Below are 72,089 nucleotides of genomic sequence, written 5' to 3'. Positions count from 1 at the left end.
TTTTCTGTTTATTCCCTCACAATCAACTCCATTTCAGAGTCAGCTGAACAGAGATCCACAAGAGCCTTGGTCTACAAGAGAAGCAGCTGGGGGAACAAGGAGAAATTGTGAGGAAGTCTGACTTACAGTGTCTCAGACTTGATCCAGAACACAAATGGCCTACTGGTGGCTGCAGTGCCTTCTGGGCTGAACCAGGGTGATTTTCCACTCACCAGGAACACTTGTTAGACCTTTTATGTTATGTTTTATTTTTTGCTTTTGGTAGAAGATTTGCGATGATGGAATAAAGATATAGAATACCTACTTTTGTTTGCTTGTTTTCTGAGACAGGGCCTAACTATGTCACCCAAACTTTGAACTTGTGATCCTACTCCCCCAGTTTCCTCGATTGCAGGTATGTGCCACCATGCCTGTGTTAGAGGTCAGCCTTAGAGAATTGGAAAGCCATTCTCTGTCCCTCAGAAGGCTGAAGGCAGCCCCAGAAAGATCTGTTGCTCTTAGCATTACAATGGCCACAGTTTCTGCACTCATGATAATCATCAATTCAACTCCAGATCTTCACTTGGCCTTGGAGTTTGCAGGTGGCCTATTCAAATTGGCTGTTGACAATTTGACTCACATCCAGGTGTAGCTTGCTTTGTGAGAGGACCCTGCAAAGTCTTGCTTACCTGATGTGTGCCAACTTGGACCAAAATGATAGGTTAGTTTGAGCAGTTACTATGTGGTAGATTGTAACTCTATTGGCCACCTGGGTGTGGCCAGGCATGACTAAGTGGTTTTCTGTGTGTGTTGTAACCCCATTGGCCACCTGCGTGTGGCCAGGTGTGCCTATGTGTTTATTTTCCTTTTTAAACCGCTGCTTGAGTGGCCTCAGGGTCATAGTCTTAATTCCCTGAGCACTGTGTCCCTGGCCAGTCAGCTTTCGTGCTTGCAATAAAGCTTGAATTCTCCTTCCGTGTTCGTACTGGACTTGGCTTCTTTTCTGTCCAGGACCTTGTGTCAGTCTGGGGAGAGGTCTCACCCCAGTGGGGTTCCCCTCTGCACCTGGTTATACTTTTTATCCAAAGAGTTCAAGGTACTTGTTTTGTGTCTTGGTTACCTTATATATCACAAGATTTTGAACACAAAGCCTCATACTTGCTAGGCAGGACCTGAGCCTACTTTTCAATGTAGGTACTACTTGAGACAGAATCTCACCCCTTATATTTTATTTTATTTGCTTTTTGGCAATTCTTTTTGCAAAATTGTTATTAGCACAGTGAGATACATAGGGCAGACAGGGTTCAGTGACACAAGTCAGGTAATGAGTACATTTCTTTTCAGACAATGTCACTACTCTCAGTCTCTCATTCACCTCTTTTTTTTCATGTTATCTTTGTGTGTTTGTTTGCTTCCAGGTACAGTCTTGCTTTTATTTCCCTGGACAGGCCTTGGACTGTGATCGTCCCACCTACACTTGACACATTGTTTGGATTATAGAAGCAAGTCACTGTGTTTAAGTGTTGAAGTGGAGTCTCTTTCACTTTTTACCCAGGGTGGTCTCAAACCGTGACCCTCCTGACCTTCACATCTTGAGTAGCTAGAATTATAGATGTGAACCAGGCCCAGCTTAAAGATTTTTTTAACAGTTCTAATCATCAATTCCTACAAAGGAAAAAGATAAAAATCCTTTAGAAATAATTTAACAATTGAATTAAAAATCCATCAGTGTATTTGTAGGTTTTCAAAACTATGAGGTGTCAAAACAATAACAGACAATAACCTACTAATATGCATATTTTGCAGTAATGTTTTCTTTCCCATTAAAGGTGGATAGAGGACCATACTCATGATATATCTGGTTGTACATGTTAACTTTCTACTTCTGAAAAATAGACATAATTTACTGACATGCTTTTGAATAAATTATAAGTATAAATACTTCTCCCCTATTATTGTTAGTAGTACTACAAGTACTACAATTATTATTTTGTGCCAGTATTGGGACTTAAACTCAGTGCCTAGATGTCCCTTAGTCTTTTCATTCAAAACTAGCACTCTACTCGAGCCATACCTCCACTTCTGGCTTTTTGGTGGTTAATTGGAGATCAGAATTTTATAGACTTTCCTGCCTGAGGCCTGGCTTCAAACCACAACCCTCAGATCCCAGCCTCCTGAATAGCTAAGATTATAGGTGTGAGTCACAGACACCTGCCACTTTCTCTCTGTCTGTCTCTGTCTGTCTCTCTGTCTGTCTCTCTATCCCTCTCTCTCTCAAGTGGAAAATAAAATCCATGCTCAAAGACTTAAATAAGCAAATGATACCTAAGGACACAACCAGTGGCTGTTCATAGTAGAGCACAGCTGTTATTTGATTTAAATATCTTCATTCTACAGACCCAGTTATCCTAGGACATATAATGCATGTGGTCTTGAGAAAGTGAAGGCAAATCCCTCTTTTATGGTTTTTAAGGCCCAGAAGACTTTGCAGCAGGAGACTGACAAGCAGGAGAGGTGAATATTGACTCCAAGCTTGTGACAATTTTTTTTTAGCTCAACTGCATTCTTACACAGGGCAGTGGAGAGCAGCTGGCAGCTCCAGAGCCTGCCCTACAGATGGAATTCTTGTGGCAGAGAGAAGAATATCCTGTCCACCCTTGTGCTTTGTGAACAAAGAGCTCAACTTAAGGGACTGAAGCTACTGTTTGATCTAAATGCTGGGGTTCTGCTCTCCTATCCCTGCTGTATCTTTTTGTTTTATACTTGTAGAGATTTATGTGAGTGGAATGGATGATTTCCCAATTCGATGTTGGTTACTGGTGTCTCTGAATGCCTTAGCTACCTCTTGTCACCCACTTATCACAAGTGTAAGACAGGGGCAAGAACATAACCAGAGAAACTGGAGGTGTGGCTAAAATAGTAGAGAGCCTGTGGTGTGCAAAAAAAAGCTGAACAAGAGTCTGAGGGTTCTGAGTCCAAGACCTTGTACTGATAAAAACATAAACGTACACACACACACTAACAAAAGGAATAGGAATATAAACAGAGGCTGACCCACACATCATGCATCTCTATATTTACCAGTAATAAATCAAGTGGAGAAAAAACCTGTTATAAAATGTTAATCCAGGTTCTGGTGTCTCATGCCTGTAATCTTAGCTAATCAGAAGGCTGAGATCTCAGGATGGTAGTATGGAGTTAGCCTGGATAGAAAAAAAAATCCATGAGACTCTTGTCTCCAAGTAACCACTAAAAAGCCAGAAGTGGAGCTGTGACTCAAGTGGTAGAGTAACAGTCTTGAGTGAAAAAGACAAGTGATTGCTCAGGCCCTGAGTTCAAGCCTCAGTGCTGGCACCAAAGAAACAACAAAACAAAATCAGAAGGTGTTATTTCTCCTAAGCTGGAGTTTTTCATCAGAACATGGAAGGATGGCTGTGTCAGTCCTCTTTTTTTCCACAGCTAGCTCTTGCTCACACTAAAGGCTTTTGCACACACATATCTGTGGACAGACACTTTAACTTACCTGTCCAGTCTCCCTTCTGACTCTCTTGTTAGAAGCTAACCTTTACTGACCTATATGCACAGAAAATCTGACAGCAGACTGCTACTATTTGGGATAGCAATTCTGGGCTCTGGGAACTAAGAAAGGGTTCCTGAAGGGCTGGTGTCACTCTGAGTGGGCATATCCCCTTTACATAAAACACATATTGCAACACAAGGAAAATTGGGCTAGAGGTGGCCAAGCAAGGCCTTCTACAGCTCAAGTCTCAGGGTAAAGTCTACCCATCTATCAGGGAAAAAGAACAAGACTTTTTAGCCTATAAAGAACATTATAGCTTTATGATCAACTTCTAAGTTCTCCAGTTAATGAAGAATGGTTAAAGGTCATAACTCTGTCCTTGGTATTTGTAGCTCATCTGCTCTCCTATGAGAATGTTTGAATGGGTGGGAATGTTGCCTAGTGGCCGTGTGTGCCTAAGCAACACATAAACAGAAAGGGTCAGACGTAGTCTGTGGCTCAAGAGGGAGAATGCTAGCCTTGAGCAAAAAGAAGCCTAGGAAAGCACTCTGGCCCAGAGTCCAAGCCACAGGACTGGCAAAGAAAAAGAAAAAGAATGCTTGAGTAAAGAGCAGATCAAAATCAAAGTTCTATTGCAAAACAGAGAAAATAAAAGCTAGGGATTCCTCTTGGAAAGCATATATTTCTACAGTATTCGGAAGGGTGATAGCCACCATGCAATGATTTTCTTGTCATTGGTTTTATTTTGCAGAACTCGGGTCTGAGGTAAATGCAGCCATTATACTAAGCCTGTAAGTAAAAGAACTTGGAACCGGTTTCACTGCATGGCAATACACAATCATCTAGAACCAGAGCCAGTAGCAGTGAGAGTTCTGTTTGTGCTTATAAAGCTGTGAACTATGGGTTGAAGTAGAAGATGGAAGCAAAAGGATTGGAATTATCTTGCCTCTTGGCATATAGAACAGAATATCTTTACATTACACATGGGTCATCTATAAATGATTGGCTTAGTTTAGGTAGGACTCATTGAATGCTAGGAGGAAAGCTAGAATTACCAAGATATTTTATTTCAGGTCAAGGGGACCCAGTCAAGTGGAGACATAGCTGTGTTACAGTGGAAACCAGTCACCTTGTTAAAAAACTAAGAACCAGGCATGTAAGAAAAGAATGAAACATGACCCTGAATTTGTTTTTCCTGTGGAGCAGTCATTTCACTGCCAGCACAGAGAAAGGAGATCTTTGTTAAAGACCTAGAGGAAGATGAAAACATGTGTTTTTGTTCGTTTTTGTTTTTTCTTTGAACAGGTCCTAGGGTGTCTGTGTGTATATTTGTGTCTGTCTGTCTGTGTGTGTGAGAGAGAGACAGAGACAGACACACTGATAGACAAACAGAAAGAGACAGAGAGGTGGGGGAGGAGCTCAGTGTTTCAAACAGCTAGCATTTGCAAAGTTCTGGCACTGTTATATAAAATGTGATAATTCATTTAGTGCTCACAGAAATTCCACGAACAAGGTGTTGTTATTGCCCACCTTACAGGCGAGGAGGCTGAAAGCCATTGAGACTATTCAGTGAGCCAGTCACAGGAGCAGTAAGAGAAGTGAGGCGAGGAAGCCAAAGATTGAGGCTCAGGAGTTCACATCTCACTTCTTCTCTTTACTTCCTAAAGATGCTACAGGCATTATCATGAGACTCTTTCTCATCAGAAGCGAGCAGGTGGGAACAAGGTTTTCAGCCACAGAAAACTCGTAGGAGACCTTGGATGCTGGGTAAATACTTCTGACCGTTGAATACCTTCTTTCAGAATGTTTTTATTTTCTTTCCAAGTATTATTTCATGTGTCTTTTCTTCCTTTTGCAGTACATTACTTCACTCAAGATCCTGTTATCTGAGCATCTTTCTTTCTCATCAAGGTGCTAATATGAAAAGTCATTGTTTAAGTCTGATCCTCTTTTAACTCCACATCCAACCTAGATGATTTTCAGATTAAGTGGCCACTCCATATAGAACACTCACCTTTATATCTAGGGAGAGTAGACATCACACACAACTCCAGAATGTTTCCCACACTGTTGGGCCTGATTATTTATTCTGATAATGACTTGATGCTCATAGTAAGTTAGACATAATGGAGACTGCATTCATAGAATAAAGTAAGGATGTGTGTTAGGGCAGAGTTAAAAATTTTCCAACATAGGTAAGTAGACAGATTGAAAGAAAGAAAGAAAGAGAAAGAAAGAAAAAAAGATACATAGATAAAGATACCATAACTAAAACCAGGTATGATGCTACTCTGGATGCTGTGATGTAAAGAGTGAAGTTCCAAGTCACCTCAGGGGGCTTGGAATATGGCCTAGTGGTAAAGTGCTCTGGGTTCGATTCCTCAGCACCACATATATAGAAAAAGCCAGAAGTGGTGCTGTGGCTCAAGAGGTAGAGTGCTAGCCTTGAGCAAAAAGGAGCCAGGGACAGTGCTCAGGCCCTGAGCCCACGCCCCAGGTCTGGAAACAAAAACAAAACAAATAAAGTCAGCTCAGGCAGGAAAGTTTGTGAGAATTATATCTCCAATGAACCAGCAAAATGCCACAAGTAGAGCTATAGTTGAAGGGGGAGAGTGCCAGCCTTGAGCAGAAAAGGCTAAGGGACAGGGCTCAGGCTCTGGAGTTCAAGTACCCAAACTGACCCCACCCCCAAAAGAAGGAGGAGAGAAGAAGAGAAAGAGAAAGAAAGGGAGAGAAGCAAAGATAATGACCATGATAAATGATGAAGAAGTGAAAGGGGTGGGGTAGAAAAGGGAGAAAGGAAGAGGAGGAGGGGGATGATCAAATAATTACGTGTTCCCTAAGGGTTGGTGGGACCATAACCTATGGCAGGAAAAATACTGGGTGGGCCTCTCCTGGGCTGTCCTACACAGCACTTTCAGGGACAGGATAAACACACCGAGCATGAATCCAATGACTACCTGCAGGATTCTTAGGCTGAAGTGGTGGTGAGGCTTGTGGTTGAGGTTTTCTATCCCAAAACATGGGGCTCACAGTGTATCGCAGGTGTGTGGATATAAAAGTCTAAAATTGGCTCTCTGATTCCAAGAAGAAGGACTTGGAGCTGGACTCAGGTAGCTCTTTTCATCATGTGAAAATGAAGTATGCTGGGCATAGAAGAGGACTGGTTGGAAATGGGGTGAATGGAAGAGACAGGGACCTCCCCAAGAATGCAGTCTGCACTCAGTATGGCCCGATGCCTACCTAGGTGGCCATGAAGATAGTTGCCAGATCTTTTGAGTTTTCAGAAAATTGAAATCCAGGGTTTCTTTTTTTTCCTAAGTGGTAAGTCTCCTCCTTTTAAAACACTGTGTTGGCCAAACCAAACACGATTGTGGGTTGAATTCAGTCTGCAGCCTGGCACTTGGAAACTTCTGATTTATAGCGCTCCCAAACTATGATGTTTCTGCTCTAATTTGGAGTCTTGAGGTTTTATTTCCAGGCTCAGCCCATTTTTCTGCATGCTGCTGTCTTTCTTCACTCCTTCGTTATTTACACACGTCAGCATTGTGCCTATCCTTAGTGGCACGATGTTTTGGCATCCTTTGCTTTTTTGTATGACTGATTACAGTGCTTTAACTAATGCAATACTACTTTAGACTTTTTAAAAATTGTTTTTTCCTGATGTTTTAATTTAAATTTTAAAAAATTAAGTAGTTTTACAAAGGGGCTTCAATTTCAGAAGGCAGCTTAGGAGTATAATACATCTTAATTGATGTCATTGAAGTGCCAGACTTTGAAGTCAGGCCCCACTTTACCCTGTGAACCCCACTTTACCACACGAACCTAAGATAAGCAAGCCCTGTGAGCAAACCCAGGACAAGCTTAGTAGGGCTCAACTGATCTAGAACTCTAACCCCTGGGAATGCTTAACTCTAACCACCCCCAGAATGCCTCGAGCCCTGAGCCAATCAGATTTGTACCTGTAATCTTGCTTGCTTGAACACCTGATTGTTGTAACTTTGTGTTTTCCCTTTATAAGGCCTGTGTAATCGCAGCTCAAGGCTGCCTCCTAACCTCCGCTGTGTCAGTGGGTAAGAAAAAGCCCCGAGCCATGGCTTGCTTGAATAAAGTCTTGCCTTGCTTTTGCATTTCGGAATGTCTGAGTCTCGGTGGTCTTCTTGGTGGTGGTTTCGCGACTTGGCATAACATTTGGGGTTTTGTCCGGGATAGCCCCAGAGACCCCCGAGATCGCAGACTCTGAAGGTAAGAAAAGAGCCCTGTTCATTTGTCTTGTCCTGTAATGTGTCTGTCTGTTTGTCTGTTTTGCTTGTGCTGTTCATTTGTCTTGTCCTGTTATGTGTCTGTTTGTCGGTTTGTCTGTTTGTCTGTTTTGCTTTTGCTTATTTCTTGGAGAGGTTGTTGAAGCGGATGCGCTTACTCCGCAATCCTGGGGAGACTAAGGGACGCCCCATACTCCCCACCCTTGAAGGGGGACCCCGGGAGCCCCGCTTTCAACTTGAGTCCACTCCTTCTGCACCCTTGCAGGAGGTTGTGGGCCAACTTGGGAGATCTCCAGCTTTTCTTGTTCTTGTTCTTATCTGTGTGTTTTCCTCCTTTTGTACTGTTACAGTTGTTTTGTTTTCTGTAGCCTTATGGACTGAACATCTGATCAGAGTTATGGGTAACATTCTATCATGGGAACCTCCATCTAGCCCCCTAGATTGATCCTAGCTCACTGGAGGGAGGTTAAGGAGATAGCTCAGAACCAGAGTGTGGCCCTTAAGAAGGAAAAGTGGATCACCCTGTGACTCTGGGGGACCCCCACCCAGCCTTCTTAAGCAGAAAATTATTTGGTGTGCTAAAATTTTAACTAAGACTATCAAGCCCTGGAAAATGAGGCTGCAGAATGCTAAAATCATTTGTTAAAGGTTTTGTCTTAAAATTGGTGTTGCAGGAGTAAGATTGACAAAAATACTTCTTGCCACTGGAAAATGTGCAGCCGATGCTTATTTTGCACGCTTTAAGATCTTTTGAATATGTGTGTGTGTGTGTGAATGTGTGTGTGTGAACATGTTCAAGACTGCAGTATGATGCAAAACTAAGTTTAAGTTTAAATTCAAATGGTCATCAAGTTTGTGCATTACCAAATGCTTTAAAGGATTATTGCATTGTTTTAAAAATGAACTAGAGTTGATTGATTTTTCAGGGTTCATTAATTAGCAGTCAAACAAAGTGGGTATCTTAAAAATTAAGACTTGATTTAGGGGCTGGGGATATGGCCTAGTGGCAAGAGTGCTTGCCTCGTATACATGAGGCCCTGGGTTCAATTCCCCAGCACCACATATACAGAAAATGGCCAGAAGTGGCACAGTGGCTCAAGTGGCAGAGGGCTATTCTTGAGCAAAAAAAAGAAGCCAGGGACAGTGCTCAGGCCCTGAGTCCAAGGCTCAGGACTGGCAAAAAAAAAAAAAAAAAAAAAAAAAGACTTGATTTAACAAAGGGCAAGCTGGCATGAACTCATTAAGCCCTATGGAGTAGGACAGGCCAATGAAGGCCTCTCTTTTGCCTCTTTTGTTTGCAGGTGAACTTTGGAAACCTTGTGGTAAAAATGAATGATTTGCTAAAACTGCCCCTTGAGAGGTACTAAATGGTTAGAAAGTTTATTTGATGTGATTCGATTCCTATGCTATTTTTGTAATTTGGATTTTAAAGGATATATATTAAACTAATCAGGATAGAAGTAAACTCTCATTAACTCTGTGTATGTAAGAAGAAATGGCAAAATGGGCCAATGTTTCTCACTAATATATTGGAAAACTGAATGAATAACTATTTCTAATTCTGTAATTGTACTTCTTGCATTAAGAAAAAATTGTCATTTCAGTTCAAAGGTCTTCATGCCATGCCGTAACTGGGACTGAAGAAAAAAAGAGAGAAGAGAGGCTTTTTTTTTTTTAAAAAACAAGCAGCCCATAGGCAAAGGGCGGCACCTGGTTGCAGAATGCCTGTAAGCTTCAGAGTTTTTTCAATGCAGATAAAAGTTAAAGTGTTATTGTTAAAGCAGAGGTTAGTAAAAAGGCTTTGGAAATTAAGAATACATTTATAAGAAATTTGGAAGTAAAATTGTCCTAAATGATTATTGCAAAGTGAGAAAAGGAAAATAATGGCTAGCAGAATGTTTAATTGCCATTCCAGTTTCTCTGTAGGTTTTTTGTAACCGTTTCCAGCAGGCCCACAGAGAAGCACAGGTGATTCCTACAAGTTTGTCAAGATCTAATACTGGCCCTTAATAAGTTCCAGGTAAGAGCATGCTTACAAACTACTTCTGTGTGGACTACCTTGTTGCTTTAATTGGAGTAAAGTGGTGTCTTGTAAGACTCACTGATCTGAAATCTGCAGTTCGAAGCCAGCCCGGGCAGAGAAAGGTCCTTGTGAGAGTCTTTATCTCTAGTTGGCAAGCAGAAGTCCTGGGAACAGAGTCATGAGTTGCTTTGAGGCTCAAAGTGATAGGGTTCTAGTCTTGAGCTGGAGAGCTGAGGAACAGCACTCAGGCCCTGAGTCCAAGTCCAGTGGAAAGTCACTCCTGGGACAAAAGTGATGGAGCATCCAGAGGCAGTAAGCCACTGCTTGGATGGCAGAGATGGTGTCAGATCCTAGAGTCACTCCTGTTTGGCCTTTCAAAAGTTAATCAAAGCCAGGAAGTCCTAGAAGAATAGTTCATAAGCATGCCTTTCCAATGCCCATGTCTGTCTACTGGGCAGGAACTTGCCAGTCATCTGTGATAGTGGGTAGTAAGGGTAAGTTTGTCAAATGAGAGGATAGTTTAAAATCCCAACCCCCCACATCTACTCAAAGCTCTGACTGCCAGTCAGAATTTTAAGCTGATACATCTGTTCAGGAAAGAAAGCTTGTAGACCTCAGATCGTGTTGTTATTGAGATCTGTTAATGTAGGCATTTTTTTAGGTCATCAGAGATCAGTTCCCCAGCCAGTCAGGAAAAAGCTTTTACAAACTAGAATGTTAAAAGGCACAAATTTGTAAACCTGAAGTCACTATCTGGGCTTCATATTAAAAGAGGGCAAGCATTGGCTGTCAGATACACATAAAGAGACTGTGCTAAAAATCCCTGTGCCTAAATCAGCCAGACAAGTCAGAGTTCCTGGGATCAGCAGGCTTTTGCCGGCTGTGGCTACCTGGGTTCGCTGAGATGGCCAAGCTTCTATATAAAGCCACCAAAAACCTCCCAGAGTTTCATTGGACTGAGCAGATGAGGCAAGCAAGAAAAGCCTTCTGGAAGCCCCTGCCTTAGGCCTACCTGACATGAATACCAAGAGAGGGGGCTACTGACAGCCGAAGGAAAGGCCATTAGAAATAAGCAGGAGATTTTAAGCCTCATCCGGGCCCTATAAGAACCAGCAAAGATTGCCATTATGCACTTTCTGGGTCATCAAAAGGGAATTGATTGGGTGACTAGAGGGAATAATCTAGCCAACCAGGCAGCCAAGGAAGCAGCCCTTTAGCCCAGAGCAGAATTGACTCTAGTAGACCCAGGGCCACGAGCCTTGCCTCCTGTGCCCCAGTATTCCCTAGAAGACTTGGAGTGGATAAAGAAAGTTCCCATGGCCCACAAAACCCCAAACAGAGAAGGAAACAATGACTGGTGGAAAACTTGTGAAGGGAAACTTATCTTGCCACAAGGGCTGGGTAAGGGGATCCTTAAGAGAATCCACCGAGCTTCTCACATGGGAACCCGAAGAATGTAGGACTTGCTCTGACACTCCAAAGTGAAAATTAGACAAGGAGGTCAACTTATTGAAGATATTGTTAAAAATTGCAAGGCCTGTCAGCTCACCAATGCCCCCAATAAACAAGTTATTAAAGGATCGTGCCTCCGTGGGTATAGGATAGGCCAGGCGTGTATTGGGAAATAGATTTCACAAAAATTAAACCTGGAAAATTTGGATACAAATATTTGCTAGTTTTTGTAGACACCTTTTCAGGATGGGTTGAAGCTTATCCAACAAAGCATGAGACTGCGAATGTAGTGGCTAAGAAGATCCTGGTAGAAATCTTACCCAGGTATGGCTTCCCATCCACCATTGGGTTGGACAATAGACCCGCCTTCATCTCGAAAGTAAGTCAGGGAATAGCCGCTGCACTGGGGATGGATTGGAAATTACATTGTGCTTATAGACCACAGAGTTCAGGACAGGTAGAGAGAATGAATCGGACTCTAAAAGAGACCTTAACTAAATTGGCCTTAGAGACTGGTGCAGACTGGATGTCACTCCTTCCTTTTACTCTGCTTAGAGTAAGAAATTCTCCCCTAGCCTTCAGACTGAATTGCTTGATTTGGATGGTACTGAATTTTTGTGTAAACTTGATTATTTGCAGCTCGTGCACAAGAATATGTGGCCCCAACTTAAGGCATATGATTCCGCTTCTGTCCCTACCCCCCATTTATTCAGACCAGGGGACTGGGTGTTAGTCTGGAAGCATAACCACAAAGTCTTAGAACCATGGTGGAAGGGAACCTACGTGGTGCTATGACTACTCCCACCACCCTCAAGGTTATGGCATCGCCACTTGGGTCCCACGCCAGGCCAGCTGACCCCTTTGCCCTGGACGAAGACTACCATGGTGGAACATGGAAGGTCTCCAAGCACCCAACTCAGCCGCTTCACCTTCACCTCAAGAAAGTTAGACTGAATATTGTTATAATTTTCTTTTTGCCTTCTTTCTTTGCTACACTGGCTAATGTTAATGTTATTTTGGCAGCTCACTCCAATGTGGGGTGACCCCCTTATTTTAGCAACTAGCAGGAGTCCTGTAAAGTCCCATGCAAGCAAGAAGGCATTGGTAGTTTTGGGCTTGCTCAGGAATGTGGGTATAATTTCCAGTTTGGAGTAAAGCTCCTAATGGACATTTGATCCTGCAGTCCCTTGGTAAAGTACAGGTTCCTGGCTAGGTAAGGTCAACGTCCCTCAGTCAGCTTGAAGAAGCTACAGAAGATGGATGATCTTCACCCATCAGCCCCCCTTTAAAACCAAGGGACCAGAGTTGTTTTTGGTTACTACTTTGGGGCCCTATTGGCCCATTCCTTATCTCTATATCATCCCCTAGACATGCAAGCCATTGATATGGACAGAATGGAGCCATGATTGGCTCCCAATGTACCAAAGAGAAAAGGAGGAAATGAAGTGCCAGTCAGGCCCCACTTTACCATGTGAACCCCACTTTATCACATGAACTGAAGATAAGCAGGCCCTGTGAGTAAGCTTATTAGGACAAGCTTATTAGGGCCCAGCCAGTCTAGAACTCTAACCCCTGGGAATGCTTAACTCTAACCACCCCCAGAATGCCTCGAGCCCGGAGCCAATCAGATTTGTACTGTAATCTTCCTTGCTTGAACACCTGATTGCTGTAACTTGTTTTTTTGCCTTTATAAGGCCTGTGGAATCACAGCTCAAGGCTGCCTCCTAACCTCTGCTGTGTCAGTGGGTAGGACAAGGCCCCGAGCCGTGGCTCACTTGAATACAGTCTTGCCTTGCTTTTCCATTTCAGAATGTCTGAGTCTCAGTGGCCATCTTGGTGGTGGTTTTGCGACTTGGCATAACAGTCATCCCTTCTTTCACCCCCATCATTCCCCAAACCTTATCCCATCCCTAGCCTTAAGTTACATTTTAATGTACTAATGAAGTGTGTGTGTGTGTGTGTGTGTGTGTTGGATTTGAGATCTGAACTCTGTGTCTGGGTGCTCTTCCTGGCTTTTTTGCTCTCTACAACTTGGGCCACAGCTCCACTTCCAGCCAGTTGATTGGAAATAAGAGTCTCACAGTCCTGCCTGGGCTGGATTTGAACTGTGATTCTCAGATCTCAGCCTCCTGAGTACCTAGGATTACAGACATGCGCCACCAGCACTCAGTTTTTTACTTTTAAAACAAGTGAAAGAAAACTTAATGCTCTACTTGGAATCACTTTCTGAAGCTTCATTTGTCAAACATCTCAAAGCAGATTTGGGATTCCCACGTCCAGTAATAGTTGATTCTAATCCAGCCCAATGTTCTTGTAAAACAAACTAAAATATCTAAGGAAAATATAGCAAACACATTATTAATAGCCCCAAAGATCTAGCAAGACAATGAAGATTTTCCTGGAGAGAACAGAATGAATGGAGGAACATATGAGTTTGTGCTCTCATCCTGGTGGGGAGCGCTTGTCACCAATAGGAAGTCAGAGGCATCTGTAGTCAGGAGGCTCATATGTCATCCTCCTTGGGCAAGTCCCTGAAATGATTCTCAACCTATTCTTTCTGTTGCCCATTAAGACTACCTAGAGGCCCTGACCAGCAGCCTGGGGTTATTCAGTATCCCAGCTTGACCTTTCCAGTGCCTCTGTCCCTTAGCCATGGTGATTGCTTCTTATATTTGTGTAGTCCACTGGGCCAAAACCATCTCAGCTGCCCCACTGTGCTCCTCACCACCATAGCGATGTTCAGGGCCACAGGTAGTTTGAATCCTTACCAAATGATGCCAAAACCTATTTCCTGCACCTCCAAAGGCACCTGCCCTGGGCCCACCCTCCAAGGTGCATATCTTACCTTTGCAGTATATATCCCTGGCTCCTAGAGTGGGGGGAAGCTAGGAACAGGGAGGTGTGAGTGGTGGGGGTGGGGGTGGAGGTGGGGGTGCATGCGCACATGTGTGAAGTGGCCTGGAAACTGGGTAACTGCAACACCTGGTATGGTGCTTGAACTTAAGACCTTAAAACAGGTTTTCAAAAAGCAACAAACATGTCATTTTAAGAATCTTGTGACACTATGGATATGAAAGGGTTTCTAGATTGGACTTGTTACTATGACATCAAAACAAGTTGGATTCCCATATCAGCACCCAGCCAACTAATAGATGGACATCAAGTGGGTAGACTTGAAGATTTATGTCATGAAGTAGTTGTAATATATAGCCATTCTGGATCATAGCCTAAACTCAGTACCAGAATCATCCCAGTGCCTCTTTCCAATGCTAACTAATTATTGACGTTTACTTCATCATGTCTCACATCCAGACAGTATTGACAGGGTCTGATCACAGGGCCATGTGAACAATGAGCCAATATTCCACTAATTGTGGCAAGTAACTAAAGGTAGTGTGGACTACTAAAGGTAGTCCTCCCAAGCTCCTTGAGATACCATATCAACATGCTCCAGGAAAAATCATATATGCTGCTCACAAAAAAAGCACTTCTGTCTTTAATATGTGTCTTAAAGATGTTGGGAGACGTCTTAGAGATGTCATGCCAAATGCAATTTATTAGGACAACTGAGTAAAATTTGTTTTAAAAAAGTTTCTTCCTAAAAGACAATAAACTCTATCATTGCATATTGTGTACTACTTCAGTTTGTTTAAACATTCTCACTCATTGAATGGTTGGTATAAATGGAAATGAGTAAATGAATTACTTTTAAAAGGAAGTAGAAGCCAGGTGCTAGGGGCTCATGCCTATAATCTTAGCTACTTAGGCGGCTGAGATCTGAGGATCACAGTTTGGAGCCAGTCTGGCAGGAAAGTTTGTGAGACCTTTATCCCCAATTAATCACAGAAAAAAGCTTCAAGTAGTTCTGTGGCTCAAGTGGTAGAAAGCTAGCTGTGAGCAAAAGGAGCTCAGGCACAGCACTTAGGTCCAGAGTTCAAGCTCCAAGACCAAGGCACTCCTATAACTACTATTATTATTTCTATAGTCTATGTCTATGATCATGTTTTACCATCTGTTACCATGGTTGCTACCTAAGCACAGAGAGAAACAAGGTCTCCCTATATATTTAAATGTCAAACTACAAGGAACTAGTTTCACAGGTTGGGGTTCAGCCATCTGGCATGGAGTCATCACCAGGGATTAGAAGCTGCTATAATTTTAACACTATAACTTACTATATTTCCAACTCTAAAATTCCAGGCATCTAGTTCTAAGAAAAGTTAGGGATGCAAGCTCACTATGTTTGTACTATGTTTCATTTCAGGGGGACTGGGGAGTTAGCGTGTGGTGGGGGTTGGGGGGGGACTTAGCACATTCACCATGGAGTCAGCTCTGCTCCCCCCTATAATGCCTTCCTGTAAGGACCCTTAGAAGTGGGGTGGGGGGAGGGTCAAGGCATCCCTTGACCTTGGCCTTAGAGAGCTCCACTGTGTCCACCTTCTGTTTTAGGCCTACAGAGTTTGTATTTTTCTGATACAGACAGGCCCACAGACATATTGGCTGACCGACTTGTACTCACCTGCAGAAGTTCCTTTTCTTCAAAGGGTTATCTTTCCCAAAAAAGGTGCTTAAGGACTCTTCCTGGACCATGCACCAGAAATGTTACGGGGCTCAAGGGAGAAGATTCCACATCCCTCCAAGAGTTCACCACTCAGAGACAGTCTCAAGTAAAAATGGATTTATTGTGGAAGCAAAAAGTGAACTGACCAGCCAGGGACGGAGCACAGATGGGGGAGCTGAAACTGCAACAGTAAAAAAAAAGCAGCTGAAAGACCAGGGACACAGTGCAGACTCTGGAGCTAACACTGTGACCCTAAGTGACCAACAGGTTGGGGTTTATAAAGGCAAATACCACATGGTTAACCCAGGCCACAGGCAGGTGGCCAATGAGGTTAAAATACTTACAGAGAAACTGCATAGTGATGTCAGGTCACACGGACGTGGCCAATGGAGTTGCAGGTGGCCAATGGAGTTACAGTCTGCCTCATAGTAACCAACCTATCATTTTAGTATAATTGGCACCTGAATATGTTGGGTCCCCACATGTTGCAGGTGGGGGTAAAGCTGCTCCTTCCTAAAAGGGCAAAGGTTGCTGGGCTGCTTTACTATTGCTAGCCCAAACAAGTACCATGGACTGACTTGACTGGGCTGGCTTACCTTGTGCTCCTTTGTCAGGCCAAGCTCTTAGGTGCCAGAGAAAACTTGGACCTAGTTTAAATGAAGTGATAACATTTATGTATAATGATAATGCTCAACAGAAACAGAGTGCTGAGCAAAGGACTGAGTGCAGAGAGATGTGGAATAAATTGGCACCGGTGGGCTCACTGTGTGCTGGCCAGTTTCAGCAGAGCAGGGAGAGCTCCCTTTACAGTCAAACAATTCAGATTTTTAAATTTCCCTGGTTATATTGTAGAGACTGAATAATATCTCTTTAAACTAGTTGCACTTATTCACATAAAACAAAAATACAAATGTCAGTATAATTGTATCTTTCTCAACATCCCCTAATGAGTGAAGCTTCAATAACATTGGGGGCTTCAACTCAGAGCTTTTGTGCTCTAGCCTAAACAGTCTACCTGTAGAGCCACAGCCCACTTTGGGTTTATTGGTGGTTAACTGGAGATGAGAGTCTCAGACTTTCCTGCCCAGGATGGCTTCAACCCTTGATGCTCAGATCTCAGCCCTCTGAGTAGCTAGAATTAAAGGTATGAGCTATGACACCCAGGACAATTCCTCTTTGGTCCCATGTACATCAAACAGGCTTTTAAGGTCTAGCCTGATGTTCATTTGAGTACTTCACTCTCTGTTCCACATGACGGATGAACCAGCAGGAGATGCAGGGGCCAGATTCAGTCCGGGATCATATGTCAGACTCAGGACTGAAGGGATCTATCTGGAGAACACCCCCAGAATTTGGGGGATCCTTTGCTGCTTCTTATACCTACATTCAGTCCATGTAAACTATCAGAGGTTTGTTTCATAAAGGGAATTGCAGGTATCCTTGAAAAGGTGCTTCAGAGACTCAATACTGGGTTGCACCCTGTATAAATTAGAAATGTATTTTTTTTAATGAGTGGGAAAAAACCCATTAGGTGGAGGTTGATATTTTCTTCTTTAAGGTGTGAGGAAAAAATTCCCCCTCCTCCCCCAAACAGAACAGAGTAACAAACCCACAGCTGGGAACAGGGCACAGGGATTTTGGTAGCCCTGTAGAGTGCAGCTTATTGCATTCATACCACTGTAAGCAAAGCCCCTGGTTTAACCAGGCCCTAACATGGATCAGTTCCTTCATCTGTCTGAAAGGGAAATTTTCACCTGTCACTTGAGAGTAAATTCTTTTCTGCTTTTCCGCACTGAAAGATATTAATACTTAGTTGGTGAGTTATTGAATTTTTGCCTGGTTACAGGACTGTCTTTCAGTGCATTAAACTCTCCATTGCCCCCTCCATCCTTTTTGGGGAACTGTCTTAGAAAAGTTAGTGCTGAGTCCCCACTTTCCTCTGGATTTTAAAACAGAACCAGAAGGCTGCACATCAACTACACTGCCATTTTCATGATGGTGGTACAGAGGGGACATGGCAGGGGGTGTGGATGCTCAATGCCACAGATCCCCTGACACACTGGCTTCTGGGTTTGGCTTTATTTATTTGTTCATTAATTTATTTCCAGGACTGGGGCTTGCACTCAAGCCTCATGCTCTTCTCTTGTTCTTTTTTTTTTTTCAAATCAAGTCTGGTGCTTCAACACTTGGGCACAACTCCACTTCTGACGTTTTGCTGCTTAATTGCAAATAGTCTTGTGGACTTTTCTGCATGGACTGATTCTGAACCTAAACCCTCAAACCACAGACTCCAGAGTAGCTAGAATGAGAGGTGGGAGTCAGGGTCCAGCTTCATTGGATACTGTGTTGATGATTTAGGTGGTCCAAATCAGTAAAAGCTGTGGGTCTAGGGGCTGGGTATGTGGCCTAGTTGTAGAGTGCTTGCCTACCATACATTAAGCCCTGAGCTCGATACCTCAGCACCACATATATAAAAAAAGCCAAAAGTGGTGCTGTGGCTCAAATGATAGAGTGCTAGCTTTGAGCAAAACAAGCCCAGGGTCAGTGCTCAGGCCCTGAATTCAAACACCAATGAAGGCAGAAAAAAGCTATAATTTTAGAAATTGGATCTCAAAATTATATGGCACCAAAAGATGTTCTGTATTCAGAAGAAAACTGATAGTACATGTTTCTTTATTTTGGGCTCCCATCTCTTCCATGCACCTAGAATATTTCTCATCTTCCTTTTCCATATGTGAAGCAGTAGAATCATTGAATATGCAACTCTAGTTTTTCTCTATCCCAGTCTACAGAACCATCATTCTGTTGTGTATGAGTTTGTTGATCGTTGCACACTCAATAAGAGACATCATGCCAAGGCTATTCCTTTCTAATAGGTGTATTTTATTTAGCTGACTGTATTAAAGGTTCATCCCTGCTGTAATTTGTAGTAATATTTTCTTCCTTTTCATTGCATTCACATATTGTTTTATGTGTTCCTTTCTTTTGTTAGTAATTATGAAGTGTTCTTGAAACAATTGTTAGACTCCCTGCTAAACTTATTTTGCATAGGTGTGCTTTCCAGATGAGAATTCCCACACTGAAGACATTCATAGGATTTCTCACCTGTATGAATTCTGTTATATTTTCTTAAGGATGACCTGTCCCTGAAGGACTTTCCAAATTTGCTGCATTCATGAGGTTTCCCTCCTGTGTGTATTCGCTGATGAACAGGAAGATAGGTTTTCTGGGTGAAAAACTTCCCACATGCTGTTACATATGTAAGGTTTCTCTCATGTGTGTGTTTCTCCTGAACACTAAGTTTTGCCCTCCAGGGGAGTGATTTTCCACACGGATTCCATAGATGAAGTTTTTCACTTGTTTGAATTCTCTTCTATGTACGTCGATATGACTTGTGGGTAAAAACTTTTCATATTTGTTACGGTCATAAGGTTTCTCTTCTCTGTGTGTTCACTGATAAATATTAAGATATGTCTTGCAGGTGAAAGACATTCCACTTGTGTTACATTTGTAAGGTTTCTCTCATGTATGGGTTCTCTCATGAACACTTAGGCATGATTTACAGGCAAAACACTTCCTACATGTGTTACATGTATAAGGTTTCTCCCCTGTGTGTTCTCTCATGAGTACTAAGGCTTGATTTCTGGGAAAAAAACACTTTCCACATGTGTTACATTTATAAGTTTTCTCTCCTGTATGTGTTCTCTCATGAGCACTAAGGCTTGATTTCCGAGAAAAACACTTTCCACATGCATTATATTTATAAGGTTTTTCTCCTGTGTGTGCTCTCACATGAGCACTAATGCTTGATTTCTGGGTAAAAGACTTTCCACATGTGTTACATTTATAAGGTTTCTCTCCTGTATGTGTTCTCTCATGAGCATTAAGGTTTGATTTCTGGGAAAAACACTTTCCACATGTGTTACATTTATAAGGTTTCTCTCCTGTATGTGTTCTCTTATGAACACTAAGGCTTGATGTCTGGGAAAAACACTTTCCACATGTGTTATTATAAGGTTTCTCTCCTGTATGTGTTCTCTCATGAGCACTAAGGCTTGATTTCTCAGCAAAACACTATCCACATGTGTTACATTCATAATGGTTCTCTTCTGTATGTGTTCTATGATGCACACGTAGTAGCTCTTTCAACATGAAACACATTCCACATGTGTTACATTCATAAGGTTTCTCTCCTCTATGAGTTATGTGATGGATAGTTAGTTGTGCTTTCCAGGTAAAGGACTTCCCACATTGGTTACATTCATATGGTTTCACGCCTGTGTGAATTCTATTATGTGCATTTAAACTTGTCCTCAACTTGAATGACTTTCCACATTTGTTACATACATGACATCTCTCACCTGAGTGAATTCTATTATGTCTTCTAAGATTTGAGTTGTTCGGGCTGGGAATATGGCCTAGTGGCAACAGTGCTTGCCTCATATACATGAAGGCCTGGGTTCGATTCCCCAGCACCACATATATAGAAATTGGCCAGAGGTGGTGCTGTGGCTCAAGTGGCAGAGTGCTAGCCTTGAGCAAAAAGAAGCCAGAGACAGTGCTCAAGCCCTCTGAGTCCAAGCCCAGGACTGGCCAAAAAAAAAAAAAAAGATTTGACTTGTTCTCAAAGGATTTTTTACATTTATTACATACATAAGGTTTCTCACCCATGTGTATTCTATTCTGTGGTCTTAGACCTGACCTGTGTTTGAAGCACTTTCCATGTTTGTTGCATTCATAACTTTTTTCTCCCACACAGCACAATTATTTTTAAAGAATATGGTCTCTGAGGTTAATACTGTCCCTTCTCCATCATCCGTGAAATACTGCTGCTCATTGTGACACTTGGAATGTGGACTAAAAGGCTCTATGTGGCTAAGGGATTTTTCCAACTACATGAGAGACACCAGGCCTAGATCCAGCATGCATCTCTTCAGGCTCACAATGGAGAACCATATTCTGACATGCAATGGATGACTCAGTCCTCATTCCTAAGGAGTCCCTACAATTCTTATGCAGCTCTGGCATGTGTTTAGAGCTCAAATGAAAAGTTCTCACTAATTTCACTCCTTCATCCACAGGGTTGCTTTTGGTGGCTGCTACTTCACACAAGTGTTCTTCTGAACTTTCCTGGCAACTCTTAATCATGTCATCAACTTCTAGGGCATCTAAAATGATTCCTTCAAAAAAAAAAAGAAAGAAACATGAATGGGATACAAACATTTCTAAATATAAAAATCATAACATTTCCTCACATTCTAGTTATTATAGATTTTAAAATAGCTACATTAAGAACTGATGCATGAGACGTATAGGCATTTCTCCTCAAAGGTTTACATAGGACCTCATATATTACAATTCAGAGTTATGACTGCTTGTTTCCCTTTTTTCTCTCTTTATATTGGAGGAAATATATTTTTTTAAGATGACAAAAAGACAGATTTATTGTGGAAGTAAAAAGTGAACAAAAAGAGAACCGACCGGCCTTGGTCGCAGCCCGGACTCTGGAGCCGAAACTGCCGACCACGTGTGCAGCCCAGACTCCGGAGCTGGAACTATGTGTCCTTGTGGCCTTCCAGCCTGGTTATATCTGGAGGAAATATTTACTCAATTTTCACAATTATTGTTTCACAACAATAGATTTAAAATAATTACTTACAAACTGCCTTTAGCATTATTAGTGTTACTTTTACAAATGTTTGTGTTGTTACAGGAGCAGAGTTGCATTGTTTGTACTTAGTTTCTTGAAATAATTTCTATTTTTGGTTGGCTGTCTCCTCAACCATTAGGTTAGGAACAACAATATTTTCTAGATTCTTAGGTCACAAAATTGTTTTATATAATCAATGCCTTTCAACTAAGCAGAAATAGTTCCCAGGAGTAAGGATTTGTGCATAGATTTCTTCAGGTCTAGCTTCTCTCTAAGAATTACTATAGCCATATATGGGAACTTTAAAATCACTTTTTCCACCTCTTACAGAAAGTCTCATCAAAATTCCTTTTCTGACACTCCTGACCTTCAGAACCATTCATGATAAAGGATATTCCTAATTACCACCTAGGTAATCACTCTTGCTACCCTAAAAGCTTTGGCGCTAAATCCCACAACCACTGATAAGCTGTTTTCTTCCTTAGAGGACAGCAGTCCTGGTGTCCTCATTTCCTGATACCTGCACAACCTGACATCCCAGAAATGACACAATCACCCAGTTCTCTGCAAAAGTACAGGGCTTAGGGGAACAAGGAACATTACTGCTCAGTACTGCTCAACAAGAACTGGGCTCCCTCTCGAACAGCACTGTGCAGGATGCATTCACTCACCTGGGAAATTCTTGCCTGGGGCTTCTCCCATCCATGGTTCTGCACCTTCCTCCAGGTTGATAATCAACTTGGGTTTGGAAACACAGTGCCCAGTTAAGAAAAAAACAGTGGAGAACTATTGTTCATGCTGGGACATCCACACTACAATTATCCCAGACATTCCGGTATACAGGTTACTCCAAAATCTAGTTTCTCATTTTTCAATAGCTTCATTGTTGACTTTGCATAGAAATACAAGGTTTGGATTTATTTTCTCAGTGTTTCCCCTTGAACTCAAGGACTAGCCACTCCCCTGAGCTCTTTTGCTCAAGGCCAGAGTTCTACCCCATTCAATGACTGTGCCTACTGGGTTCTATGGTTAATGGAAGAAAGGAGTCTCCTGGGGAATCTTCTGCTTGGGCTGGCTTAGATTTCCATAGCTAGGATTACAGGTGTGAATAGAGTGCCCAGTAACAGCTTTGGGTTATAAATACTCACTTTCAATTACTGATTTCTAGATCTTACATTGAGTAGTAATATACATTCTACTCTAGATTATATATCCATCTATAACAATCGACACAACATTCAGAAGATAATCCCCTGGTAATAGAACATGTCTCAGAACTGTTGCCTAACTAGTGCTACCCTGACTTCTAGAAGAATGAGAATAAAATTGCCTCTGGACTAATATAATCAAGGGGAGGATTTTCTTGGAAAGATGCACTACTTCCCATATTCTGTAATCTTATACCTAAATAGCATTGCACGTTTGGTCAATTCTCATAGGTCTACTAAAAACAAAGCACTTGACCCTGTAAATTAATGTATCTTTTGCTCACCCAAGGACAAGTTCCTGTATGTCTCCAGCATTACATCCCTATACAGGGTCCTCTGAGCAATGTCCAGGTCCTGCCACTCCTCCCAGCTGAAGTCCATAGCCACATTTTCAAAGGACTCTGGCTTCAGTAATGGCACATTTTCATCAAGAAATTAGCCCTGAGTCAGGAGAAGAACAAGTCTGGAATTTTATTCTTCTATATGTGTGCTTTTCTTACATAATATTTTGGAGTTTGTTCCATTATCTATAAAGTAGAAAGAAGAAATATAGTAGAAATACTTGGCTCCATATTAACTAGATGACTAGGAACACAATAATTAATACAAAATGCCCCTGTTCCATCAGAACATTTCCCTTTGCTAGCACCAGAAACAGGATAAAAATCCTCATGTGCTACTAATCTGAAATGACAGTATTACATATAAGTAGATGCCTGGAATAGTATGTGAAGGTTATTTTGATAAAGTTTAGTACATATCAGCATAACAGTTTTTCTGCTTGTTTCACTTCTTCTGAAGTGTCATGCTTCATTGTAAGGATGGCCTTTTTTCTATACATAAATGTCTGATGACTTCTTTATTAACATAACAGTCAAACTACCAGTGTAGTTAAGAGCTAAACTATAATAGGCCTTTGAAAGGAATATATGAGCCCTTGCATATTTGTGAATGCCACAGATTGTACCAAAAATTGAATCAAGATACTTGCAGAAGTCCACACTTGTATTAATATACGGTCTTCAAACAAACTGACATTTTTCTATGAATAATAAAGTAAAACACTTTGTATGGCTGGGACTATGGCTTGGAGTGGCACTGTGATTCAAATGGTACAATGCTAATCTTGAGCAAGCAGCTCTGGTACAGTGCCAAGCCCTGAGTTTAAGCCCCAAGAGTTCTAACAAAGACAGAAAAATGAAAAAAAAGAGAAGATTAGTACCTAACAACATTGAAAGCAAGGGCTAAAACAAATACTTGGAGAATGACTTCACCATAACTTCTCACAATCAATATCACAATGAAATAACTACTTTATACTTTTTAGTATGCTCATACTTAAAAAAAAACCCACAACTCCTAATAGCAAGGATGTGAAAATAGTGTGCTCTTTGGTGCACATCTACCAGGAATATAAAACAATCAAAGATGGTATAGACAATCATAACGTGAATTAAACACAGAAACACACAGGCATAGGATCCAGCAGTTCTTTCTCTAGATTTATATACAAAAGAAGTAAACAAGGACTATGAAACAACTGTTTCAAGAAACACTTCACTGTTACTCACCAACAAAAGATAGGAACACATAAAATAATAGATAAATTCATTAAAAAGGAAGAAAATATTGCAGCATATTACAGCAGAGGTGAATGTTGAATACAGTCACCTAAATAAAATATACCAAGTAGAAAGAAATAGAAATGGCATGATGTTTCTTCTGGAGTTTCCAAGTATCAAGAAACTCATAGATCAAAAAGAATGATGGTTCTGGAGACTGGGACAGAGAGGAACAGGAGTTGCATATTCAATGATTCTACTGCTTCACACATGGAAGATGAGAAATGTTCTAGATGGATGGAAGACATGGGAACCCAAAATAAAGCAACATGTATTATCAGTAAATGGTATAGTTAAGATTATTTTGTTTTTGTTGCTAGTCCTGGGGTGTGGACTTAGGGCCTGGGCACTGTCCCTGGCTTCTTTTTGCTCAAGGGTAGCATTCTACCTCTTGAGCCACAGCACTATTTCTTGCTTTTTTCTATATATGTGGTACTGTGGAATCGAACCCAGGACTTCATGTAAACGAGGCTAGCACTTTATAACTAGGCCATAATGCAGCCAGACAGAACTGATGTGTACAAAGAGGAAAGAATGAAATCTAGCACAAGTTTCAAGTAAAACAAAAAGCACCATGAAGCAGTCATGAGATTTAACTAATGTGCTTTTGAAGAAAACTCTAGAGTCTACAACATTTTTATTGAAAGTGTACACTAACAAGAACTATATGGACAGTAGTTTAAGTAAGTACATTTGACTGAATCACTTAACAGTGTCACGATTTTCCTTACATCGAAAAACCTAGAAATAGGACTGGGATGTGGTTCAGTGGTAGACTGCTTGCCTAGCACACACGGAGCTCTGGGTTTGATTCCTTAGAACCAAATAAGCAGAAAAAGCTGAAGAGGTGCTTTGGCTCAAGTGGTGGAGTACTAGCTTTGAAGCCAGAGAGGCTCAGGGACACAGCTCAGGCATTGACTTAGGCACAGTAAAGTCAATAAATAAAAAAATCTAGAGAACAGTATGGAGAACAGTATGGAGGTTTCTCAAAAAGCTCAATATAGACCTACCCTATGACCCAGCCATACCACTCCTAGGCATCTATCCTAAACAGCAAAATCCAAGATATCAAAAAGGCATTTGTACTTCCATGTTTATCACGGCACAATTCACAATAGCTAAAATATGGAAACAACCCAGATGCCCCTCCACAGAAGAATGGATCCAAAAAATATGGTACTTATACACAATGGAATACTACATAGCGATTAGGAACGGTGAAATACTGTTATTCGCAGGGAAATGGTCAGAACTTGAACAAATAATGTTGAGTGAGACAAGCCTAGAACACAGAAAACAAAGGGGCATGATCTCCCTGATATATGACTGTTAACAAGGGGAGACGGAGAGACAGTAGAGACCAAGTCTGTGAATACTGTATATGTTCTTGATACATTGTATATTGCATATATGTCAACCTGACCTAGACAAGGGATAGAAAAACAGGTCGTAAGATATCATAAGAAATGTACACACTGCCCTACTATGTAACTGCACCCTCTTTGCACAACACCTTGTAAAGAAATTTATGTCCAATTAATAAAAAAAAAAACCAGAAGTAGAACTGTAGCTCAAAGTGGTAGAGCTGTAGCCCCAAGTTCAAGATCCAAGACTAACAACTGAAACAAAAAACAACAACTCTTCAGCAGTTCCCTGCTGCCCTTAGGTTGAAGTTCAAAGTAAATTCTTAGTAAAATGTAAAAAAAAAATAAAAATAAATAAAAAAATAAAAAAATCTAGAGAGGGGCTGGGAATATGGCCTAGTGGCAAGAGTGCTTGCCTCCTACACATGAGGCTCTTGGTTTGATTCCCCAGCACCACATACATGGAAAACGGCCAGAGGGGGCGCTGTGGCTCAGGTGGCAGAATGCTAGCCTTGAGCAGGAAGAAACCAGGGATGGTGCTCAGGCCATGAGTCCAAGGCCCAGGACTGGCCAAAAAAAAACTAGAGAAAATGTGACGAAATCTGCACTCAACTTAGAATGTGAGATTTTCTAAGCTACAAAATTTCCTATATACCTTTGTCCTATTTTGGAACATCTTACTGAAGCTGAATCTAGTTTTCCATTTCGTGAATTAGGTTCATAAAATGCCATGTAAATAAAGTGAGAGGGTCTTGGAATATAGGCTCATAGTAGAGTGATTGCCTTGCATACATGAAGCCCTAGGTTCTTTCCCCAGCACTGTTGTGCCAAGTCACAAGACCACCACCAAGAAGACCACCAAGACTCAGACATTCCGAAGTGCAAAAGCAAGGCAAGGCTTTATTAAGCAAGCTGCAACTCGGGCCTCGTCCTACCCACCGACACAGCAGAGGTTAGGAGGGAGCCCCGAGCTGTGATTACACAGGGCTTATAAAGGTAAAGAACAAGGTTACAACAATCAGGTATTCAAGCAAGCAAGATAAGGACACAGGTACAAATCTGATTGGCTCAGGGTTCACGTGGTAAAATGGGGTTCACGTGGTAAAATGGGGCCTGACTTCAAACTGGCACTTCATTCCCCATTTTTCTTTTTGGTACCTTGGGAGCCAATCATGGCTCCATTCTGTCCATTTCAATGGCTTGCATGTCTAGGGAATAACATAGAGGTAAGGCATGGGCCAGTAGGACCCAAAGTAGTATCCGAAAATAACTCTGGTCCCTCGGTTTTAAAGGGGGGCTGATGGGTGAAGATTATCCATCTTCTGTAATTTCTTCAGGCTGACTCAGGGGCATTGACCTTACCTAGCCAGGAACCTATAACCTTAGTCTACTTCACCTAGGGACTGCAGGATTACTGCAAACTGAAAATTAACTTTCAGGTATACAGACTTACCATTAGCTGTATAGTGTTTAGTATCCAAATGTAAGCAACAAAATACATAAACTTCTCAGCTGTGCTCTAAGGGTCGGGTGGCTATACCCGTATTCCTGAGCAAGCCCAAAACTACCTAAAATAAGGGAGTCACCTCACTTTGGAGTGAGCTGCCAAAATAACATCAACACTAGCCAGGGTAGTAAGGAAAGAAGGCAAAAAGAAAATTATAACAATATTCCGTCTAACTTTCTTTTCTTGAGGCGAAGGCGAAGCGGCTGAGTTGGGTGCTTGGAGACCTCCCATGTTCTACCACGGTAGTTGTCATCCAGGGCAAAGGGGTCAGCTGGCCTGGCGTGGAAGCAATGAACCCAAATGGCGATGCTGTCTAGGGTTCCTTCCACCGTGGTTCTAAGGATTTCAGTCCCCTGGTCTGAATAAATGGGGGGTAGGGACAGAAGCAGAATCATATAATGCCTTAAGTTGTGGGTCACATTCTTGTGCATGAGCTGCAAATAATCGAGTTTACACAAAAAGTCAGCATCATACAAATAGCAAGCAATTCAGTCTGAAGGCTAGGGATAATGGGCGGGGGGTACCTGTACATTATTTCAAAAGGAGTAAAGCCAAGCTGATCGGGATAATTTCTTACTCTAAGCAGAGCAAAAGGAAGGAGTGACACCCAGTCTGCGCCAGTCTCTAAGGCCAGATTAGTTAAGGTCTCTTTTAGAGTCCAATTCATTTTCTCTACCTGTCCTGAACTCTGGGGTCTATAAGCACAATGCAATTTCCAATCCATCCCCAATGCTGCGGCTATTCCCTGACTTACTTTTGAGACGAAAGCCTGTCCATTGTCTGACCCATTGGTAGATGGGAAGCCATACCTGGATAGGATTTCTTCCAGGATCTTCTTAGCCACTACATTCGCAGTCTCATGCTTTGTTGGATAGGCTTCAACACATCCTGAAAAGGTGTCTACAAAAACTAGCAAATATTTGTAATTTCTGTGAAATCTACTTCCTAATACATGCCTGGCCTATTCCCACAGGGGCGAGCTCCTTTAGTAATCTGCTGATTGGGGGCACTGGCAAGCTGACAGGCCTTGCAATTTTTAACAATATCTTCAATAAGTTGATATCCTTGTCTAATTTTCACTTTGGAGTGTCGGAGCAAGTCCTGAATTTTTTGGGTTCCCATGTGAGAAACTTAGTGGATTCTTTTAAGGATCCCCTTACCCAGCCCTTGTGGCAGGATAAGTTTGCCTTCACAAGTTTTCCACCAGTCATTGTTTCCTTCTCTGTCCAGGGGTTTTGTGGGCCATGGGAATTTTCTTTATCCACTCCAAGCCTTCTTGGAAATACTGGGGTACAGGAGGCAAAGCTCATGGCCCTGGGTCTACTAAAGTCTGTTCCCAGGAACTCTGACTTGTCTGGCTGATTTAGGCACAGGGATTTTCAGCACAGTCTACGTGCATCTGACAGCCAACGCTTGCTCTCTTTTAATATGAAGCCAAGATGGGTGACTTCAGGTTTAAAATTTGTGCCTTTTAACATTGTAGTTTGTAAAAGCTTTTTTCTGACTGGCTGGGGAGCTGATCTCTGATGACCTAAAAAGTTACCTTTGCAGGCCTTTACCAGATCTCAATAAGGACACAATCTCAGGTCTACATGCTTTCTTTCCTGAACAGATGTATCAGCTTAAAATTCTCACTGCCATTCAGAACTTTGAGTAAATGCGGGGGGGTTGAGATTTTAATCTATCCTCTCATTTGACAAACTTACCCTTACTAACCACTATCACAAATGACCGGAAAGTTCCTGCCTAGTAGACAGACATGGGCATTAGAAAGGTATGCTTATGAACTATTCTTCTAGGACATCCCGGCTTTGATTAACTTTTGAAAGGTGAAACAGGAGTGACTCTAGGATCTGATACCATCTCTGCCATCCAAGCAGTGGCTTACTGCCTCTGGATGCTCCATCACTTTTTTCCCAGGAGGAGTGACTTTCCACTGGACTTGGACTGAGGGCCTGAGCGCTGTCCCCCAGCTCTCCAGCTCAAGGCTAGCACCCTACCACTTTGAGCTCCACACAACTCCATTCCCAGCACTCTGCTGGCTGCTTAGAGACAAGTCTTTCACAGGGAACTTTCTCTGCCCAGGCTGGCTTCGAACCGCAGATTTCAGATCAGTGAGTCTTACAAGAGGCCACTTTACTCCAATTATAAGCAACAAGGTGGTCCACACAGAAGTAGTTTTTAAGCATGCTCTCTTACCTGGAACTTATTAAGGGCCAGTATTGGATCTTGACAAACTTGTAGGAATCACCTGTGCTTCTCTGTGGGCCTGCTGGAAATGGTTACAAAAAACCTACAAAGAAGCTGGAATGGCAATTACACATTTTGGTAGCCATAATTCTCCTTTTCTCACTTTGCAATAATTATTTAGGACAATTTTACTTCCAAATTTCTTATCTAGAAATGTATTCTTGATTTCCAAAGCCTTTTTAACACTAACACAACACTTTAGCTTTTATCTGCATCAGAAAAACTGAAGTTCACAGGCATTCTGAAACCAGGTGCCGCCCTTTGCCTAAGGGCTGCTTGTTTCAAAAGAGCCTCTTTGGTTTTTTTCTTCAGTCCCAGTTACTGCATGGCATGAAGACCTTTGAATTTTTCCTTAATGCAAGAATTACAATTAGAAATATTTATCCATTCAGGTTTCCAATATATTAGTGAGAAACATTGGCCCATTTTGCCATTTCTTCCTACATACATAGAGATAATGAGAGTTTACTTCTATCCCCATTAGTTTAATATATATATATATATATATACATATATATATATATCCTTTTAAATCCAAATTTCTGACACTTAGCTCTGATTTTTTTAGTTTTAAAGAACCCTGAGAAATCCTTTAAAGCATTTGGTAATGCCCAAATTTGATGACCCTTTGACTTTAAACTTAAACTTAGTTTTGCATCATACTGCAGTCTTGAACATGTTCACATTCACACATGCACACACACATACATTTTCAAAACATCTTAAAGCACGCAGAATAAACATCAGCCGTACATTTTTTTTGGGGGGGGGGCAGTCCTGGGCCTTGGACTCAGGGCCTGAGCACTGTCTCTGGCTTCTTCCCGCACAAGGCTAGCACTCTGCCACTTGAGCCACAGCGCCGCTTCTGGCCGTTTTCTGTATATGTGGTGCTGGGGAATCGAACCTAGGGCCTCGTGTATCCGAGGCAGGCACTCTTGCTACTAGGCTATATCCCCAGCCACAGCCGTACATTTTAAGACAAAAACCTTTAACAAATGATTTTAGCATTCTCCAGCCTCATTTTCCAGGGCTTGATAGTTTTAGTAAAACATTTTTATTCTTAGTAAAACATTTTAGCACACCAAATAATTTTCTGCTTAAGAAGGCTGGGTGGGGGTTCCCCTAGAGTTCTTTTTTTCGGACACTCTCACTGACTGATTGTGTGCTGTCACCTGTACATCTTTCCAGTGAGCTAAAGTCAAGTCCAGGGGAGTGGAAGGAATGTTCCCCATCATCCATTGGTCAGTCAGGCACAGTGCAAGAAAGAAAAACACAAAAGTAATCACAGGCACAAAGACCAGACAACACTTACAGACAGACTTAGGGAGCCGCGGCTTAGAGGTTCGACTGTGTCTCTCCTGCCCCTGTGAGGGGGCAGACCACACAGTCTTGAGGCTCTCTCTCTCCCGTTCCTGTGTAGGAGCATACCAGACAATCCCGAATATAGAGTGGACTGGACAGCCGCCCGTTAGAAGGGCCTCCTGGTCCAGTCCTTCAGGCTCAGGGTGGTAGTGGGAAGCCTGAGCCCCCTGTGGAGGCCTTGAGGTGTTCACCAAGTTCTCCAGGACTGCCCATATGAGCATGTCCACTCTGGCTGGTCCTTCACTACCTACAGGTTCATATTCAGGCGGCTGGTCAAAACAGAAAATAAAACTACAAATCACACAGACACAGACACACAGAATGAACAACCCTATTTTCTTACCTTCGGAGTCTGGGGTCTCGGGGGTCTCTGGGGCCATCCCGGACGAAACCCCAAATGTTGTGCCAAGTCCCAAGACCACCACCAAGAAGACCACCAAGACTCAGACATTCCGAAATGCAAAAGCAAGGCAAGGCTTTATTAAGCGAGCTGCAACTCGGGCCTGGTCCTACCCACCGACACAGCGGAGCTTAGGAGGGAGCCCAGAGCTGTGATTACACAGGGCTTATAAAGGCAAAGAACAATGTTACAACAATCAGGTGTTCAAGCAAGCAAGATTAGGACACAGGTACAAATCTGAATGGCTCAGGGTTCAATTCTAAAATGGGGTTCACGTGGTAAAATGGGGTTCACGTGGTAAAATGGGGCCTGACTTCAAAGTCTGGCACTTCAGTCAGAGTTAAGCATTCCCAGCTGTTAGAGTTCTAGACCGACTGGACCCTAATGGGCTTGTCCTGGGTTTGCTCACAGGGCCTGCTTATCTCAGTTTCACGTGGTAAAGTGGGGTTCCTGTGGTAAAATGGAGTTCACGTGGTAAATTGGGGCCTAACTTCAAACTCTGGCACTTCAGTGCAAGGACATGGCTTAATGGAAAATTGGAAATGCTTTACTATATCTGCCATGAGTCCATTCTTATGTTAACCAAACTCATCCTGTCTTAGCTACCATCAGGTATTGCTCTGGGGTCCATTCTTATGTTAACCAACCTCACCCTGTCTTAGCTATGTCGGGTATTGCTAACTCCAAGCCTTTTTGTGTTCTGGAATTTTAAGCTTATGCTGTTTCCTGGTTTTCAAACTGCATTTATCCTGAAAGTTAAGAATAAACCTGGCTGTAGTCTTGAGTTACATTCTTGAGATGCAGACCTCCCATACCCCATCTTTGCCTCTTGTCTTTCTTGCATTTTTCCTTTTCTTTAATCCCTGCCCCCCTCATTCAGGATTCCCTTTTCACTGCCGGCTGTCTCGGCAGAACTATGTGCAATATTGTGGCACAAATTTGTTTGATATTTTTCATTGCTCAGGGACTGATTTGTGGCTTTTCCTGAACAGGTATAAATGTCCAAATTTCTAAGTCCTCACTCTCTACCAAATCAATGCAGGCTTTCACTAGTACTAATGTAAACACCTATGAGAGTCCCACTCAGAGATAAGAATCTGGTGTTGTGTGGATCAAAGGAGCACACAGCACACAACATGTTGCCAGAGGTCAAATATTTTCTTTCATTTCAAGCTCTGTCTTCCCTTTTAATTCCCAGGATATTTTCTCCTGGTTAGTTATACTTAAGTACTCCCACTCAGACACCCAACTCAGGAGGAACTACAGTCATGCCTAGTTAATGAACAATGCAATTCTAGGCAAACTAAGCCTTAAAACCACAACTCAGGCTGTGTAACAACTATGGCAACAACACAATGAGATAGCCATGTTTCAGAGGATCAAAGTAAGTCAAGTAGACAACAATGGACTCAGTAGTACTCATGTTCCATCAAACTGTAGTCTGAAGTTTCTGGGAGATTCCACTAGTTTACATATATCATCTATTATATATAATATCTATTATCTATTATTTTATATCTACTATATCTATTATTGCATCCCAATCTGAAAATTATTCTGCACTTTTTGATTGGACTTATATTGTAAACCCAATGATGCTTCCCTCTCATACTCTCTAAGTCTTGGTCACATATTCTTAGAAAGAATTTGTCTTTGGCCCATGACACTGTCCACTTCCTACAAAGGCAAGAGAGAGACAAGGCCAGAGATGATGGAGCAGAGACTGCAGTAGTGTGCACTTGACATCGTCAGGGAAACTCTCTGTACATGATGCCAAACTTTGTGCTTCACTCTTGCCTTAGAAAGAGATTTCCTGTGTGAGAGATGAATCAAGATGTGTGCTTCCATTGATGCATATTTGTGCACTTAAAAGGTAAGGAGGAGGGCTGGGAATATGGCCTAGAGGTAATGTGCTTGCCTGGAATAAATGAAGCCCTTGGTTTGATTCCTCACCAACACATATAGGCAAAGCCAGAAGTGGTGCTGTTCTTCAAGTGGTAGAGTGCTAGCCTTGGGCAGAAAGAAGCCAGATACAGTGATCAATCCCTGAGTTCAAGCCTCATGACTGGCAAAAAAAGAAAATGTAAGGAGATACTCAGAGGAAGAACTTTACATTCAACATACACAAAAAGATAAATTATAGCATTTTTCTTCTTTTCAAATAGACTTATACTGCTTTTTTTTTTTAAAGCACGAGAACTCTAACATATAAAGACATGTATTGACTAGGACTCAGTAGTATGCTGAGATAAAATGCACTGTGGTTTTATCTTCACTCTCTGCTTTCTCTGAATCTCCCTAAATTCTGATGACAGAACATTTGGAACTTATTCCTTTTGACTGACTGCAATCTTGTGTCACAATCTGTGTGTCACAGGCATCTCTATTTTGGGGTGTACTTAGGTTGATATTTTATGTTGCTATTGTTTCAGTAAAATGAGGCTTTAATCATTGTGTTGCTTGAGTGAGGATGGTTGGTTGAAGTTTGTGTCACTCCTATGACCATTATTTTATACTGCCTCTTTATTAGGCCATATGCTTCCCCACCCTGAAGAAAGCCAAGGTTCTTCATATGACTGTGTTTAGGAAGATGAGCACTAAGGCCTTTTCAAACCTGTGCTGACACCATCTATAGTTTTTTTTTTTTTTTTTTTTTTTTTTTTTACCAATTCTGTGTGTAATCAAGATCAAAATGAACTGCTTCTATAATATCTACCAAGTAATGCACTTGGATTTGTCTTTATTGTACACTTTAATGCTCTACTTGAAACATAAAAGATTCTTTTCCCTTAAGATTGTATTATTAGGCTGGGGATATGGCCTAGTGGCAAGAGAGCTTGCCTCGTATACATGAGGCCCTGGGTTCAATTCCCAGCACCACGGATACAGAAAACGGCCAGAAGTTGCACTGTGGTTCAAGTGGCAGAGTGCTAGCCTTGAGCAAAAGGAAGCCAGGGACAGTGCCCCCCCCCCCCAAAAAAAAGATTGCATTATTGTTTTTCAGCCCGTGTATAATGTTTTGAGCAGGAAAACTGGGAAAAATTTGCAATAGTTCTTTTCGTGACTTCATTTTCCTTTTCTCCCAGCCTTGCCCCCAGAATCTTCTGTTCATTGTCAACAGCAACACAGAATGGATGGATCTCTGGTGAGTTGCTTTTGGATTCAAACTTTATTTTGTTTTCTTTTTGTTGTTGTTGTTTGTTCTAGTCCTGGGGCTTGGACTGAGGACCTGAGCATTGTTATGGGCTTCTTTTTGCTCAAGACTAGCATTCTTGCACTTGAGCCACAGTGCCACTTCTGGATTGTTCTATAAATGTGGTGCAGAGGCAAAGAACCTAGAGCTTCATGTATGTGAGGACAGCACTCTATTACTAGGCCATATTCCAAGCTCCTCTCACTTTATTTTACATGGCATTTAATGAACTTAATGGGTGTTCAAGTCTGAAAATGAAAAATGAGATTCAGCTTCAGCAAAATGTTCCTAAATAGGACAAAGTTATACTTTATACTTCGTAGCTTAGAAAATCTTACATTCTATGCTGAGTACAGATTTGCTTCACATTTTCTCTATGTTTACTTTTTAACTTATTTACTTTACTTTACTGTGCCTAAGTCAATGCCTGAGCTGTGTCTCTGAGCCTCCCTGTGCTCAAGGGTAGCACTCTACCACTTGAGCCACAGCACCACTTCTGGCCATTTCTGTTTAGATGGTCCTTAGGAATCAAACCCAGGGTTTCCTGCTGCTAGGCAAGTAGTCCACCACAGAACCTCATCCCAGTCTTCTTTGTAGGTTTTTGGGTGTGAGGAAAAAGTGGTCAAACTGTTAGAGGATTCAGCCCAAGGTATTTAAACTACTGACCATAAAGTTCTTGTTAGGGTACACTTTCAATAAAAATGTGTTAGCGTTTAGAGGTGTGTTTTCTTCAAAAGCACATTAGTTAAATCCCATGACTGCTTCATTGTTTTTGTTTTACTTGAAACTTAGGCCATATTTCATTCTGTCGTCTTTCTACACATCAATCCTTTCTGGCTCCGTTAAACATCCTCAACTATACCATTTACTGAGAGTACATGTTGCCTTATTTTGGGCTCCCATCTTTCCATGCACCTCGAACATTTCTCATCTTCCATGTGTGAAGCTCTAGAATCACTGAATATGCAGCTCCTGTTCCTCTCTATCTCAGCCTCCAGAACCATCATTCATTTTGGTCTATTAGTTTGTTGATCCTTGGAAACTCAAGTAAAGACATCATGCCATGATGTTCCTTTCTAGTTTCTATAGTTTATTTAGCTGATTGTGTTCAAGATTCATCCCTGCTGTAATATGTAGTAACGTTTTCTTCCTTTTCAATGCATTTATTTATTGTTTAGTGTATCACTATCTTTTTTTTTGTGGAGTAATCGTGAAGTGTTTCTCCAAATAGTTGTTAAAGTCCTTGCTTTACTTCTTTTGCATAGAAACCTAGAAAAAGAAGTGGTCAGTTATATGTCCATACGTTTCTAAGTTTAATTCACTTTATGATTATCTACACCATCTTTGATGTTTTACATTCCTGGCAGAAGCACACCAAAGATCACATTATTTTCACATCCTTCCCAGAACTTACTATATTTTAGGAGTTGTCAGGTTATTATTTAAAATATGCACATACTGACATGTATAAAGTAGTTATTTCATTGTGAGTTTGATTGTGAGAAGTTGTTGTGAATGATTCTCCAAGTATTTGTTTTAGCCCCTGCTTTCATCGTTGTTGGCTACTAATCTTTTTTTTTCATTTTTTGTCTTCTTTGTTGGCAGACTTGGGGCTTGAACTCAGGGCCTCGCACTGTACCAGAGCTGTTCTTGCTCAAGACTAGCATTCTACCATTAGAACCGCAGTGCCACTCCAAGCCATTGATTGACCCAGTCATGCAAAGTGTTTTACATAGAAAAATGACAGTTTGTTTAACTCCTTCAAAAATCTTGATTCTAGTTTGATACAGTCTGTGGCATTTACAAATATGCAAAGGCTCGTATACTCTTTTCAAACACCTATTATGTATTAGCTCTTAACAACACAGGTAATTTGGCTGTTATTTTAATAAGGAAGTAACTAGATATTTTATGTATAGACAAGGAATACCATTTTTTGATGAATCATTTTAGATGTCCTCGAAATTGATGACACTTCATTTAAAATAGTTTCAAATTATCTCTAGCACTCAAGAGCTTGGCCTGACAAATAGGAGCATGAGTTAAAGCCAGCCAGTCAAGTCAGTCCATGGTACTTGTTAGGAGCAAGCAATGGTAAAGCAGCCCAGCAAACTGTGCCCTTTCAGGAAGGAGCAGCCTTACCCCTGCCTGCATCGTGTGGGTACCTGCCAAATTCATACACCAATTCTAACTAAAATGATAGGTTGGTTCAAACATTTGCTATGAGGCAGACTGTAACTCCATTGGCCACCTGCCTGTGACCTGACATGACTATGCAGTTTCTCTATAAGTGTTATAACCTCCTTGGCCCCCTGAGTGTGGCCTGGCTTGACCATGTGGTATTTGCCTTTATAACCTGACCCTCAGCCCTGCCCAGGGTGCTTCTCCCCAGCTCCCAAGTCTGTGCTGTGGCCCTGCCTGGTATTCTGCTTTTTACTTCCCAATAAAACTATCGTTGTACTTGAGATTGTCTCTCACGGGTAGACTTTTGGAGGGGTGGAGGATTCTCCTTATTCGCACACCATTACAAAACCAAACACAAATTTGTCAAGGCTTAGCAGAGAATGCTAGAGGATATGTATTTCTGTGTCACACACACTAATGAGATCACCTTTGGGGATGGGAATATGGCCTAGTTGCAGGGAACTTGCCTCATATACATGAAGCCTTGTGCTCAATTACTCAGCCCCATATATATAGAAAAAGCTAGAAGTGGCTCTCTGGCTCAAGTGGTATAGTGCTAAAAGTGGTATAGTGAGCAAAAAGAAGCTAGGGACACTGCTCAGGACTAAGAAAAAAAATCATTGTTACACCTTTTGAAATTTAGAAACAGAACATAATGAAACCCTAGTACACATGTTATGTCAAGTCGTGAAACTACCACCAAGAAGACCACCGAGACTCAGGCATCCTGAAATGCAATAGCATGGCAAGACTTTATTCAAGCAGGGCCGCAGCCCAGGCCTTGTCCTACCCACCGACCTAGCCGAGGTTAGGAGACAGCCTCGAGTTGTGATTACACAGAGCTTATAAAGGCAAAAGACAAAGTTACAGCAATCAGCTGTTTAAGCAAGCAAGATTACGAGTACAAATCTGATTGGCTCAGGGCTTGAGACATTCTAGGGGCTGTTAGAGTTAAGCATTCCCAGGCGGTTAGAGTTTTTGACCGGCTGGGCCCTAATAAGGTTGCCCTGGGTTTGCTCATAGTTTAAACAGACAACAAAACGGGGGCTGCCTGAAAATGGGGTTCACCCTATCTCTTCATTCCCCCATTCACACACTGCCTCTAATTACATGAAAAGTCTATGGAACAACATTTTGTTCCTTTGCAGCCAGAACCCATCATCTCTCTCTCTCTCTCTTTCTGTGTGTGTGTGTGTGTGTGTGTGTGTGTGTGTGTGTGTGTGTGTACCATTGCTGCATGCCCATTGGTTTCTTCTTTTGTTAGTATAAAGATGATATTCAGAAAATCTACGTAGAGACACTTTGGCTCTATCCAAGGAAATAATCACACTACGAATTACTAGGACAGGAAGGAGAGAAGAAGAGACATAAAGAAAGCCCAGTCAAAAAGCAAAGGAATGAATTACGATGGATGCTGGTGAAGTCCAGTGAGGATATACTACAATGAAACGGGGTCCCCCCCCCCCAAGGGAGGTGATTCCTGGTTCCCCCAAGAGTCCAACACAGCTATAAGATGACAAAAAGACAGACTTATTGGGGAAGTAAAAAGTGAATAAAAAGTGAACCGACCGGCCTTGGTCGCAGCCCAAACTTGGGAGCAGAAACTGCCGACCACGTGTGCAGGATCAGGGCCCAGACTCGGGAGCTGGATCTGCCCGCACGTGTGCAGCCCAGACTCGGGAGCTGGAACAGTGTGCACGTGTGGCCTTCCAGCCTGATTATAAGGCAAACATCACAGACAAACTTGCCACACGCAGGTGGCCAATGAGGATACAACACTTACAGAGCATGCTAGGCTGCACTCAGGTGGCCAATACAGTTACAGCCTGCCTCATAGTATCTGTTTGAACCAACCTATCATTCTAGTTGGAATTGGCACATGGATTTGGCAGGGCTCACATGATGCAGGTGGATACGCCTACTCACAGGAGGGCACGGGTTTAACCATAAATGTTCCTTGAACTTTTCATGCTTCAGGTGGTCAAGCAGTTTACACAATCTTATCACAGCAAAGGGGAACTTCCCTGGGTAGAGTGGGGTGATCTTAGTGAAAATGGAGTTGGCTGCTGCTCTAATCTGACTTGGAGTCAACCTGAAGTTCCTCCACAGCTAATGATGACACTGGCCAGATCTGACCTCCCTATTACAGCTGGCACTCTTCAGCTTGGGAACTGGTCACCAGCTTCCAAACCACTGTCACCTAGAAAAGGAGTGGAAGAAGAGAAGTCCCCTGCCTCCATCAGTACAAAGATGGACAAAAGGGAACCTGAAGACAGACTGCAGACTTCCAAAAGCTGTGTAAAAAGTGGTATGAGACAGAGAAAGCAAGTCAGTTAAGATCCTGAAATCACTCGTGGTATAGACCCCACAGTCCTAGAAGACATGTCAATGGGTGTCGTCGCTTGGGAACGTATACTTTGAGGTCCTGAACCTGTCCCATAGGCCCAGTGAGCACCTTCAAAGTCACCACAATCAAGCTTGCCCCCACATTAGGCCAGGCATACCACAGATGCCTTGAAATATTCAAATAGACACAGCCATAAGAGAAAAATATGCCACTTTCCAACTCAGAGCACATTTGGTGATCATTCAGATGGTGCAAAGAAGCACAGAAAGGAAACGGACCATCACAGGGACAGGTGCCAGCGATCATCTCCTTCCTGAGTTCCCATAAAGGCAAGCACTAAGGCAGCAGCTGCACAGGACATGGCAGATAGGGGCACTAACTAGCCTGGTATCTTTAATACGTACAGTCATGTGTGTGCACTCACTCAAAAGTAATTGATTTGATTTCTTCAAAGTGGGATTCCAGAAATTCTTGGGGCATTTTCTTCTCAAAAGAACTATATTAAACTTTTAAACAAATTAAAATAATTGAAGTGTCTAACTGAAAACCATGGCCAGCTTACATTGTACCTTATTACAGTTGTGTGCTGTTTATTGCACTAAGAACTGGAGAATGAACTCTATAAAATGTCTTATGGGCTGGGAATGTGGCTTTGTGGTAGAGTGCATGCCTAGTATACAGGAAACCCAGGGTTTCCATTCCCCAGCACCACATAAACATAAAAGCCAGGAGTGGCTCTGTGAGAGAACACACCTGGGACACATGAATGCAGGTGGAGGAATCTCCCTATTTTGTTATTCAGAGTGCTCTGATTTGAATATGTCACATAAAACACATGCAATGGAAGTTTACTCTCCAATGTATTAAACCTGAATGTTGTCCCTTTTTAAATATTTAATGATACTACAAAAGAGAGGACTAGTAAAAGGGTCGTTTTGAGGAACAAGACTTTTGCCTAGAGGTAGGTGGCTTGGGTAGCATGCTTGAAGCCCTGGTTTGATTCCTCGGTAGCATGTTTATAGAAAAAGCCAGAAGTGGTGTTATGGCTCAAGTGGTAGAGTGCTAGGCCTGAAAAAATGAAGCCAGGCACAGTACCTAAAACCGGAGTTCAAGTCCTAGGACTGGCAAAAATGGGAAAAAAAAAGAGTCTCTCTCTGGATTCTGCTATCACGAATACTACCCTGCAAATCATAACAAAGGCACTGTCTCAGAATCATAGAGCATCCCTTGTAAAATGCCAGCTATTTGACCCTTAACTGCCCAAGGTGTGGCAGTATCTACGTGCTCTTATGACCAAGAGTCAGGCCAACTCCTATGCCTAAGGCCAACTTCCCCTAGGGTGCAGACGGCATTGTGGGAATTGTAGTCCAATGAGCACAAACAGGGAGGAAGTGCCTAACTGGGCCCCATGTGAGCATGCGTTTTCTCACCCATGGAGGTTGTTTCTGGTCTGTAAATTCCGGTTCCTCTCTCTCCCACTCCTGGGAAGTGCTGTGAAGAACACATTTGCATTCTCAAGTTTGGAGCCACCGAGTGAGGCCCGAGCCTGTATTCAGTGGGCGGTGGGACTGTGACCTGAAGGGATCCCAGGGAGGGAAGAAGTCAGGTAAGAAGCGCGGCCCGGGCTTGGGACCTGAGTCTGCCCTCCATGCGCTCTCCCAGTGGACGCCGCAGTTAGCAGGCTCTTCAGTGGCGCCGGAGCTCTGCACACAGGGTGGGTGTTGTCTGGTTCGGGAGAACAGGGAGGTGCGCACGCACACTCCCCCACTGAGATTCCGTTCACTTTACCCTGCGGGACAGCGAGCATGGCGACAGTGGTAGCGAAAACTTGAAGTGTGCGCAGGACATGGGGCTTGTCATATTGCAGTTGTGTTTTCGGGTTCTGGGTGGTTGCTCCTGTGTTGTTTTTCTGGTTTGCTCGTGCTTTCTTAGCCTTCATAGAGGACCTGCTTTGTCTTCACCCAGGTTTCTTTCTAGAGACTATTCCACACAGAATATTGGAGTACTGTGTGCTGGTCGTGTGTTTATAGAATGAAGCCTATCGGTGTTGGAAGGAGGGCATCCTGTGATAGGAATGTCCCTGCTGAAGGAAGAGATCTTGTGAAGTCTGGCAAGCCCGAAAAAGTAGAGGGTGAAAAGGATGGGAAGGAAATGATCTATTTAGGTTTCCTTGCCTTAAGCAAGAGACATTTCTACTTTGCACAAGATTCATGAGGTTCTAGATCCTGTAACACTCTCAATCGCTTGGTGTTATAAGGTTTAGACGAACGTTTAGGTAGAGAGTTGAGGTGGACTAATAAACCAGAGCCTGGAAATTCAATGGGACTTGAGGCTGTAGTTTGGGGTGCAAAGGTAAGGGCCACAACTACAAATATGCATGTAATAATACTGTAACTGTCTTCCTTCTAATTCAGTGAGTCTCCTGTTCCCACTATCATTCCTAGAGTGTGATCTTTCAAACTAATCCTAAGTGTCCTAGGAAAGGATGTATTAATGCTAGCTCTAACTTTTTTTTTCTTCTGTCAGTTCAGAAAGTCTGACTGTGTTTTGGCCTTAAAAGATAAATAAGAAGAGTAATCTTAAGGCAATGCACCTTTCCCAAGGTTGTTTGATTTGAAGATACCACATTTCCTGAAGGTTTAGCTAGGGTTACTCATTTTGTCCCTGTTCTGTAGAGAGGGTCGGAGGGACTAACCCCAACCCAAAGATGTTACAGGGTCCCAGGAAAAGTGAGTCGAACACATGAACAAAGTCGGGAGAATTCAAGCTTTATTATTAGCATAGAAGCTGACCCACCACCCAGGAACATGGTGCAGACTAGGAAGCTAACACTGTGACCCTGAACAGTTCACAAGATGTTTTCTTTTCTTTTCTCTTCTTCTTTTTTGCCAGTCCTGGAGCTTGGACTCCAAGGCTGAGCACTGTTCCTGGCTACATTTTTGCTTAAGGATAGCACTCTACCCCTTGAGCCGAAGCTCCATTTCTGGCTCTTTCTTTTTATGTGGTGCCGAAGAATGGAACCCAGGGTTTCATGCATGCTAAGGGAGCAGTAAACCACTAAGCCATAGTCTCAGCCCTGATCTGGGGTTTAGAAAGGCAAAAACCACATGCAGGTGGTTATAGATGGCTTGGCAGAGTAGGTTGCAGTTTCTAACAAATATAGAGTAGGAATATGTGGGGCAAATTCCCAATAGTTCCTTTGCTGACTACCTCATTGCCTTTATTCCCAGCCTTGCTTCCAGAATCTTCTGTTCATTGCCAATAGGAACAGAATGGATGGATGTCAGGTGAGTTATTTTGGTTTTCACCCAGTTTTACATTCCATTTCATGAACTTAATGGAGGTCCCAGGTTTAAAATGTAAAAGTAGATTCAGCTTGAGTAAAATGTACCTAAGACAAAGATGTATTTTACTTTTTGCAGCTGATAAAAATCTTACATTCTGTCTACATCATGTGCAGATTTGCTTTGATTGGTCTCACACTTTTAAAAATTTTGTCTGTTTGAATTGCCAGTCCTGTAGTTTGAACTCAAAGCTTGGGCTCTGTCCCTGAGCCTCTCTGTTCTCAAGGCTAGCACTTGAGCCACTGCACCATGTCAGCTTTTGTCTGTTCATGCGGTGCTGACGGATGGAACCCAGGGATTCATGCATGCCAAGGAAGCACTGATCCCCATTTCCAACCCTCCAGGGTTTTTTTTATGTGAGGAAAAAGTGTTCACAATGTTATGTGATTCAGTCACCCCCAGGAAGTCACTTCTCTGGGAAAGTGAGGTTTTCTGGCAACTAATCAGAAATCACATCAATAATATTAACCTGTTTAAATGAAGCTTTATTGGAGTGACTTAAACAGTGCAGTCACAAAAACCTTCAAATGTTTCACAGGACTGAGTAAGCCATAGGTATTTCAAGTATTCTGAGAACATATTTCTCGGTGCCCATTTCCAATAGGAAAAGCAGTACACTTTAGAGGTGTATTTCTTCAAAAGCTCATCAGCTAAATCCCATGACTGCTTTGTGGTGTTTCTTTTACTTGAAACTTTCACCTGAACCATGCCTGCAACCTGTTAATTAGCTAGTTAATATGAGTTTTCTGCCCAGTCTGGCTTCCAGACCTCAGCCTCCTTTGTACCTGGAGTAGGATAATATACTTGGGCTAGAGTTCTAGGTGTTGTTTTTGTTTCTTTTTAATTTTTTTCAATTAATTGATTTATTTCTTGTCAAAGTGATGTACAGAGGGGATACAGTTTAGTATATAAGGTAGTGAGTACATTTCTTTTGTTTTTTTTCTTTGTTTTTGCCAGTCCTGGGGCTTGGAGTCAGGGGCTGAGCACTCTCCCGGGCTTCTTTTTTCTCAAGGCCAGGACTCTAGCACTTGAGCTCCAGTGCCACTTCTAGCTTTTTCTATATATGTGGTGCTGAGGAAAAGAACCTAGGGCTTCATGTATGCGAGTCAAGCACTCTACTACTAGGCCATATTCCCAGCCTCTCTCACCTTATTCTACGTACCATTTTTTGAACATAATGGGTATCCAAGATTGAAAATGGAAAAGTAGATTCAGCTTCAGCAAAATGTTCCTAAGTAAGAAAAAGATATATTGTAGATTTTGTGGCTTACAAAATGTTACATTCTAAGTTGAGTACAGGTTTGCTTTAATTTGTCTGTAGATTTGTTTATTTATTTATTTTACTGTGCCTAGATCAGTCCCTGAGCCCTGTACCTGAGCCTTTCTAGGCTCTAGGCTCGCAGTCTACCACTTGAGCTACAGCATCCCTTTTGGCTTTTTCTGCTTATATGGTCCTGAGGAATCAAACCAAGGGCTTTGTGCATGCCAGGCAAGCAGTCTACTGCTGAGCCACATCCCAGTCCTGTTTCTAGGTTTTTGGATGTTAGGAAGAATCTGTCACATTGTTGAGTGATCGAGCTGAAGATACTTGTACTGTCCATATAGTTCTTGTTAGTGTACATTTCCAATAGAAATGTGGTAAACTTTAGAGTTGTGTTTTTTTCAAAAGCACATTAGTTAAATCCTATGACTGCTTCATTGTGTTTGTTTTACACGAAACAGGCTGTATTTCATTCTGTCATCTTTCTACATATCAATCCTGTTTGGCTGCATTAAGCATTCATAACTATACCATTTACTGAGAGTACACGTTGCTTCATTTTGGGCTCCCATGTCTGCCATCCATCTAGAGCATTTCTCAACTTCCATGTGAGAAACAGTAGAGTCATTGAATATGCAGCTCCTGTTCCTGTCTATACCAGTCTCCAGAACCATCATTCTTTTAGGCCTATTAGTATGTTGATCCTGGAAAAGTCAAGAAGAAATATTATGCCATGGCTGTTCCTTTCTAATTGGTATATTTTACTTAAGGTGATTTATTGAACACTCATCCCTGCTGTAATGTGTAGTAATATTTTCTTTTCAATGCATTTATCTATTGCTTTATGTGTTCCCATCTTTTGTTGGTGAGTAATTGTGAAGTGTTTCTCCAAATAGTTGTTATAGTCCTTGCTTTACTTCTGTTGTATAGAAACCTAGAAAAAGAAGTCCTGAGTCATATGCCAGTGTGTTTCTATGTTTAAATTCACTTTAGGGTTGTCTATACCATCTTTGATTGTTTTACATTCCTGGCAGATGGGCACCAAAGATCACACTATTTTCACATCCTTCCCAGAACTTACTAGATTTTAGGGTTTGATGGTTTTTTGTTTTTTTTTTTTTTAAACTAGGAGCATATTGACATGTATAAAGTAGTTATTTTATTGTGATTTTGATTATGAGAAGTTGTTGTAAAGTCATTCTCCAAGTACTTGTTTTATCCCCTGCTTTCACTGTTATTTTGTACTAATCTTTTTTTTTTTTTTTTTTTTGGCCAGTCCTGGGCCTTGGACTCAGGGCCTAAGCACTGTCCCTGGCTTCTTCCCGCTCAAGGCTAGCACTCTGCCACTTGAGCCACAGCACCGCTTCTGGCCGTTTTCTGTATATGTGGTGCTGGGGAATCGAACCTAGGGCCTCGGGTATACCGAGGCAGGCACTCTTGCCACTAGGCTATATCCCCAGCCCCTTGTACTAATCTTTTGTATTTTCCTTTTTTCTGACTTCTTTGTTGGCAGTCTTGGGGCTTGAACTTAGTGCCTGGCACTGTACTAGAGGTGCTCTTGCTCAAGACCAGCACTGTACCATTTGGACCACAGTGCGACACCAAGCCATAGTCCTAGCCATTCAAGGGTTTTACATTAGTATTCATAGAAAAATAATACTTTGTTCAAAGTTGTCTATTAATACAGGTGTTGCTTTTCTGCAAGTATCTTGATTTTATGCTTGGTACAATCTGTGGCATTCACAAATATGCAAGGGCTCATATGTTCCTTTCAAATACCTATTGTGTATTAGCTCTTAACTCTACTGATACTTTTTTTTTTTAGTTTGTTTGTTAGTTTTTTTTGCCAGTCCTGGGCCTTGGACTCAGGGCTTGAGCACTGTCCCTGGATTCTTTTTGCTCAAGTCTAGCACTCTACCACTTGAGCCACAGTGCCACTTCTGGCCATTTTCTGTATATGTGGTGCTGGGGAATCGAACCCAGGACCTCATGTATATGAGGCAGGCACTCTTGCCACTAGGACATATCCCCAGCTCTCCACTGATACTTTGACCATTATGTTAATACAAAAGCAAACAGATATTGATGTATAGAAAAAAGGCCATCCTCATGCTGAAGCATGGCACTTCAGAAGAAGTGAAACCTGCAGAAAGATTGTTATGCTGATATTTAGTAAACTTTTTCAGAATAACCTACACATACTATTCCAAGCATCTTTTGTACTTAATATTGTCATGTCAGATTAGTTGCACCTGAGAATGTTTATCCGGTTTCTGGTGCTAGAGAAATATCCTGATGTAATAGGGGCCTTGTGTATTTGTTATTGTATTCCTTATTATCTAGTTAATATAGAACCAAGTATTACTACTATTATATATCTTCTTTCTACTTTATAGATAACTGAGCAAGCCCCAAAATATTATGTAAGTAAAGCACATTTGTAGAAGAATAAAATTCCAGACTTGGTCTTCTTCTGACTCAGGGCTAATTTCTTGCTGAAAATGTGCCATTACAGAAGCCCGTGTCCTTTGAAGATGTGGCTATCGACTTCAGCTGGGAGGAGTGGCAGGACCTGGACATTGCTCAGAGGACCTTGTATAGGGATGTAATGCTGGAGACCTACAGCAACATGTTGTCCTTGGGTAAGCAAAAGATACATTAATTTACAGGGTCAAGTGCTTTGATTTTAGTAGATCTATGAGTATTTATTAAATGTGCAATGCTATTTAGGTATAAGATTACAGAATACGGGAAGTAGTGCATCTTTCCAAGAAAATCCTTCCCTTGATTATATTACTCCAGAGGCAATTTTATTCCCATTCTTCAAGAAGTCAAGGTAGCACCAGTTAGGCAACAGTTCTGAGACATGATCTATTACCAGAGGAGTTTCTTATGAAACTTGTGGGCATTGTGATAGATCGATATATAATCTAGAGTAGAATATATATTTCTACTCAATCAGAGGAAATCAGTAATTGAAAGTGGGCATTTAAAATCTGAAGCTTTTACGTGGCAGTCCTCTTCATACCTATAATCCTAGGTATGGAAATGCAAACCAGCCAAATCAGAAGATTCTCCAAGAGAATCCTTTCTTCAATTAAAAATAAAAATCCATTGAAAGTGGTAGAACTCTGGCCTTTAGCAAAAGAGCTCTGGGACTCGGCCATTCCTTGAGTTCAAGGGAAAACACAGAAAAAAAAATTCCAAACCTTGTATTTCTATGTGAGGTCAACCATGAAGCTATTGAGAAATGAGAAATTAGAGTTTGGAGTACTCTGTGTATCAGAATGTCTGAGATCATTATAGCACAGATGTCCAGAATCACCATGATCAATAGTTCTCCACTGTTTCTTCGTTACAGGGCACTGTGTTTCTAAACCCAAGTTGATTATCAAGCTGGAGAAAGGTGTGGAAACATGGACAGGAGAAGCCTCAGGCAAGAATTTCCAAGGTGAGTGAGTGCATCCTACACAGTGCTGTTGGAGACAGAGCTCAGGTGGTAAGTTCACTTTTTTTGTCTGTTTTGTTTTTTAATTTATTTATTAATTAAATTTTGTTGACAAGGTGTTGTGCAAAAGGGGTACAGTTACATAATAGGGCAGTGTGTACATTTCTTGTGATATCTTACACTCATGTTTTTCTTTCCCTTCCCTAGATCAGGTAGGCATATATACAATACACAGTGTACCAAAAACATATACTGTAGCCATGTGGCATATGCCAAAGGAAATTCACCTAGAACTTTAAATATAGAGTTTGCTTATCCTTGTCTTTTATGATCATTCAGACATAGCTTTTGCGTTATTGTGATCCACTTAAAGGTCTACTTTAGACCTTGTTGTTTGGTTTTAGTTACATAATGTAAGGTCGCTGACTGAAACTTGTGGGAAACACCATTGGACAAGAAGTTTTTTGTTTCTCAGACCTGGTCTCTACTGTCTCCTCTTCCACCCACATTAACAGTTATATATCAAGGTGATCATGCCCTTTGTTTTTTGTGTTCCAGGCTTGTCTTACTCAACATTATTTGTTCAAGTTCTGACCATTTCCCTGCAAATACCAATATTTCACCATTTCTAATTGCTATGTAGTATTCCATTGTGTATAGGTACCATATTTTTTGGATACATTCATCTGTGTAGGGGCATCTGTGTTGTTTCCATATTTTGGCTATTGTGAATTGTGCAGCGATAAACTTGGAAGTGCAGATGTCTTTTTATATCCCGAGACCTGTTTTTCAGGATAGATGCCTAGGAGTGCCATGGCTAGGTCATAGGGTGGGTCTATGTTGGGCTTCTATTTTTTTTTGGCCATTCCTGGGCCTTGGACTCAGGGCCTGAGCACTATCTCTGGCTTCTTCCCTCTCAAGTCTAGCACTCTGCCACCTGAGCCACAGCGCCCCTTCTGGCCGTTTTCCATATATGTGGTGCTGGGGTATCGAACCGAGAGCTTCATGTGTAGGAGGCAAGCACTCTTGCTACTAGGCCATATTCCCAGCCCTATGTTGAGCTTTTTGAGGAACCTCCATACTGTTCTCCAACGTGGTTGTACTAATTTTCACTCCCACCGATAGGGAGGAAGGGTTCCTCTTTCCCCGCATCCACTCCAGCATTTGTTGTTGCCTGAGTTCAGAGTATAGGCCATTCATTCTAACTGGAGTGAGGTGGTATCTCAGGGTTGTTTTTATTTGCATTTCCTTTTCTGCCGGGCATGTTGAACATTTCCTCATGTGTTTCTTTGCCATTTTTTTCTCTTCTCTTGTGAAGTGTCTCTTTAGCTCCTTTGCCCATTTCATAATTGGTTTATTGGGCTTGGAGGGGCTTATTCTTTTGAGTTCTGTGTAGATGATGGATATTAGGCCTTTGTTGCTGTGCTGGAAAAGATCCTTTCCCATATGGTTGGCTGTCTTTCTACTTTGGTGGCTATGTCTTTAGCTGTGCAGAACTTTTTTGTTTTGTAGTAATCCCAGTTGTCGAGATTCTCCCCATCTGTTGTGCCCCTGGGACTCTATTCGGGAAGTTTCTTCCTGTGCTTATAAGTTCAACACAAAAGTTGCGAATGTCACTACTGCAAGGGATGTCGCTATGACAAAGGTTATTGCTACTACAAAGGTTATCACTACTACAAAGGGTGTCACTACTACAAAGGATCAAACCAGTCAAGGCAGATCTCTATCACCTAGCTACTATTTCCTCAAGATTAATTATCTTAGACCATTGATTTCCCTATTTACTGTCAAAAGCTTTGGCTGGGGCAGCTGTGCAAGCAAGTCTCCCCAGGGAGGCTCTATGCAGGGGGCGAGAGTCTCATGACACAAAGAGTCTTCCTTTAGCTAACAAAGGAGACTCTTTAATGAAGATTTGTTCCATTGAAGTAGGGTTCCTTTTGTCCTCATCCCCTCCAACATTTGTTACTGTGTTTTTTTTTTGTTTTTTTTTTTCCTAATAAAGGACATTCTTACTGGGTTGAGGTGGAATCTCATTGTTGTTTGACTTCCATTTATTTTATGGCCAGTGACGAAGAGTATTTTTTCATATGTCTCTTGGCCATTCTCATTTCCTCATCAGAGAAGTCTCTTTTTAAGTCTTTAGCTCACTTGTTGAGGGGGCGCTTGGTTCTTTGAGGTTTTATTTTGGAGGAATTTTATTTATTTATTTATTTATTTATTGGCTAGTCCTGGGCCTTGGACTCAGGGCCTGAGCACTGTCCCTGGCATCCCCAGCTCAAGCCTAGCATTCTGCCACGTGAGCCACAGCACCCCTTCTGGCCATTTTCTGTATATGTGGTGCTGGGGAATCGAACCCAGGGCCTCATGTATTTGAAGCAGGCACTCTTGCCACTAGGCCATATCCCAGTCCGGAATTTAATTTTTTTAGTTCTGAATATATTTTAGATATGAGGCCTTTGTCCATTGTAGGGCTGGTAAAGATATTTTCCCAATCTGTGGGCTTTCTCTTTATCTTCGAAGCTATATCTTTTGCCCAGCAGAAGCTCTGCAGTTTTATGCAGTCCCATTTGCCCAACATTTCTTTGATTTGTAGCATTTCTGGGCCTTTATTAAGTAAGTTTCATCCTGTGCCAAGGAGCCCAAGTATTTCTCCTACTTGTTCTTGTAGTGTTTTCAGGGTATCTGTTTTTATTTGGATGTCTTTGATCCTCATGTTTATTTATTTTTTGATGAATCATTTTAGATGTCCTGGAAATTGATGACATGATTAAGAGTTGCAAGGAAAGTCCAGAAGAATGGCTGTGTGAAGTAGCAATCACCAAAAGCAACCCTGTGGATGAAAGAATGAGATTATTGAGATCTTTTCATTTGAGCCCTAAACACATGCCAGAGCTGCATTGGAATAGTAGGAAATCCTTAGGAATGAGGACTGAGGCAGCCATTGCTTATCAGAATATGCTGCTCCATTTTGAGCCTAAAGAGATGCATGCTGGATCTAGACCTGGTGTCTCTCGTAACCAATGTGGGAAGTCCTTCACCAGGAAAACTGAACTCAGTGTTCATCAGGTAACTCATACAGGAGAGAAACCTTATAAATGTAATACATGTGGAAAGTGTTTCATGTGGAAAGCACCACTACTAATGCATCAGAGAACTCATACAGGAGAAAAACGATATAAATGTAAGACATGTGGAAAGTCTTTTACCCAGAAATCATGCGTAAGTGTTCATGAGAGAATACATACAGGAGAGAAACCTTATAAATGTAACACATGTGGAAAGTCCTTTGCCGCAAAAGCAAAGCTAAATATTCATGAGAGAACACATACAGGAGAGAAACCTTATAAATGTAGGACATGTGGAAAGTCTTTTGGCCATCAATCAGGTGTTAGTGTTCATGAGAGAACACATTCAGAAGAGAAACCTTATAAATGTAAGACATGTGGAAGGTCTTTTGCCTGGAAATCATATCTTCATTTTCATGAGAAAACACATACAGGAGAGAAACCTTATAATTGTAACACATGTGGAAAGTCTTTTGCTCAGAAATCATGGCTTAGTGTTCATGAGAGAACACATACAGGAGAGAAACCTTATAAATGCTACACATGTGGAAGGTCTTTTGCCCACAGATCACACGTTAAATTTCATGAGAGAACACATACAGGAGAAAAACCTTATAAATGTAACACATGTGGAAAGTCTTTTGCCCGGAAATCATATGGGAGAGATCATGAGAGAATACATACAGGAGAGAAACCTTACGAATGTACCACATGTGGAAAGTGTTTTGTACAGAAATCAGGCCTTCGTGCTCATGAGAGAACACATACAGGAGAGAAACCTTATAATTGTAACACATGTGGAAAGTATTTTGCACAGAAACCAGGCCTTCGTGTTCATGAGAGAACACATACAGGAGAGAACCCTTATAATTGTAACACATGTGGAAAGTCTTTTGCCACAAAAGCAGCGCTAAGTATTCATGAGAGAAGACATACAGGAGAGAAACCTTACAAATGTACCACATGTGGAAAGTATTATGCAGATACATCAACCATTCGTGCTCATAAGAGAATGCATACAGGAGAGAAACCTTATAATTGTAACACATGTGGAAAGTCTTTTGCCTGGAAATCAAATCTTAGTGTTCATGAGAGAACACATACAAAGTAGAAATATTATACTGTAACACATGTAGGAAGTCTTTTGCCTGTAAATCATACCTAAGTGTTCATGAGAGAAACCTTACAAATGTTACACAAGTGGGATGTCTTTCACCTAGTAGACATAACTTAGTATTCATTAGTGAACACAGAGAAGAGAAACCATATGACCATAACAATTGTGGGAAGTTGTTAACCCACAAGTCATATCTAAGTACTCAGAAGTGAGTTCAAACAAGTGATAAACTTTATCAATGTAATCATTGTGGAAAATAACTCACCTGGAAGTCACAACTAGCTTTTCATGAGAATACACAAACACATGAGAGAAACTTTATGGATGTAACACATGTGGAAAGTTTTCACCTAGAAATCCTGTCTTCCTGTTCATCAGCAAATGTACGCAGGAGAGCGACCTTACGAATGCAGCACATTTGGAATGTCCTTCAGGGTCAGGTCATCCTTAAGGAAACATAACAGAATTCACACAGGTCAGGAATGTAACCAGTGTGGGAAATCTTTCACCTGGAAAACACACCTGTGCAAAAGAAGTTTAGCGAGGAGTGTAACTACTTTAAGAAATGCTTCCTAATTACCAACAAAATAGGAAGACACAAAACAATTCGTGAAAGCATTGAAAAGGAAGAAAATATTACTACACATTACACTAGGGATGAATCTTGAATACAATCAGCTGAAGAAAATACACCAGTTAGAAAGGAACAGCCATGGCATGCTGTCTCATTGAGTGTGCAACAATCAACAAACTCATACACAGAAAGAATGATGGCTCTGGACACTGGGATAGAGAGGCACAAGAGCTGCATGTTCAATGATTCTATTGCTTCACATATGGAAATGGAAGATGAGAAATGTTCTAGATGCATGGAAGAGCTGGGAGCCCAAAATAAAGATGTACTATCAGTTTTCTTCTGAATACAGAACATCTTTTGGTGCTGTATAATTTTTGAGACCCAATTTTTAAAGTCATAGTTTTTTTGTGTGCTATCCTTGGGGCTTGAGCTCAGGCCCTGAGCACTGTCCCAGGCTTCTTATTGCTCAAGACTAGCACTCTATCACTTGAGCCACAGCACCACTTTTGGCTTTTTTTATATATGTGGTACTGGGGAATCGAACTCTGTGCTTTTATGTATGCTAGGCAAGCAAAAAGTACCACTAAGCCACATTCCCAGCTCCCAAAACCACATCTTTTACTGATTTGGACCACCTAAATTATCAACACAGTAGCCAATGAAGCTGGACCCTGACTCACACTTCTCATTCTAGCTATTCTGGACTATGTGTCCTGAGGATTTGGGTTCACAATTAGTCCATGCAGAAAATTTCACAAGACTATTTGCAATTAAGCAGCAATGAGTCATAAGTGGAGCTGTGGCCCAAGTATTAAAGCACCAGACTTTACTAGAACAAAGACCAACAGTAAGATAAACTTAGAAATCAGACTACTCAGTAAATTTTTAATGTGTCATTGAAATCAGTTACTTTAGAATATGTCTCTTTCAAAAGTGTCACATTTGATTTTAGATAATCTCTGTTTAATGTGTACTTAAAATAAGGTAATCTGAATGGCAAAAAACCCCGAAATGATAAAATAATGGCATACACAGGGAAATGGTCAGATCTTGAGTGAATAATGTTGAGCAAGACAAGCCTAGAGCACAGAGGACAGATCATGTCTGTAAAATAACAAACGTCTTTTCAAATGATATTTCTACAGGTTTTGGTGAGTGACTTTACATCATGTCTGTATAACCAAACAATTCCTAAGTAAATATAAAAAAGGTCTAGGATAGACCTGCCAGGAGCACAATAGCTCAACAGCTACATACATGTTATTATATAAGATGAGGCTAAGCAAAATGAACTCCAAGAGATGGAAACAGGAGTATTTTAATGTTGTCATTCTGGTTAATGTACTAGGTGAATTTCCTTTAACGTACCCCCTGGGGTCACTGTATATGATTCTGGTACACTGGATATTGTATATATGCTTATCTGAACTATGGAAGAGAAAGAAAAATGAAGGACGGTGTAACAAATATGACAAGAAATGTACTCACTACCTTATTATGTAACTGTACCCTCTCTGTACATCACCTTATCAATAAAAAATTTAGGGGCTGGGAATATTTCCTAGTTGCAAGAGCGCTTTCCTCCTACACATGAAGCTCTCGGTTCGATTCCCCAGCACCACTATATGGAAAATGGCCAGAAGGGGCGCTGTGGCTCAGGTGGCAGAGTGCTAGCCTTGAGCGGGAAGAAGGGACAATGCTCAGGCCCTGAGTTCAAGGCCGAGGACTTGCCAAAAATTAAAAAAAAAAAAAAACTAAAAAATTTAAAAAAAGAAGAGCATGACACTCTGAGTTCAAGCCCCAGTGTTGGAAATTAATGAACAAATAACTAAAACCAAATCCAGAAGCCAGTGCGTAAGGGGATCTATGGCGTTGAGCACCCACATCCCCTGCTGTGTCCCCTCTGTACCGCCATCATGAAAATGGCAATGTAGTTGATGTGCAGCATTCTGGTGCTGTTTTACAAAGTCAGAGGAGATTGGGTCCTCACAGTACCAACTTTCCTAAGTCAGTTCCCCAAAAAGGATGGAGGAGGCAATGGAGAGTTTAGTGCACTGATGGATAATCTTATAACCAGGCAAAAATTCAATAACTCACCAACTAAGTATTAATATATTTCAGTGCAGAAGAGCAGGAATGAATTTACTCCTAAGTGACAGCTGAAAATTTCTCTTTCAGACAGATGAAGGAACTGATCCATGTTAGGGCCTGGTTAAGCCAGGGGCTTTGCTTACAGTGGTATGAATGTAATAAGCTACACTCCACAGGGCTACCAAAACCCCTGTGCTCTGAGCCCAGCTCTAGGTTTGTTACTCTGTTTTGTTTGGAGGAGGAAGGGGAATGTTTTTCCTTACACCTTAAGAAAATATCCACCCTCACCTAATGGGTTTTCCCGACTCATTTAAAAAATTACATTTCTAATTCAAACGGGGCAACCCTCTGTTGAGTCTATGTATTAACTTCATAAGTATTCCTGCAACTCCCTTTATGAAACAAAGCTCTGATAGTTTACATGGACTGAATGTAGGTATAAGAAGCATCAGGGGCTGGGAATATGGCCTAGTGGCAGGAGTGCTTGCCTTATATACATGAAGCCCTGGGTTCAATTACCCAGCACCACATATACAGAAAATGGCCAGTGGTGGCACTGTGGCTCAAGTGGCAGATTTCTAGCCTTGAGCAAAAGAAACTGGGGACAGTGCTCAGACCAGGAATGCAAAGCCCAGTACTGGCAAAAAAAAAAAACAAAAAAAAACCAACAACAACAAAACAAAAACAAACTTCAAATGATCCCCCAAACTCTGGGAGGTATTGTCCAGATAGATGCCTTCAGTCCTCAGTCTGACATGTGACCCCCTGACTGGATCTTGCCCATGCATCTCCTGCTGGCTCATCCACTTTGTGGAACAGAGAGTGAAGTACTTGAATGAACATCAGACTAGACCTTAAAAGCCTGTTTGATGTACGTGGGACCAAAGAGGATTTTTCCTGGGTGTCATAGCTCGTATCTTTAAGCCTAGCTACTCAAGAGGCTGAGACCTGAGGAGCAAGGGTTGAAGCCATCCTGGCCAAGAAAGTCTGTGGGACTCTCATCTCAAGTTAACCATCAGTAAACCAGAAGTGGAGCTGTGGCTCAAGTGGTAGAGCATTTAGCCTAGAGCACAAAAGCTCTGAGCTTGAGCACCTAAGATTATTGAAGCTTCACTCATTAGGGGATATTTAGAAATCTACACTTATACTGAAATTTGAATTTTTGTTTTATGTGAATCAATTTGTCTAGTTTGAAGAGATAATACTCATTGTCTACAATGTAACCAGGGAACTTTAAAAATCAGAATTGTTTGAATTTACAGGTAGTTCTCCCTGCCCTGCTCAAACTGGCCAACACAGTGAGCCCATTGGTGCTAATTTATTGCACAGTTCTCTGCACCCAGTCAATCCTTTGCTATCCTGATACCTGGTATTCTGTTTTTGTTCAGCATCATCATTATACATAAGTGTTGTCACTTCATTTAAAATAGTTCCCAATTTTCTCTGGCATTTAAGAGCTTGGCCCGACAAATAGGAGCATGTGTTAAAGCTAGTCCATGGTACTTGTTAGGAGCTAGCGATAGTAAAGCAGCCCAGCAACCTGTGCCCTTTCAGGAAGGAGCAGCCTTACCCCCTCCTGCATTGTGTGGGGACCTGCCAAATTCATGGTCCAATGCTATCTAAAATCATAGGTTGGTTCAGAAAGTTACTATGAGGCCACCTGCCTATGACCTGACATAACTATGCTGTTTCTCTGCAAGTGTTAGAACCTCCTTGGCCACCTGCGTGTGACCTGCCTTGACCATGTGATATTTGCCTATATAACCCGACCCTGAGCCCAGCCCAGAGTGCTTCTCCCCAGCTCCCAAGTGTGGGCTGTGGCCTAAGACGGCCATTTTGCTTTTTTACTTCTCCAGTAAACCCCTCTTGGTACTTGAGGCTGTCTCTGAGTGGTGAACAATTGGAGGGATGGAGGATTCCCTCCACTCAGACCCCATTATGATACAGGGAGGGAGGGAGCTCTACCTTCTTTGTCCCCTTCTGATGAGCTCTACATGAGGTTTTCAGTCTCTGCTAGAGCTGATCACCCATTTGGGGTGGGGGATGGGGCAATGGGGAAATCACTGGTCCTGAATTGTGTGTGTGTCCCACGCTGCTGTGGGCTTTTCTGGGCTGGGGTGTGATCGATCCTTTGGCAGTGGCAGTCCTGGCTCTCCCCGTCTGTCTCTACTGATCTGCACCGCCCGGTTTCCCTGCTGTTGTTGTCTGGTCCCAGCCATTCGGTCCTGCGCCTTGGGTCCTGCACCGCCGTCTGTCTCTGTCTTCTCTGTGCTGGGTCTGGGGCCCATGGAGCTTCTGCTGTCTGGACTCTGCACTCGTGGCAGGACTTTTCGGCTGTTGCTAGATGGTAAGTTCTTGTTCAGCTGGTACTGAGCAGTAATGTTCCTTGTTCCCCTAAGCCCTGTACTTTGCAGAGAACTAGGTGATTGTGTCATTTCTGGGATGTCAGGTTATGCAGGTTTCAGGAAATAAGGAGAACACCAGGACTACTATCCTCTAAGGAGGAAAACAGCTTATCAGTGGTTGTGGGATTTAGCGCCAAAGCTTTTAGGGTAGCAAGAGTGATTACCTGGGGTAGTGATTAGGAATATCCTTTATCATAAATGGTTCTGAAGGTCAGGAGTGTCAGTGATGAGAATCTGTAAAAGGTTGAGAAAGGGATTTAAAAATTCCCACACATGGCTATAGTAATTTTTAGAGAGAAGCTAGACCTGAAGAAATCTATGCATAAATCCTTACTCCTGGGAACTATTCCTGCTTAGGTGAAAGGCATTGGTTATGTAAAACACTTTTATGATCTAAGAATCTAGAAAACATTGTTGTTCCTAACCTAATGGTTGAGGAGCCAGGCAGCCAAAGTAGAAATTATTTCAAGAAAGTAAGTGCAAACAGTGCAACTCTGCTTCTGTAATAACACAAAGATTTGTGAAAGTAACACAAGTAATGCTAAGGGCAGTTTGTAAGTAATCACTTGAAATCTATTGCTGTGAAACAATAATTGTGAAAATTGAGTAAATATTTCCTCTAATATAAAAAGAAAAAAATGAAACAAGAAATACATTACTCTGAGTTGTAATACATAAGTGTGCAGTCCTAAACAAACCCAAATAGGATGGGCAGGGGCCCTGATGGCAGCAGGCAGCAGTGTCTCCCAGTGGCTCCAATAGAATGTCAAACCTCCTGCTGGGCTGCCTGCAACTTTCTGCATAGACTGGTTAAAGAAGCTAGGTTATAAAACCTGACTTGAGCAAAATCTATTATTTTCCTGGTTGCTTTTTAAGTACAATGGCTTTTGTAATCTGGCGCCCCACTGAATTTCAAAACAGCTTTAGGTAATCAATGGCCCTTGGGTAATTTTGCCAGGGCAGTAAGTTTTAGTAATCAGACCTTTTTAATAAGGCTAGGATTTTCTAGGCCAACATAGAAGGTTTGGCTAATAGCCATCTCTCACAAGTGCAGTCTCTACCCTTGTACACTTGTTAGCACTGCATTCTATACTTCTGGTTTATCCTGCCTCATCTTTTAAAAAATAAGTATAATCCCTCAATCCTTAAGGGGAGCTGATGGGCAAAGATCATCCATCTTCTGTAACATTTTCAGGCTGACAACAATGCCTACATTAACTCTTAATAATTATATACACTTTTTCTTGGGGCCACAGCACTGTAGCCTTTTAACATTGTACTTTGTAAAAGTATTTTCCTTACTGGCTGTGGGAACTGATAGTAAGACAAGTTAAAAGATCTTGCTCTTCCATAGGAAAGACTGGAATACCAGACCCATAAGCGGGAGATATCAGGAATAGATGGAGAAACAGGGACAGTGGCTTCTGCCCATAAATATAATAAATGAGGGTTAGAAATATAGGTCCAATATATTGCCTCTGATGTAGCCCCTGCAGGTTATCAGAGCAGACCATTAGAATGGCCTTATCACTTAGATGAGAATGTTTCACCCCAGTATTGATGCACAGGAGGTGTTTATTGCCAGATCCTCTGGAGCAGGTGGTAGAAAAATCGGCTGTCTTTTGTAGAAACATAAGCAAACCCTCACCTCTGGGTTATTATCTCCTCTGGAACACAATCTAGCCCCACACCCAATCAAGTCCAGGCAGCCTGTGGCTTGTTTAACAAAGGTGGGGCTAAGAATTGGTGCTCTGCTCTGGCCATTATATCTCATAGGGGCAATTAAAAAATTAAGAACAAATAAATTAAGAACAAATATTGCTTCCTCAATAACAGTTCAGGCTACTTCATAAAGACTTTTCATAGAAGTCTAATACCCCTCAGTACTATCCATATTGCCCCTCCCCCCCTTTGTTTTTAGCTTGTTCTAATACACTTGACCTTGAGGATTATATTTAATTCATGTAAGATATTTTGAAATTTTAAGGATAGCATGGTTATGGTTTTCTTTTGCGGGAGCAAAAGAGGCTAAAGCATCTACTTGAGAATTACCATGTGCCATAGGACCTGGCAAATTATAATGAGCATGAATGTGACCTACATACAGAGAGTGCTGTCTTTGGCATAACAGGCTTTGTAAATGTTTAAATAGTGAATCTAGTGGGGGTTTTATTTGAGAAATATTAGCAGAATATACACTGCATAATACATGTGCTGCATATGCAGAGCCAGTGATTAAATTAAAAGGAATTAAGAAATTCTGTGAAACATATATAACAGCCTGTAACTCAATTTGTTATGGTGATTGCCAGGGAATGAGGAAAAGTTGATATTTATCTTCTGTCCCCAAAGCACATCTACAAAAACATTTGGAGCATTTAGAATGGGCTCAGAAACTAAAATATTATCAATAATATAAATTTGTTTTTGAAAGAATTGCCACAAAGGGCTAGAAGGTAAATGGTATAAAATTTCTCCAGGAAAGCCATTCAAGGCCAAAGGGAGTATATCAGAGGTTTGTAATGCAAATTGAAATTGTTTAGATATAGGCATGATAATGAAGTATGTGTTTTGCTCACTGATTTGTAGGCACCTTTCATGACCTAGCATAATAATAAAACCAATCACTTTTAGATGTGTGGTTAGCATTTTAGAGAATGTGGCCCTCGTATATATCCATTCCAAAGGCTTGTTGTATTGTGCTAGCACCCCTGTGGGCTAGACTTTGCTAAGTAGAGTCAATCACCCAATAGGGGCAGATAACTCTACCTTAGATACGGAATTTTGAGTCAGGGCTTTTTGTACTAAAAGTAATTCCTGACGTGCTTCACTAGTTAGTTTACGTGGACTATTTCAAGCCGAATAGCCTTGAAGAATGGAGAATAGATTATGTAAAGCATAGGTAGCGATCAGTTAATGTTTCCCTGCAACTTTCGAAAATCATTAGTGTTCAATTCTTCATTCCAAATTTTTATTAATTGGGGGTAACCTCTTGTCTTCTAACTAAATATCCTAGATACTTTAATGGATCTTCTGTTTAAATGAATTTTATCAGTGGCAATTATTAAACCATACTGTTGCAAGTGCAAAGGCAAAATTTGTAACAATTCTGATACAATATGTTTATCAGGTACAGCAAATAAATCATTTTATTGAAAACCTGCAAGGCAAACTGGAGTAACAATTAAACAATCATCTTGGTAGCCATCATTTTCCTATATCCAACTTAAGACTACCATGTAGAACAGGTCTGTTTTGCAAATCTCATATCTAGAGATCCATTTTTGATCTCTTAAGTCTTTTAACCAGCCTGGATGTATTTGAAGACATCTGGAGCCTAGGTGCCACCCATTGCTTTAGGCTGCTTGTTTTCACTTCCAAGTTTCTTATCTAGAAAGGCATTCTAAAGCCTTTTAAAGTAGAGGCTTTCACACCTTCTCCTAAGCCTTTATTTGCATGGAAAAACTGAAGCCCAGGGGACACATTGCCTCCTGACTGCCTGTTTTAAAAGAACCATTTTGGGGCTGGGGATATAGCCTAGTGGCAAGAGTGCCTGCCTCAGATACACGAGGCTCTAGGATCGATTCCCCAGCACCACATATACAGAAAACGGCCAGAAGCGGCGCTGTGGCTCAAGTGGCAGAGTGCTAGCCTTGAGCGGGAAGAAGCCAGGGACAGTGCTCAGGCCCTGAGTCCAAGGCCCAGGACTGGCCAAAAAAAAAAAAGAACCATTTTGTTTATATACAGAGAGAAAATGAGAGTTGTGTACTTTTATCCTCATTAGTTTATGTACTTTAAAAAATTGACCTGATTATATGTAACTTAAGGTAGTCTTACTATTCCATCACAGTTTACACTTATAAAATGTAGTACCTGAACCATTAAACTGATACCCAAAACAGTTGTAACAATAGTGTATTTATTTAGCCGTGGGCCCCAGAATTATTTACATGAGATTCCAGACTTAGCACTTTTGCCTTTTTAATACATTCAAATTGTAAAACTGTACAGAAATCAAATTTTATCAGGTGAATAAACTTTTAACTCTCCTTTAAGATATTCCAATTTTAATGCATCTTAAGGGGCAGTTTTAAAAGTATCAGTCAAATCATTCCTTTTTACCATCAAGTTGTCAATGTTCACCTGCAAACCAAAGAAACAAAAGAAAGGCCTCCATTGGCCTGTCCTATAGAATGGGCCTTTCTCCATCCTACTCCTTAGAGCTTGATGAACTGCCTTGGCAGATGCCCCCCTGTGACTCTGCCACCCTGTGGACTGGCTAAGCTGCACCTTTGTCAGATTACCCCTCACTCCTGAGGATAGGCTCACTGGCACATGCTAGGTTCTTATTTTTTATTTATTTAATTAATTTAACCATCAATTAAAGAGTTGTGCGTTTTTTTTGGCCAGTCCTGGGGCTTGGACTTAGGGCCTGAGCACTATCCCTGGCTTCTTTTTGCTCAAGGCTAGCACTCTACCACTTGAGCCACAGCGCCACTTCTGGCCATTTTCTGTATATGTGGTGCTGGGGAATTGAACCCAGGGCCTCATGTATATGAGGCAAGCACTCTTGCCACTAGGCCATATCCCCAGCCCTAAAGAGATTTTTAACTATAGTTGCTCTTTAAGATAAAATAATAATCCTTTAAAACTTTTGGTAATGCCCAAACTTGATGACCTTTTGAAGTTTAAAGTTAAACCCACCCATTTGTATATCATACAGTTTCAATCTTGAACACATTCACACCCACATATGCATGTGTGCACACACACATACATACATTCACATATACAAGTATTTATGTAAAAGAACTTAAAAGCGCTCAAAACAACTATCGGCTGTACATTTTTTGTGGCAAGAGGTATTTTAGCCCTACGAATCGTCAAGGGCGCATACGTTCTTTTAAATGTTTTAACACTTGAATACCTGTTTCTTCATACCAAGCTTCAGATAAGTTTACAGGAAGCATAACAAATGGTGGTTGCTTAATAATAATTACAGAATCAGTAAGACCACTATGCAAGCAATTTGTAAAAGAACAATTAGTGCAGGTAACATTGAAATACATGGCTCCTATAGAAATATTAAAAGGTCCATACATAATAGCATAAGGGGGTGTTACACAACTCATAATATTTCTTAAAGAAGTAGAAGTGGGCCAGGAGATATTGTTCAGGGAAGCCACTAAGATCCAGACATGGCGTTGAGGGTGTCCATTCATCCACCACAGATCTGGGTTGTACTTGTTGGAGAGATTTGCTACAGACCAGTCCATCAGCTGAGAATTAGTTCCTGAAGTATTGGTTATAAAAGGGTGATCATGTCTACACTTTACGGGGTGAAGTTCTCCCGTGCATTCTACAATTTGAAAGGAGTTGATGCAGCGAGGTATCATGAAGGACGAGGTAGAATTGGTATGTACAGGAAACCCAGTAGGCAATGAAGTCATGTGTATATTATATACTTGACTATTATCAGGAATCCAAATTCTATAGTTTATGGGTTGCATTACAGTACAGCCTGGAATATAACTGTTGGGAGTCAGTTGTAAAGCATAAAGGGGTTCCAATGTCAGAAGCTGCAAAATCTCCCATCTTAACGTGTTGGACAAAAGGGTCTGGAGCTGTACCGTACACTGATCTGTTGACATGGACGAACACCTCAGCTCCCTCCCAGGTCTCAGGGTGCACAATCGGTGGATCTGGCACGTAAGCCCAGTGGGTCAGCGCTTGTACTGTTCTGATGAGTTTCCACAATCCGAACACAACGCTCAGGTAGCCAGCGGGCATCATTTTCTTTTTTTTTTTTAATTTTATTAATTGGACATAAATTTTTTTACAAGGTGTTGTGCAAAGAGGGTGCAGTTACATAGTAGGGCAGTGTGTACATTTCTTATGATATCTTACAACCTGTTTTTCTATCCCTTGTCTAGGTCAGGTTGACATATATGCAATATACAATGTATCAAGAACATATACAGTATTCACAGACTTGGTCTCTACTGTCTCTCCGTCTCCCTTTGTTAACAGTCATATATCAGGGAGATCATGCCCCTTTGTTTTCTGTGTTCTAAGCTTGTCTCACTCAACATTATTTGTTCGAGTTCTGACCATTTCCCTGCAAATAATATTTCACCATTCCTAATCGCTATGTAGTATTCCATTGTGTATAAGTACCATATTTTTTGGATCCATTCGTCTGTGGAGGGGCATCTGGGTTGTTTCCATATTTTAGCTATTGTGAATTGTGAGCGGGCATCATTTTCATCCTGTGAAAAAACACAGACATGTCCTCGACCCCATGTCAATACTGGATCGGGCCCGTGCCAAGCACTTGTTAAAGGATCTTTCCACTTAACTTGAGCAAAGCTCTTTGCTCTCTCTTTTCCCAGAATCTCTGTGCTGCAGAGTGGCCATTGCAATCCAAATTTAAAAAATTTATTACGAATAAAGCATGAGAAAGTATATTAACAGGAGAGAAGGGATATAGTTCCCCCCTTTTAATTTAGAAATTTGGTGTTTTAACAAACCGTTGGCCTGTTTGACAATTCCTTGACCATGAGGATTATAGGGAATTCCTGTAGAGTGAACAATTTGGTAAGATTTGCAAAAAGTTTGAAAAGCTCATCCAACATATCCCGGACCATTATCAGTTTTAATTTGTTTAGGAAGTCCCATAGTAGCAAAGCAGCGTAAGGCATGGGAGATACAATGTTTGCCAGCTTCCCCGCTAAGAGGAGTAGCCATAATAAAATTAGAGCAAGTGTCTATTGTAACATGGACAAAGCGGAGCCGTCCAAAAGAGGGGATGTGAGTTACATTCATTTGCCACACATGGTTGGCCACTAAGCCTCGAGGGTTAATGCCATTGGAGGGCACAGGCAGGAAGGTAGCAGAGTTGGGACAAGTTTTTACAATTTGACGAGCTGCCTCACGAGTAATATGAAATTGCTGACGTAAGGCACGGCTGTTTTGATGGTGGGCAGCATGTGATTGCTTTGCCAAGTCAATTTGAGAAAGAAAAATTTGGGTAGCCTCATCCGTGATAGCATTGCCCTCACTTAATGGTCCAGGAAGCTTAGTATGGGCACATATAAATCCAAAAAAGCACAGATAGGTGCGCAAGCAAAGAAGAAGTTGTATCTGGCAAAAAAGAGTTTGAATAGTGGAATTAGCTGTACCAAGAAAAGGGACAGTTTCAATGACCTGAAGGGCTCGAATAACATAGTGACTATCCGAATATAAATTAAAGGCTTTAGTAGGTAAATGAGTAAGGGCCTCTAAAACTGCTTGAAGTTCAACTTCCTGGGCAGAAGAAAGCCCAGTGTCCCAAGATCTAGTTTCACCATTAATAGTAAGAGCTGCCGTTCCATTAGAGGATCCGTCTGTAAACACCAAGGCAGCCATAGAAAGAGGAGATAGAGATACAATCTGAAGAAATATAAAGGTGTAAGAAGAGGCAACGTGAAGTAACTTGTTGGAGGGATAATGATGTGAATTGTGTCCACAAAATTGGCCCAAGCAATGGCCCAGGAATCACAATGAATATAAAGCCATTCTTGCTGCTGTAAAGTGTAGGGGATATAAATAACCTGTGGATCTCGTCCATGATACTTACAAGATTCCACATGGCACATATGGACTAAGGTGGCTACCCATTCATAATAAGGAGTTAACACTTTTGGAGGAGTAGCAGGTAAGGAAAGCCACAAAAGGGGTCCCTTCTGCCAGAGGACTGCAGTTAGAGAATGTGGTGTAGTTAAAATATAAGCTTCCCAAGGGGCTGAGTAATCTATATAATTTACATGTTGGGAAGAAATGGCAGAATTTACTATGCTCAAGGCTTCTGCTGCTTTAGTTGTTATTTCTCTGGGAGATGTAGGGTCAGGGTACCCCTTTAATAGATCAAACAAGGGTTTTAATTCAGCTGTGGACAATTTAAGATAAGGGCGAAGCCAATTAATGTCTCCCAGAAATTTTTGAAAATCATGCAAAGTACGCAAATGAGAAGTTTTAACCTGTAATTTCTGGCTAGTAAAATAATAGGGACCCAAAATATGACCAAGATAAGTATACGGAGGATGCTCTTGCACCTTTTCACTAGCTATTATTAACCCAAAAGAGGTTAGATCTTGTTTCAATTTTCCAAAGGCTTGGCATACTACTGCAGGGTTTAAGTGAGCCAATAAAATATCATCCATGTAATGAATAATATAAACAGAAGGAAAATTTTGGCGAGTAGAAGAGAGAGCCCGCGTCACAAAGCTTTGACACAAGGTGGGGCTGTTTGCCATGCCTTGGGGCAACACTAGCCAATGGTACTGTTTCATGGGTTCTTTAAAATTAGTAGAGGGGACACTAAATGCAAAGCCTTTGCAATCTTGAGGAGCAAGGGGTATGGTATAAAAACAATCTTTTAAGTCAATTCTAATTTTGTATGTATTTTGAGGAATTGCCATAGGAGAAGGCAAACCCGGTTGTAATGCCCCCATAAGTTCCATGGTGGCATTTACTCATCAGAGATCCTGTAGGAGTCTCCATTTACCAGATTTCTTTTTAACAACAAAAATAGGCAAATTCCATGGGGAGGTAGTAGGAGCAATGTGGCCCAAGTCCAGCTGTTCCTGCACCAGCTGTTGGGCAACAATAATCTTTTCAATTGATAGGGGCCACTGATCCACCCACACCGGAGTGTCTGATAACCATGTGCTAGGATCGGCATGAGGGACAGGATGAGCAGCAGACCCCATTAAAAATATCCCAGCCCTTGTCTAGGAGGTCGGGGCTGAGGTTGAATGGGTTCTCTAATTCCTTGTTGCTGACTTCCCAATCCTCCTGAAGGCAGTAGCCCTTGACTTAGGAGTTGACGAGTGACTGCGTCACTAGGGCTAAACAAATAAACTCCCATCTTTTCCATAATATCTCTGCCCCACAAATTTATGGGCAAATGATCTAATACAAAAGGCTGGAAAGTCCCAGAATGCCCCTCACCATCTCTCCAGTTAAGGATGGCACTACTTTGTTGGGTGTCCGTGGCATGGCCAATGCCCTGCAAGGATGTAAGAGATGCAGTAAGAGGCCAGTTGGAAGGCCAATGTCTCTTGCCTATCACAGACACATCTGCTCCTGTATCTAACAGACCTCGGAAGGGCTTTTCTTGTATATAAATTGTAAGCTCGGGCCTTTCCCGTTTTACGTTTTGAACCCAAAATATGTCTGAGGACCCAAAACTCCTTTCTCCCCTAGGGTTCGTGGTCCCTGATGCACCGGCTGAAATTAAAGGAACAAGGACGAGCTGAGCAATTCTTTGTCCTGCAGGGATAGAGATAACACTAGCAGGCGCTGAAGCCATGATTTTTATTTCTCCAGTATAGTCCTGATCTATCACTCCTGGAATAATATGCAGGCCTCTCAGTGCAGAGCTACTGTGGCCTAACAGTAAGCCGACAGATCCCTTCGGTAGGGGGCCAATGGCTCCAGTAGGGAGGGCCTGGACTCCCATCTCCGGAGTCAGTACTGAGCTGGTGGAGGAGCAGAGGTCCAGTCCTGCACTCCCTGGCGTTGCTCGGAGGAGGCAGGAAACTGATTGTAGCTGCGAGTTGTCGGGCGATGGGCCTGAGGTTGGGGGAAGGAAGGAGCCACCCCAAAATTTCTCTGTGGGGCCAGGGGCTGGCCCCTCTGCCAGTTTCCCAAAATCGGGCGGCCAGAGTTAACAAAAGTAGATCTGCAATTCTTAGCCCAATGCTTCCCTTTATTACAACGGGGACAATTTCCAGGCTTTGCTCTCCTTTCCTGATTAGGGCAGCGAGCCATTAAGTGGCCCATTTGTCCGCAGGAAAAACAGCTGCCGGGAGGCCCAGCAGTGCGCAGATGTCCCTTTCCTTTTTCCCCTGTGCGAGAGGTGTGTAAGAACTCAGTTACAGTCTGCCTCTGGAGCACTGCAGCCAGCGTGAGGCCCTGCATATAGGATGGACCAATGTCTGCACAAAGCCGTATATAGTCAGTTATTTCTACCTTTCTCTTAATAGGTATGATGGCTGCTTGGCAAGCTGCATTAGCATTCTCATATGCCAATTGTTGTACAAGGATCTTGCTGGCTCCCTCATCTCGGATCAGACGACTTGTCGCCTCCAATAATTGAGAGACAAAGTCTTGATAAGGTTCATCTGACCCCTGTCTAATTTTGGAAAGGTCTTCAGTCTTACTAGAGTTAGGGAGTCTACTCCAGGCACTTTTAGCGGCAGCACTTATCTGACCATAAACGTCTGGGGCGTAATCTAACTGGGTCTTGGTGCCAGCGTAAGCACCTTCCCCAGTGAGCTCTGCAAATGAAGCAGGCACATTATTTGCTCTGTTGGTCTCTGCTGTTGCCTGACACTGATCTACAAATTCAGACTTCCATAATAAGTAATCTCCTCCACTAAGACAAGCCTTAGCTAACTGTTTCCAATCATTTGGGCATAAAGTTTTTGCAGCCAAGGTATCAAGAATGACTTGAGTAAATGGCACTGTAGGGCCGTATTGAGCACAAGCCTTCTTTAGATCACTTATTTGTTTAAATGGCAAAGGCTGGTGGACTGCTTCGTTATCTTCAGTCCTCCTTACTGGGAATAATTGAAAACCAGAAATGTCCTCCCCTTCATGAGCAGCCTGCGCCAGGCAGAGTTGCAGGGCACTACGCTTAGGGGAAGGATTAGGACTTGACCCAAAAAGGAGTTCACCGCTAGGAGGGCCAGGCGCCTTTAGCAGCACTGGCTGAGATGGTACTGGTGGTGAGACAATAGCAGGCGGTGGGGGGTGGTGGGAAAGGATCAAAGTCCGCCAAGATTGTGGGCGGGGGGCCCACAAGTTTCTAACTTTGCAGGAGCTTGTTGTCCTGGCTGAAGCTGCGACAACAGGGTTATGGCTGATTCCAGCATTTTCTCAACATGGGTTAATCTATCTACAATAGGCTCATTGCATAATTTCTCCTCAGAGTCTGAGCCATCTGAGTCTTCCTTAATATCTAGCCCAGTGGGTTCAGATCTTACTAATTTTCTCAGCTCTTCCGGGGCAGCTGCATAAGCTCCGGGGGCTGGGTGATGTTCATCAGGCCCCTGTTCAGTTTCTCTGATGGACTGATCGAATCTAACCTGTTCATGTCTAGGATCCAAACAATCTCGGACCAGATTCCAGAGAATAAAGGCATCCACTGGGGTTTTCTCAGGGACATTTACATCATACTACTCCTGAATCCTTTTTCCTATTTTTCGCCAAGTTTCTAAGTTAATGGTTCCTTCCTCCGGGAACCAGGGGCATGCTTCCTCAACAAAATGAAAGAAACATTCTAACTGACTTTGGCCAATTTTCACTCCCCGGGTATGTAGCATGCCTTTGAGGGCCTGCACGTATAGCGTGCATCTATTACCTTGTCCCATAATTTCTTACTCCCGACAATACTCTCTCCTCCCGCTCTCCTTCCCAAGTACTCGGATGTCCTTGCCTGAGCGGGGGTCCTCCGCCGTCGACCCCAGGCCTTCAAGTCCCTGTTCCAGGCACCAAACCTGCTGGGCCAGCCGGCAGTGAAATGGGAATCCTGACTGAGGGGCGATGAGGATTAAGGAAAAGGAAAAATAAGGCAAGAGAAAAAAACAAGAGACAAAGATGGGGTACGGGAGGTCTGCAGCCGCAAGGTTGAACCTCAAGACTGCAGCCATGTATATTTTTAAATTCCAGCTTATATACAGTTTGACAACCAGGAAATAGCATAGGATTAACTAAGGTTTAAGAAAACAGGAAGGCCTTGAAATTGGTAAATAACAACAGACAGTAAAACAAGATATGGTTGGATGGAATACATAACAGACTCTTGTTGACATAATAAAACATCTCGGGATTAGTACTGTCCTTCAAGTAAACCATGTCCTTGCATGTCCTTGAGATAACAACATGGCCAGAGATTAGGATAAACTTTGGCTCCCTAAGCTGTGACCTTGCACGCCCTTGAGAGTAAGCCAGAAGTAAGGGTGAATTTCGCCGTTAGCTCCCGACACCACAAGAAGGTTTTATTCTTTTCCATCACATGTATAATGTTTTGAGCAGGAAAATCTGGGACAAAGTCACACAGGTTCTTCCATGACTACTTCATGTGCCTTCTCTCCTAGCTATACTTTCAGAAGTTTCTGATCATTTTCATCAGCAACACAGAATGAATGGCTCTCTGGTGAGTTACTTTTTATCTCTTACTTTGTTTTATCTTCCAGTTTATGAACTTATGGAGACCCAAGATTTAAAAGGAAAAGGTAGTCAGTTTTGGGAAAATGTTCATTAAGTAAAAGAAAAGTTTCGTGTAGATTTAGCAGATTATAAAATTTTGCATCCTAATTTGAGTGAAGATTTGCTTCACTTTGTTTCTAGCTTTCCTGGTGTGAGAAAAAGTAGTCACACTTGTTATGTGATTCAGTGACACCAAGGAGATGACTTTATGGAAGTGGAATGTTCACTGACAATGGGTCAAAGGCATCTTCACTAGCAACATTAGACTATCTTAATGAAGTGTCACTGAAGTTCCTAAAGTAGTATGATCACAAACACCTTCAAATGTTCTAGAAGACTGTTACAACATAGAGTTGTGTTTTCTTCAGAAGTTCATTAGTTATATCCCATGACTGCTTCCTGGCCTTAGTCTCACTTGAAACTTAATTGATGATATAACCTGTGGTCTTTCTAGAAATCTCTCTGGGTTTATTATTTTTTTCAAAGGTGGCCTACCAAAAGTTTTCTCCCTTTTCTCTCTTCTATTTCTGGTTTACTAACTTGGTTTTTCTTTTTTTCTGCTAGTCCTTGGGCTTGCACTCAGCACCTGGGCACTGTCCTTGAGCTCCCTCTGCTCACGGTTAGCACTCTACTACTTAAGCCACAATGCCACCTCTTACCTTTCCTGAGTTATTTATTTATTTATTTTTGCAAGTCCTGGGGCCTGGAACTCAGGGCCTGAGCACCATCCCTGGCTTCTTTTAGCTCAAGGCTAGCACTCTACCACTTGAGCCACAGTACCACTTCTGGCTTTTTCCATATATGTGGTGCTGAGGAATCAAACCCAGGGCTTCATGTGTGTGAGGCAAGCATTCTGCCGCTAGGCCATATTCCCAGCCCCTCTGAGTAGTTTATTAGTGATGACAGTTTCACATATTTTCCTGCCCAGGATGGCTTTGAACCACAGTCCTCAAATATCAAACTCCAGCTGTGAGCCACTGGCACCTGGCTCTTTGATTTCTTTATTTCTCTCTTGCTCTCTCTCTCTCTTTTAATCTGGTTTTTTCCCTCTTTTTTCTATCAGTCCCTGTCACCCTCCCTATATCTCTCACTTTCCCTTTTCTACAAAGGCTGTGTCCTGGAACTAATTTTTCTTACTGATCAATTTTCCTTTGCTGAGCTGGCTCTCAGAATTGACATTTTTCTTCCCCTTATATAGGAAATTTTTGACCTTCCTCACCCTCCATCGGTACACATAAACAAAAGTGATTTATCCTGTTTCTGTCATCTAGCTCTGTCATAATCTTGTTTTAGAGCAATTACAGAAAATGTGTATTCTTTATGCTTACCTACATCTTTGCCATTTACCTGACCTTATCCTGTGTGTATAATCTGTTAGCACCTTTTGTTATTTTCATGAACCAGGATAGTTTCTCCTGTTAAGATGCACTGTTGATGAAATTATCTCTCTCTGAAAAAAGAGTTTCTCTGGCCTTTGGATTGTGAATTGAAGGTTATATTCTTTCAACACTTTACAGATACAGTTCCTTTTCGTGTTTTAGTCAGCATTCGTCACTGGTATTGTGAAGTATGGCTGGATTGGAATGACTGTTGGCCATTCTTCATTTATAATGGGGTTCAATGTGGGAGTAAAATAACTCTCCTTTTATCCTCTGCACAAAAAATTAGTGCTATATCTTATTCCAGCTTTAAATTTTTTCTTCTGTCTTTTGTAGGTCACATCCCTCTTTATTCTTCTTTTGCTCTGTCCATCTTGTAGTCATGTTTCACATTTTTTGTCATCTTGAATGTTTCTTAAACTTGTATCTATTTGCCTTCTGTCCTTCCACGAAGGCCTATTAAGTTTCAAATTTGATCAAGAAACATCTTATTCCCCTCTCACTTCTGTTCCATATTGTAGGAGGTAGGTGATGTTCACAAAACTACATGCTAGCAGTTACTTTTTATGTAGGAAGGAAGTATAAGGGTACCTGTGACCACACTTTAATCTTTACAAATTTAGTAACAAAACATTTTATTGTGGGAACTAAGTGATACCTTGTAAGTGCCAAATTAGTCACTAATTAATTTCTTGAATACTGTTACTCCCTTTAACACTCACCAAGACACTGCTTTTGGTATAACCTGGAAGTGCTGTATGAATTTCTTGTGATATACTGAATAAAAGATCCATATGGGCTTTTCAATGAGGCAGGATATGAAAATGCAGAGAAAAACTGTTTTTTTTTTTACCTCATTGTTTCCCTAGTTATACTGACCTTTATCAAAGTAACATACATAAACTATTCCAGACACCAACTTATATTTAGTGCTGTCATGCCAGATTATTAACTCCTTAGAGACAGATATTTCTACTTTGATTTTTCTTTCTTCAACTCTATAGGTATCAGAGAAAGCTCGAAACATCTTATGTAAGACAAAAGTATACGTGGAGAAGAAGGAAATTCCAGAGTTGGTATTTTTTAATGACTCAGGGCTAATTACTTGATGGAAATGTGCCATTACAGAAGCCGGTGTCATTTGAAGATGTGGCTGTGGACTTCAGCTGGGAGGAGTGGCATTACTCAGAGGACCCTGTATAGAGATGTAATGCTGGAGACCTATAGCAACCTGGTGTCCTTGGGTGAGCAATACTTACATTAACACACAAGGTTGAGTGCTTTGTTCTTAGTCAATATATTAATTAGTTTCAGTACTATGTAAGTTTCAGTTCATGTAAGATTCCAGTCCATGGGAAGTGTGACTTCTTACTAAGAAAAACTTTAACTTCATTATGTAACTCCTGAGGCAATTTTATTCTCATTCTTCAAGAAGCCAAGTCATCAGTTTGACAAAAGGTATATCTATGTTCCATTAACAGCAGACTGTCTGCTCAAACTTAAGGTGGTTGCTTTAGGTGTATATACAATCTAGAAGAGAATGTATATCACCATTGGAAGTATGATTTGGAAATCACTAGTTTAAAGCTGATATGTAAAGTTGAAAGCTGTTAATTGGGAAAGTCAATCATAGAACTGGTGAGAAATGAGAAAGTAGATTTAGGAGCAACCTTGTGTGCTAGGATGGGTGAAATCAATACACAAAGGCCCAGCAGAAGCAGTAAGTCTCACTGTTTCTTCTAAACAGGGCACTGTGTTCCTACACCTGAATTGATTGTCAGGCTGCAGCAAGGTACAGAACCATGGATGGAAAAAGCCCCAGACAAGAATTTCACAGGTAAGTGAATGCATCTTGCACGGTGATGTTGGAGCCAGAGCCCAATTGGTATGTCCACGTTGAGCTGTACTGAGCAATAATGTTCCTAATTCTCCTGAGATGTGTGTGTATGTGTGAGTGTGTGTCCAATAACTAGGTTATCCTTTGTTAGAAAGACATGTGAATCAAGAATCCATGTGGAGGGCTGGGGATATGGCCTAGTGGCAAGAATGCCTGCCTCGGATACACGAGGCCCTAGGTTCGATTCCCCAGCACCACATATACAGAAAACCGCCAGAAGCGGTGCTGTGGCTCAAGCGGCAGAGTGCTAGCCTTGAGCGAGAAGAAGCCAGGGACAGTGGTCAGGCCCTGAGTCCAAGGCCCAGGACTGGCAAAAAAAAAAATAAAAAAGAATCCATGTGGAGCTCTACTGAGTTTTGTGTGGGA

The 72,089-nt window shown here is 41.8% G+C and overlaps 1 protein-coding gene and 1 pseudogene across 1 annotated transcript; one reads left to right on the top strand and one right to left on the bottom strand.

The window, feature by feature from the left end:
* Window positions 1-19,304: 19,304 nt before the first annotated feature.
* LOC125347778 lies at window positions 19,305-40,823 on the bottom strand (annotated as a pseudogene).
* An 8,877-nt stretch (window positions 40,824-49,700) lies between these two features.
* LOC125349731 (zinc finger protein OZF-like) lies at window positions 49,701-51,113 on the top strand. The gene has a single exon (XM_048344102.1). It carries the CDS (start codon window positions 49,701-49,703, stop codon window positions 51,111-51,113), a length of 1,413 nt encoding a protein of 470 aa, XP_048200059.1.
* The last annotated feature ends 20,976 nt before the right edge of the window (window positions 51,114-72,089 follow it).

Source organism: Perognathus longimembris, chromosome 3, assembly GCF_023159225.1.
Source record: "Perognathus longimembris pacificus isolate PPM17 chromosome 3, ASM2315922v1, whole genome shotgun sequence".
NCBI classification, from domain to species: domain Eukaryota; kingdom Metazoa; phylum Chordata; class Mammalia; order Rodentia; family Heteromyidae; genus Perognathus; species Perognathus longimembris.
This window is presented reverse-complemented; position numbering and strand designations above follow the sequence as displayed.

Excerpts from the sequence above, each read along its gene's own strand:
- LOC125349731 (XM_048344102.1), top strand. The coding sequence starts at position 49,701 with ATGATTAAGAGTTGCAAGGAAAGTCCAGAAGAATGGCTGTGTGAAGTA.